Source organism: Macrobrachium nipponense, chromosome 5, assembly GCF_015104395.2.
Source record: "Macrobrachium nipponense isolate FS-2020 chromosome 5, ASM1510439v2, whole genome shotgun sequence".
Classification (NCBI taxonomy): Eukaryota; Metazoa; Arthropoda; class Malacostraca; order Decapoda; family Palaemonidae; genus Macrobrachium; species Macrobrachium nipponense.
Window position 1 is genome coordinate 80,000,842 of NC_061107.1, and position 72,089 is coordinate 80,072,930.

Sequence of the window (72,089 nt, forward strand, 5' to 3'; positions counted from 1 at the left end):
CTGACTGGTTGCAGGTCTTTTACCTCTACCTCCTTGGAAGCCTCTAACCCTTGGTCCGTCTCGTAGCCGGGAGCCACCTCTTGCCCTGCTACTTCTCGCATGCCTGTTGTGGCTGTGAAATAGATCTATTGCTTCATAGGCGGGGTTAAAGGGTGGGGAGGTCATTATAGCTGTGGAGGTTGAAGGCTGTGGGCTGGCGGAGTTTGTCGTAAACAAACTGTTGCTGCGGATGAGCCTCAGATGTCAAAGGCTTACCGACTTGTAAAACTGAGACCGCTTGTACGACCGTTAGAGGATGGGAGGCCAGGTAAGGATTGAATCTGCTTGGCCTCTTCTTGGGTCTGGTTTGTTGTCCAGGGGTCTCAAATTTCCGTTTGAAGGGGAATCCCCAACGAACCTGGAGGCTCTGGTTGGCTCTGGCTCCTTCTCGAGAGACGTTGTTAACCTCGTCTTCCGGGAACAGGTTTTCTCCCCATATTGAGGGTTTTATCAGCCTATTAGGTTCGTGCCTTATCGAGGCACCCGCCAGGACATATTTCTTACAAGCTCGTCTTGCCATTGCAAAGTCGTAGAGGTCCGACTGGAAAGTCTGTAGTAGACCTTTCGTCAGGACCCGAAACACCTGTTCATCAAGGTAAGTGGAGGCTACCAACTCCACCGTAGTGACGGAGCTGATAGATCTTCCTAGACTTGATCTTGCTTCAAATTCCGCCTTGATTAAATGGTCCAGAATTTTAAGGCAGCTTCTCGGAAAATAGAGTGGAAGCGCAATCCGGGTCAAGTTTATCTGCTGTAAACGTGGCCGGAACGTTGTTCCAAAACTCCCTACCAGCGGGGAAGAGAAGAGAGGTAGCCTCTGTCTCCTTTAGTACTGGTAGGGGTTTGTCCTCTGCTGCCGCTTGTAGGGTTAGTTCCGCTACCTTGTCTGTACAGGGCGACGGAACGTAGGCTGGGGTCACAAACATGGTGTAGGTACCCTTGTGTGGCGTCAACTCAGTGTTGATGCGATCCCAGCCGGAGAGGGTGCGAACCCAAATAGCTTGGGCTTGGTCCCTAGGGAAGATCCCTGTCTCCTTCGGGACCTTGTCTATTCTGACGAACGCGTGTTCTGCTAGTCTGACAAATCCAGGAAAAAGAAATTTGGAGACCCTCCGGGAAGAGCTCAAAGTCCTCCAACGGACGGGTTCTGCACCCTTCAATTGATAACTTCCCATTCAAAAATGGGGCACGTAAAGCTGACCGCCACGGGTTGTTCTTGTCAAATGGCGGTAGTTTTGAAGCATCCGGCACTGACAAGGCCAGCGCCAGGGATCCGGAGTGGAGAAATCCGGTCAGCATATCCTCCAGGGGCCTGATCCTCTCGGCCAGAGATGTTATTGCCTGGTCTAAGGTGTCAGAGCCCGAGGCGAGTCGTAACGACTCAAACCTCTCATCAACCGCTTTCCTAACCTTCAACATTAGAGGGTTAGCAAGGGTATCATGGTCGAATCCAAACTACGTCGCCTTGGATCTGGCGGACTTGGCTCTCGACCCCTTAGGGGGGGAGAGAATCCTTGGCAGCAGGTGACTTAGCAAACTAAGTTGCCGCTGACGGAGCTGGTTTGGATCCCTTCGAAAGGGAATTTCCCCAAAGCTTAGCCTACTCAAAGTCTCATCTCTCATTGTCATAAGTAATGCCAGCGGAACGGGCTGAAGCGGCGGATCAGGGGAAGATAATTCCTTTATCTGAACCTGCCCGCCTCTATTCGGGGGAGCGTAGCTCCTAGCCCGAACCTGTAGCCGGGGTGGACAACTGGGGAGAGAGACCACCGAGCGGCGGAGCTGTGTAAATGCACCATTCAGAGCGATGTCCGCCGGCTGGTGCGGTACCAGACCGCTATAAGGCTGGCGGAGCTATCCACTCGGAGACATAAGGGATTACGTATAATACCAGTAAACCCACCACTCCCACTACTCTCTTCCCCCTTTAAGTGAAAACTCGAGCGGTCGTTCATCGATAAGACTACTAGCACCGCGAGTTATAGCGTACAGCAAAGCCGAGCTAGGAAGTGGAGAAAGGGGGGGGGGGGGGGGGGGTTGGTATGTGGGGTGGTCAGTCGTGATCGTCTGGCCACCAACCCGATCAGAGATGGTCACCTATTGAAAGCTGTGAAGCCTACTACTGCAGGGGTAGTAGGCCGACTGGGCCTATGGCCCGTCGTGATTGGTACAGCGACCGATCGATGATCGCTCTGAACTGGGAGGACGTAGCCTACTACTAAAAGTTGTACTAAAGGAGGCTAGGCCAAGATGATACACAAACCAGACCACTTAATGTACCGCAGTACAATAGACAATATATAAGAATAATATATACAATTAATAATGAGGCATCATGGAAGAGTTGCAAAGGAATGGCAATCCCCGGGTTATGATGGTCTCGGCTTACAACGTTTCGTGGTTACGACGCTTTTCAATTATATTCATCAGAAATTATTTCCAGGGTTATGACGCATGTTCCAGAATTACGACGCATTTTCCAGAGTTACGACGCATACAAACGCTGATCTGGCAGATGAAATATGACACCAAAAATGCAAAATTATCAATATTTAAAGTTTTTTTTTTATGAAAAATGCAATAAGAATGCTGTTTACATAGTTTTGAATGCACCTAAAGCATTAAAAGTAAGGTTTTCATAGGATTTTTGACAATGTTCCTGCTTACGACGATTTTCGGCTTACGACGCGTCTCAAGAACGGAACCCCCGACGTAACCCGGGGACTGCCTGTATAAGGCAAAAGGATAATACCCTGTATAGATCTAGCTTAACCTTCCGAGATCATTACAGAACCGGACAGGTAGGCCAAATCTCCTCCAAGACATCATGATGTGGAGAGTGGCCCTCGACCAAACCTACTAAATTCGAATTTTTCTATCTAGATCGGCCGGGAGGATAAGTCTAACAATGTGATAAGAGAGAGGCTCTCTATCCTTGACATCCTCCCCTCTAGCACCGTAGCGCCGACAGGGGGAGAGGCATAAAGGGTACAAGGGTAGGGACACTTAGCCTACCTTCCAAGCCTAACCTAGGCTTGGTCAGTTAAGCCAGGGAGGGAAGCAACTCTACCAACCTCTCAGTGATATGAAATCAATGTGCATAATTTAACCTTTATTTGGTTCGTATTAAACAATAACTCATTCATATCTCATACCGGGATAGAGAGAGAGGGGACTCTCTCCTCTCCTGTGATAAATGCGATAGGCTACTAGTAGCCTAACAATTTTACATGTACACTATGCTGAAATTATGCAGAGATAGGCACGAACACGCTCTTGAGAAGCTGCGGGGGTGGGCAGAGGCCAGAATTTAAACTAATCAATCTTTCTTTAAAACCCCTGAGGACTCATGAGCGTGTTAGGCCTTCCTCCGAACCAATCCAAACTTGGTCGGTTAAAGTTAAGCATGGAATATGAAATACATCACTGATAATTGTATGGAGTACTCAAAAAATCATAAATGTGCATAGACAATATAATATACAATAAACAATATAATATGCAATACCATAATGAGGTATCATGGAAGAGTTGCAAGAGGAACATAAGGTGTAATAAAAATACCCAGCATAGGTCTAGCCTAACTCTCCTAGATCACTATAGATCCGGTCAGGTAGGCCAGATAAACCTCCAAGGACATCCTGGCGTGGACGGTGGGCACTCAACCAAACCTTCCATACTCGAAATTTTCGATCTGGTCAGGTAGGGAGGATAGGTCCAACGATATGACAAGAGAGATACTCTCTATCCTTGATATCCTCCCCATTAGCACCGTAGCGCAGACAGGGGGAGAGGTAAGGGTATAGGGGTAGGGGCACCTAGCCTACCTTCCAAGCCTAATCTAGGCCTGGTCGGTTAAGCTAGGGAAGGAAGCAACTCCTCCAACCTCATATGATATGAAAATCATAAATGTGCATAAGCAATATAATATTCAATAAACAATATAATATACAATACAATAATAATTTAATAATGAGGTATCAAGGAAGAGTTGTAACTAAAGTTAAGGAGACTACCCAGTATGGATCTAGCCTAACCCTCCGAGATCACTACGGAACCGGACAGTTAGGCCAAATCTCCTCTAAGACATCATAATGTGAACATTATCCCTTGATCAAACCTACTAAACTCGAATTTTTTCAATTCAGATTGGCAGGGAGGACAAGTCCAACAATGTGAAAGGATAAAAAGGTTTACTATCCTTGATATCCTCCCCTCTAGCACTGTAGTGCCAGCAGGGGGAGAGGCATAAAGGGTACAGGGTTTGGGACACCTAGCCTACCTTCCAAGTCTGACCTGGGCTTGTTTGGTTAAGCTGGGGGGGGGGGGGGGGGGGGGGGGGGGGGGGGGGGGGGGGGGGGGGGGGGGGGGGGGGGGGGGGGGGGGGGGGGGGGGGGGGGGGAGCAACTATCTTCCTACCTCTTAAGTGATATTAAATCTACTTGTATATTTATATCTATTCGGTTCGTATTACCAGTAATCATGGAAAGTCACATCAGGGAGGGAGAAAGAAGCTCTCTCTCTTTCCTGTCCCATCATTATGCGATAGACTACTAGTAGCCTACTGATCAACATGCATAATATATTAATTTTACCCCGAGATAAGCACGAACACGCTCTTGAGAAGCTGGGGGTGGGGATCTAATTATGAACTAATCAACCTTTCTTTAACCCCTCAGACCTTGACTCCAGAGTACGACAAGAGGATGTTAGTCCTCTCTATGAACCAAGTCTGGTTGAATAATAATTAAACACGTAATATAAGATACGTTTGATGATTGTAATAAATAATTTTTGATCTATTAAATTTTTAAAGAAATTGCGCCAGAGCTCCATGCGTTCTGATGATGCTCTCGAAATTGCGGACAAACTGACAACCCCTCAATACATTTCTAAGGGGCCGAAGGCCAATTGGGAAGTCCCGCAACCATCTAAGTTACGAAAACATAAATTGGAATACTCAAACTTCGAAGGAGGAGGAAGTTCTGCAGACGCCATCGCAAAATTAGAGGATTGCTGGGACAACGAAAAGAACGCATGCACTCAGAGCAATGTCTAATACAGGAATGATAGATGGCGCGGTAGTCGGGTAGTAGTAGTAGTAGCGGGAGCAAGGAGGGAGGAGTGGCCATTGCAACGGCTCTCTCCAAGAGAGGGATTTTGGAAAGGAATCCTCTAATTGGCAGAAGACCTGTGAATAGTGGCTTCCACTCGCTTTGTACTTTATACACGACACCCTTTGGGTGCTCGTGCGAGGGTAGTAACCTCAGCATACCATGCTAGCTTTTTTCTTTGGTATATTTAGAATCTATTTATACGTACTTAGAAAAGTGAGCTACAGGGACTTTTCACCGGAGAACACAGGTCGAACCCAGAAAATGAAGTACTAATCTCAGAATCAAACTTTCACAATTGAAGCTTCTATTTTACAATCAAAATCAAGCTAAGCACTTCTCAGTAGACATGGACAACTCAGGCAGGTATCAAATTTTAGATTTCTAGCCAAATAGGTTTGTGTGTCAAGCCATTGATTAGTGTTTGTGGAAAATAGAACAGGCCTTCGAGGAAGTTCAAAGGAATTGCCTTGAACAACTCAAGATTATTTTGTCTATGATGAGACTTAGCATTATAAACTAATTCTGCATAAGTGAAACAGAGGTTTGTTTATGGAATATAAAATTTCCTATTTACGTATATGTACGTATATTAATTAATTTAGTATGCTTTGACCACTATTTACTAATGAGCTTTCACTAACAGCGGTAGCTGAAGACATGTTTGGGTATGCGACAAGCTCTTGGTATCTTGGTGACACAGTATCTTACATTGAGTTTAATACTCCCACGTTTACCTCGGAGGAAGTCTTAACCCTTGAAGATGCCATCAATATGAAACTTCGCAGTGCAGTACCCGTGACAGTTATGGAGTATGATGCCTCTGACCCAAAATTAAAAGAGGTTTGTATTGATGAATAAGATTTTTTATATATTTCCCAGTACTAATTTGCTGCAAAGTTGGTGTTCTTTACTGGTATAGTTGTAGGATATTTTACACACTTTATATTGTATTTTAGATACTGAAATATTTTAAGTGATCTGATGGTAGACTGTGTATCAAGTACAGCTAAAGTTAGTGGTAATTCCATTAGTCAAAGTCAAAGAAAGATGCAGAAAATCTTGGTAGGTTTAAAAGCTAATTTAAATCCATCCATCTGCAAAGGGAACACCCCTTACTAGTGAATTTGCTTGAAGATTTGCATCTTTCCTGAGGTGCTTGTGACTCTGCTCAATGAAAGTGGATAAGTGTATTGTACTGATTACCCTGCCAAAGTCAGTAAGGAAAAGGCACAAACCATGATATTAACAAGGTACTAGTCCAACTCCATAATCCCATGTTAGCCTCTGAACATCCACTTCTATTTCAAATTCACTCAGTAGTTGGCCTCTCCTGTACCTGAGTTGCAAAATTTTTTTTTTCCACAGGAGTCCTACATTCATAAATAGCTATTCATGCTCATGAAATTTTTGCTGTAAAAACAGTATAATTTTTTAAAATTACAAACCCATCAATTTACACATAAGGCTTTCTTACCAACCCCTCTAATCTTGTGATAGGTCCAGACAATGTAATATTGTGGAATGATGGGTGATCATTAATGACGTCTTCATTTTACAGTGTTTCCGTTATTGCTTAGTGCCCAGATAGTCTCCTGTAAACTGAATTGATGAAAAAAAAAATTGTTTTCACCAGTAAAAATATATGAATATTTTTAGGCAAATCTTACATCTCAGAAATAATCTCCCAACAGTCTCATACGAGAGGCCTACCAGAAGATCTTGTTGGACCAGTGAGAGTGGTAACCATTGATGGCATTGATTCTAATATGTGCTGTGGAACTCACGTCCATAGTCTTGCAGATATTCAAGCAGTCAAACTTTTGCACACAGAAAAAGGAAAAACCAATAAAATACTACTGTATTTTGTTGCTGGCAACAGAGTCCTAAGGTATTTAACTTGTAAATTCTCATTATTGTAGTTTTGAACAAGTAAACTGACAATTATTTCCATGTTGCACTTTCTATATTTTTCAGAGGGCTGATTTATGTTTTTAATACAGCACTGAGTTTTTACAACAAAAGGGATTTTGACAAAGGAAAAATCTATTTCTGGGGGAAGACCTGTGTCGCCTGGTGAAAATTCCCTGTAGCTCACTTTTCCAAGTATAAATAGATCCTAAATATATCAGAGAAAAAAGCTAGCATGGTTATGCTGAAGTTACTACCTTCAGCTCGAGCATCCCAAGGGCGTCGGTATAGCACTAGGGCGAGTGGAAGCCACTACCAACAGGTCTTCTTGCCAATTAGAGGATTCCTTTCAAAATCCCTCCCACAGCAAGAGCCGTTACAACGGTTACCCCTCTCACCTTCCGCTCACACTCACTACTACTACTACTACACTCCCGCCATCTTCATTCCTGGAATAGACAGCCAAGCTTGGACTGGCTAAGGGTGGGAATAGAAGAAGGGATGGGTTCACCGGGCGTCACAGGTCTTCCCCCAGAAATAGATTTTTCCTTTGTCAAAATCCCTTTTCTGGGTTTGACCTGTGTCTCCCAGTGAAAAAGTATCAGAGAATTGCCATCCAAGCTTAACAGATACCAAACAAGTATATAAAGGGGATAATGAAACCTAAGTTTCACTTAAGAATAAATTTAATGCGCCGTAATAGGGCGGACAACTTACTTACTAATTATAATTAGGATTTAAACTAGAGCTTAAAACTAGTAATAAAAATAACATAACAGAATGTTATCTGAAGCAATATGCAATAGATTATGTACAGACATGTTAGTGATACCAATATGGTCTCAATGCTATATAAAAGTTCCAGTGACGGGATGGCAACAACCCAGTCCGGCCTGGAAGAGAGAGGGTTGGTAGGGAATACGAGTGAGGCAGGTAGGAAGGAGAGAGTGTTGAAGGGAAAGGAATTGACAAAAAGGGTGCTAAGGAAAGGAGTTGATAAGACTCGGTTTTTCAGGGGAGACTATGCTCCCTGCAGCCACTGTTGAGAATTTAAGGGCCTCTAAGTTCTTTAGATAGTGGCGTTTAAATACTGCTGGAGATTTCCAACCCCTATATTTCTTCAGGTCTTCGAAATTCATATTGTGAAAATAGTTAATGGAGGTAGCCACTGCCCGGATGTCATTGCCGTGTGGGACTGAATACGGGTTGGCCTGTTTAACCCTTAAACGCCGAAGGGGTATATTAAAAATCGTCTTCCGTGTGCCGAGGCGGTCTCAGAGTGAGCGCGGAAGCGGAAAAAATATTTTTTTCAAAAAATCACAGCGCGCTTAGTTTTTAAGATTAAGAGTTCATTTTGGCTCCTTTTTTTGTCATTGCCTGAAGTTTAGTATGCAACCATCAGAAATGAAAAAAATTATCATTACCATATATAAATAATGCGATATATGATAGCGCGAAAACAAAATTTCATATATAATTGTATTCAAATCGCGCTATTGCGCAAAACGGTTAAAGGTAACGAGTTAATTTTTTTTCGTTGTAATGTACACTAAATTGCGATCATTTTGGTATATAACACATTGTAAAACAATAAAAGCAACACAGAGAAAATATTATCACAAAATAATGCATGAATTCGTAACGCAAGGATGTAAACAAATATTTTTTTCAAAAATTCACCATAAATCTAAATATTGTCCTAGAGACTTCCAATTTCTTTCAAAATGAAGAAAAATGATTGAATATTACTATAATGAAAGAGTATTAGCTTAAAATTGCAGTTTTCGACCATATCTGATGAGTTAAAGTTGACCAAATGTCGAATTTTATTATATATTTTTTTTATATGCAATTATTTCAGAAATTAGAAAAGCTACAACCTTAAAATATTTTTTGTTTTATTCTAAATAAAATTGCGCACATTTTCATATATAAAACTGTATGAAATGCCTAATATGAAACGGAGCAAATATTCCGAGAATGGGACGTACGCATTTCGGAGATTTGTGGCGGAGAATCTGCGCGTGGAGGGAAGGAAAGTTTTTTTTTTAAATTCACCATAAATCTAAATATTTTGCTAGAGACTTCGAATTTGTTTCAAGATGAAGATAAATGACTGAATATTACTAGACTGTAAGGGTTTTAGCTTACAATTGCGTTTTTTTACCATTTCGGTAGAGTCAAAGTTGACCGAACGTGGTTTTTTTTCTATTTATCGTGATTTATATGCAAATATTTCGAAAATGAGAAAAGCTGCAACCATCAATTATTTTTTGTTGTATTCTACATGAAATTGTGCACATTTTCATATATAAAACTTTATGTAACGGCTAATTTAAAATGGTGCAAACATTACCACAATCGCACGTATGATTTTTTCGGAAGAGTTACCGTGCGGACGTAAATAAAATGTTATTTTTTTCATAAATTCACCATAAATCGAAATATTGTGCTAGAGACTTACAATTTGTTGCAAAATGAAGGTAAATGATTGAATATTACTAGAATATAAGCGTTTTAGCTTACAATTGCGTTTTTCGACCATTTCGGTAGAGTCAAAGTTGACCAAAGGTTGAAAATTTGTCACTTATTTTTTATATAAAAATATTTCAAAAGTGATAAAAGCTACAACCATGGGTTGTTTTTAGTTGTATTGTGTATAAAATTGCGCACATTTCCATATATAAAACTTTATGTAACGGCTAATTTTAAAATGGTACAAACATTACCACAATCGCATGTATAATTTTTTTCGGAAGAGTTACCGCGTGGATGTAAGGAAAAAGTTTTTTCATAAATTCACCATAAATCGAAATATTGTGCTAGAGACTTCCAATTAGTTGCAAAATGAAGATAAATGATTGAATATTACTAAAATATAAGAGTTTTAGCTTACAATTGCGTTTTTCGACCATTTCGGTAGAGTCAAAGTTGACCGAAGGTTGAAATTTTGGCACTTATCGTTATTTATATGAAAATATCTCAAAACTGATAAAAGCTACAATCATGAGTATTTTTTTTGTTGTATTCTACATAAAAATGCACACATTTTCATATATAATACTCCATGTAACGGCTAATTTAAAATGGTACAAAAATTATGTCAAAGTGACGAAATAATTTCTGAGATGTGTCACAGATACTTTTTAGTGCGTCAAGAAAGAAATTCGCACTTGCGCGCCTGCGTAACGATTGTAAACAAAACAACACCTTGATCCGTGAACTCCCAGCATCCCCCAAGGCTCGTGATTCAAGAGTTTTCGGCGGGTAGGCCTAAAAGTATTTTTCCGCGAATTTTTAAAAAAACTTTTGTATGTCGACGTAAAATACGTCCAGTCGGCGTTTAAGGGTTAATATAGTAGAGTACAGGCGGCCCGCAGTTAGCGGCGCAATCACTCAATGGCGAATCGGTTTTACAGCGGTCGTCAAAAATATTCATTAAAAAAATAAGGCATTTTAAAGGTATCTTTACGGCACAATTTTCAGTTAACAGCGCCGCTAGTGCCGTTGTCTCATGAGCTCATACATTTGTAGAAATGCCTTTCAGACCATAAAGGTTATGCAAATTATATTAACAAATTTTATGGAGAGTTAATACGTGGGTATTAGGGTAAAATATATGCCTCTGACGCTGTTCTATGCCGAAAATATCGAGTTACATAAGTGCAAATTTAGCTATGGATGTGTCGATTTATAAATGTTCATGCTTTTGTTTAAAATTTGTATGAAAATGTATTACGTGTAAGGTATTTTTATTTCTGCACAGAAATATGATACAAAGGCAGCTTTTGAAACTGCCCTTCACGTTATCAAATACGATGTTTTTTCATGGTCTTTCTTGTGAGACGCCGCCTGCCGCTCTTCCGAAAAAATTGATTTAAAACTAGTGCAAATTAGCGATCGATGTGTCGATTTTATAAATGTTTATGCTCTTATGTTTAAAATGTGTATGAAAATGTATTACGAATAGGATATTTTTATTTCTGTGCAGAAATATGATAAAAAGGCACCTTTTGAAACTGCCCTTCAAGTTATCGACTACGATGTTTTTTCAAGTTCGTTCTTGTATGCCGCCGTCTGCCGCTCTTCCGAAAATATAGAGTTAAAAAGAGTGCAAATTTAGCAATCGATGTGTCGATTTTTTTAAATGTGTATGCTTTTATGTTTAAAATGTGTATGAAAATATATTACGTAAAGGTATTTTCATTTTTGTACAGAAATAAGATACAAATTAAGGCAGCCTTTGTAACTATGCTCCACGTTGTTAGGGGATGTTTTTTCATGTTCGTTCTTGTCCGCCAGTTCCGAAAAATGCATTGTGTTATTTTATTAATTATGCATCTTTTCCATAAATCCTTTAAAAAGTTATACATTATTTCACTGTATCCAAGAATATTGTATATATTCTCATATTATTGTATTTTAAAATAGTACGGCAAATTTAAGCCAGTATTCCGCGGAGCGGCCAATGTGGTTTGAAATCAGCTGATGAATACGAATTTGTTTCACTATAACGCAATTCTGAGCGAATGCTCTTGCTTCTAGTTAGCATAAACGAATATCTAGATACTTGACTTATATGAGACAAAATTATTTTTCCTTATACAACGTGTTTTTAGGTGGAAATATTTATTGAATATGTCTTGTTGTGAATGTGAACTACTTTTTTTTCGTTAACGGATTACTTTGGCGGCATGTTTTTTGCGTAAAAAATTACATGATTCCGTTCGCAATAATCCTTTACATTATCGTGATATGAACTATACGTTATTTATCTTATATCGTCGTGAAACCAACAGTAAAATGTGTTTTTCAAGCACAGTAGTTTTGATTAAAATGATTTTATCCCAATTTTATCTACGGTTGTGTTTGATGGCATACGTTTACTGCAGTTTTATCCTTGTTGCCGATGTATGATAATAGTCATTAGCAGCTTGAACAGTTTTCTCAGCTTCAGTTATAATTAGGTTTAAATTTAACAGGCAGTCCCCGGGTTACGACGGGGGTTCTGTTCTTGAGGCGCGTCGTAAGCCGAAAATCGTCGTAAGCCGGAACGACACTTGGAAATATGCCTTAAACTAAGAAAAAGTTAGAGAGACCTTACCTGTGTGACATGCAAGTATTGCATGATGTGTAGTGTGGTTATTTCAATGCCAAAGGATGGTTCTTGAAGGTATAATTCTTTATTAAACTCTTGTGACACTATAAAGCACAATCTTGAAGTACTATTACCAAGTCCTTAGTTGACTTTAATATACGTACGTACACTAATATGTAGTACTACACTTAATCCTTAGGTTAGATTATACACTAAACACTATTACACTGTATAGTAGTACACTAATCCTTTGGTAGATCCTGGAGTACACTAAAATCCCAGTCTGGTAGCTCTGGAAGGTAAAAGTATAACACAATTAGTACAAAATACTACACAAAGTCCTGAATGCAATATGTAAATTATAGATATCAAGAGTAAAAGAGTTAATGTATGTTAATTAATTCCTTACTTTTAGTTTATAATTCCTTACTTTGAGTTATATCAAGAGTAAAAAAGTTAATGTATGTGAATTAATTCCTTACTTTTAGTTTAAATTTGTTGTTCAACGTAACCCTGGATGCACAAAGTCTTATGTGGCCCCATAGCCTACATCATTCAGGGGGTTCTGGAATGTACAAAAAATAATTAGTATGTCAGTAAGTACTCTATGCATAGTAAGTTACATACAGTAATATGCACCATACAGTGGTTTAATATCACATATATAACATGTATAAAACTTAGTTAATGTATGTTAATTAATTCCTTACTTTTAGTTTAAATTTGTCGTTCAACGTAACCCTGGATGCACAAAGTCTTATGTGGCCCCATAGCCTACATCATTCAGGGGGTTCTGGAATGTACAAAAGATAATTTTGTCAGTAAGTACTCTATGCATAGTAAGTTACATACAGTAATATGCACCATACAGTGGTTTAATATCAACTGGTATGCATGTTGTAAATGATTGGTCTACACCCCCTGTTCAGCAGGGAGTGTACGTAATTCCATGAGGGACCTTGATCACTTATCCCATGTGAGAGATCTTGGTCACTTTATTTTAGTATAAAACTTACTTAATGTATGTTAATTACTACTATGTATAATTCCTTACCTTTAGTACTGTAGTAGTTTACTGTTGTCGTGCTATGTTATGTAGTAGTAGTAACCCTGGACAAAGTTTTATGTGGCCCCATAGCCTGCATCATGGAGGGGGTCCTGGTTTTCTGGAATGTACCAAAAAAGTATCAAAGTTAAGTCATGTATGTATGTTTAGTAAGTTACATACAGTAACCATACGTACAGTGGTTTATAACATGTATGTACATAATCAAACTTGGTTGGAAATTCCTGTAAAAAAAAGTTATGTACGTATGTAATACTACTGTATGTAAAAACCTTACTGTTCATACTTTGTTACACTACATGTTACATTTGATACGTATACTTTCCTGAAGGGTTTTTTCCATCCAAAAATGGTGCTTCTACTTGTAGTTATCCCTTGATGACACTTGTAGTAATTTGTTAGTAACAACCTGGAGTTGTGTGAAAAATGTTGGTTCTGGAAGGAAAAAGTAACAAAATTAGTGTACAAAATATACACTACAGAAAGTTGTGAATGCAATATGTTAATTACTGTAGATATATCAAGAGTACTAAAAGAGTTAATGTATGTTAATTAATTCCTTACTTTTAGTTTAAAGTTGTCGTTCAATGTAACCCTGGATGGACAAAGTCTTATGTGGCCCCATAGCCTACATCATTCAGGGGACTCTGGAATTGTACAAAAAATAATTTTGTCAGTAAGTCCTCTATGCAGAATAAGTACATACAGTAATATGCACCATAACAGTGGGTTTTAATATCACATATAACATGTAGTATAAAACTTAATTTAGAAATTCCTTACATAACTTACCAACTTTTAGTGAGTCTCAAAGCTGTTACCTAGGTTGTGGGAGATGGAGGTGGAGGTGTAGAGCATTCATGATAAGGATGCATTCCAAACCTAACTTCAGTGTGCTTTATCACAGATAACAGGCTAGGATGATGGGCAGTCTGGAATGAAGAATTAATATTAAAGGACAGTATGTAACCACTTAGGTGTACAAAATTTATTGTACGTATGCAAACATTAAACACAACTGAGAATTCCTTACCTTCAGCAAAATGAAGACATGTAGGCTATGTAGAGGTCTGGTTTATGTAAGTCACAGGTGCATGCCAGTCTGGAATGATAATGTAATATACATATGATTATAGTATGTATGTTACATACATAACATGGTTATTACATATGTAATAATAAAACATTAATAAAAAAAAATGTCCTTACCAAATTCTAGTGGTTGGCTTGCTTACTGGGATGGGCATATGGTAGATGAGTGGGTGGCTGGGCTATGGAGTAGGATGGGCAGGTGCTTGGGAGTCTGGAATGATAAAAAATATATAAAATGATAGAGTTACTACTGTAACTACTGCACATGTTATTACGTTTTGACCATATGTAGTGTGTAAACGTATGTACAATATAAAAATAAAGAATTCTTTTACTGAAAGGAATGGGAGAGGTGATACTACTGTATCAACTGATTTGGGCTGGAGAGGTGATACTACTCGTATCAACTGATGAGGGAACATCTAGATCTGGAAAGAATGATAGGGTACATAAATATATAAGGTGGATGTAATTGTAGCATATGTACACTTTTAATAAAATTTCTATTAGCAATTTATAAAACATTTTATACAAATTTGTTAAGGATTCCTTACCTGATGAATAGGGCGAGGCATCAAAAACCATGGAAAGGCTCAGGGTCATCTGGGTCGCTGTCACTATCAAAGGGGTCTGAAATGAAAAAAAAAATAATAAGGTTATGCAACATCAAACACATTGTACCACTATGTAAGTTAGTGTACGTATGTATGTAGGGTGTAAACAATTTCCAACATGAAAATGAGAAAAATTAAATTGCTTACCTGATTGTACACGTACAGGTGGACGGGCTGCTACAGAGGGTCCAGGTACAGGGGGGATCGGAACTGTCACAGTAGTACAGGGAGATCTGGAAACGTCACAGGTAGTACAGGGAGACTGGAACTGTACAGGTAGTACAGGGGGATATGGAACTGTCACCACTTCTGCAATAAAATTACAAATGATGAAAATTAATGAAGTTACAATTTACTCTTACATTTAGTTGTTACATTAAAAAATTAACACATTTTAATATGTACACTATGTAAACACATAAATTAGTAAAACAGTTCAGAATTCCTTACCAGGACTAGGATGTGGGAGGTGGTGGTACTGGAGACTTGTGAAAGAAAGTGTCAAGCCTGGACTGCACACTTCTCTTCGTCTGCTTCTCCTTCAGGGTCTCCTTGTAGAAAGTTACTAAGTCTAACATTCCACGTTTTATTTTGTCAAACCTGGCAACGTTAGGGTCTTCTGCCTCAAAAGAAGCCAAGGCTCTCTCCAGATGAGTAAAACCCTCTGACAAGCCTTTCACAGTTAATGACCTGGGTTTTGGCTCTGGTGCTGCTTCCTCTTCCTCAATCATTTGCTGTTCAAGTTCAAGTAAGTCCTCTGCAGACAATTCCTCTCCATGGGAAGCCAGCAGCTCTGTTACATCATCAGGTTCAAGATCTAGTTTCAGCCTCTTGCTTAGCCCTACGATCTTCCTCGTCACAGTCTCGACGTCTTCTGCCTGGTCAAAGCCTTCAAAACTGTGCACAAAACTGTGGACACAGTTTCTTCCAGGCCCCATTTAAAGTGGTCGTCTTCACCTCGTCCCAAGCACTTGCAATATTTTTCACTGCATCAGCAATGTTGTAGCCCTTCCAGAATTGCTTCAGTGTCAACTCCTTGTTAGCTTCTATGGCCCTCAAAGCAAAACGTATGGTCCTTCTAAGGTAGTAAGCCTTGAAATTAGCTATTACTCCCTGGTCCATTGGCTGTATCAGCGATGTGGTATTGGGTGGGAGGTACACCACCTTCACATTAGGGTGCATGTCGCTCAAATTTGAAGGGTGACCAGGGGCATTGTCCAGGACTAAGAGGGCCTTAAAAGGCAGACCCTTCGAAGTCAAATACCGTTCCACTGCTGGCACGAAATGGTCATTGAACCAATCTTCGAAGACCATCAAGGTAACCCAAGCCTTCTTGTTTGATTTCCAAATCACAGGGAGTTGACTCTTGAAAATGCCCTTGAATGCCCTGGGATTGTCGGCCAAATACACCAGCAAGGGCTCAGTTTCAAATCGCCACTTGCATTGGCCCCAAACAGCAAAGTCAGTCGCTCCTTTCCAGCTTTATGGCCAGGTTGCTGACTTCTCCTCCTTGAAAGGTACGTTCGATTTGGCATTCTTTTCCAAAATAATCCAGTCTCATCCACATTAAAGACTTGGTCAGCCGTGTAACCACCATCCTTAATTATCTCAGCCAAACCACCTGGAAAACTTTCTGCTGCTTCGCTATCAGCACTAGCAGCTTCACCTTGCAGCTTCACATTATGCAAATTTGCACGAGCCTTAAAACGGTTAAACCAACCTCTACTCGCGGAAAATTCACCACCAGCACTGCCTTCGCCAAACTTTTTCACTACTGCCTCATGCAGCGCTCTAGCCTTCTCCTGGATCACACTTAAGCTCACCGGAACACGTCGCTGTTTCTGGTCCTCCAGCCACATCATGAGCAATTTCTCCATTTCAACAATGCTCTGGCTACGTTGCTTCTCGTTTATCACCGTTGACTTCATCGGTGCAGCATCCTTAACGTGCTTCAGAATACGTTCCTTGTCCTTCACAATGGTTACCACCGTGGTCCTGCTCAAGCCTAAAGAACGGCCTATTTCGGTGTTAGTTTCTCCCTTCTCCGAACGCTTCACCACGTCATATTTTACCTCCATCGTGATGACCTTCCTCTTCTTGGATGAACTATCATCGGGGGAAGTACTTTGGCGTTTAGGAGCCATTGTAAATTTGCGAAAATGGCAAGGAATTTCAGCAACGTCTTAGCACACAACCGACTGAACTTCAGGCAGACACGCGATTGAAGTGGCGTCCTTTGGTATTGTTACGCTTAGCGTCCTCGACCGTCCGAGGTCGTTGTTCGGTCAATTTACCATACAGTTTAATAGCGTTAATTAATTTATGCACCTCCACTCAAAAACTAGTTCTGCATATGAGGTATCGTTAAAAAGTATAACAAAACGTCGTAACCTTGGAATTTGCGTTGTAATCTAACCAGAAACTTAGTTTTTTTAATTATGTACTGGAAACAAGCAATGATTTTTTCATTATTTGCGCTTTTGGACTGTTTTAAACTGCGCATCCCAAGCTAGTGTATTCATTCGCCCGCAAACTAGTTCCGCATATGCGGCGTCACTAAAAAAATTCAAAAAATACGAAAAAAAAAAAAAAAGTGTCGAAAATCATCATAACCTCAAAATTTTTGTTGTAATGTAACCAAAAACATATTTTTATTATATACTGTGCTAAACTATAAAGGATTTTTATCATAGCATGCGTTTTTTAAAAGCGTCGTTAACTCGGAGCGTCGGAAGCGTCAGCGTCGTAACCTCGGAACAAGCGTCGTAACCCAGGACGGATTTTCCATTGAATATTTAAGAAAAAGCGTCGTAACCTCGGAACGTCGTAAGCAGGGGACCGCCTGTATATTTCCCGGTTGATCTTTAATCTATATTGATCTTTGATCTATAGCGAATAAAGTTATTACATTAAGATATCTCAGTTTTATTCTATACATAATGTCATTTATAACAACTACGGTAATGTTGGACTGTAGTACGATGATTGAAATACAAGCCAAACGGATGTTATCCAGTTCGGTTGTACTTAGAAAAAAAAAAGTTTCTCGTTCGGATGTTCATGGCTGTACACGTTCACGCAACGAGTATAACGTTAAAACCATACTTTCATCATTCTCTTTTGCTGTTATTGAACATATGTAACTAGAAGATGGATAAAGTTAGGCCATTGTAATTTGATCTCTCATAAAATCGGACTATCGTAAGACTAATGATTGTAACTTGAACACTACAGCTACCTGTACACTGTATAAACTTTATTATATCTTTACATACTCTAGACACCCAAAGGATTAGGCTTTTTCGCTTTACAGTATTTACAATGCTATAATGTACTGTACAGTACTATTGTACAGTAAATTCTATAGTACTGTACTGCATAAATATAATTTTACTTATTGCGCCGTTGTGGGATTACGGCGCCTTTGACTGGTCTAGAGTTTCGAAAGAAGGTGTGCTGTGGCCGTAGGCTTTAAAATGGCTCAGCGTCGAAAATCGCTTGGCGTCGGCGGCCAGGAACGGAACCCCTGCCGCTAACCGAAGGCCGCCTGTATTTGTTGTCTAATACCCTTAAGAGAAATCATACCACCTTTCTCTCTAATGAAAAGGGCGCCTGAAGTTCTTTCAGAAGTCCTGGTCAGATGGGATTTAAGAGTATAACTACAGGACACAATGATGCGTCATGTGTCAGAGGAATAATCTTCCATGAAGCCCATCTGTTTTGTGGGTCCTCGTTCTTAGCCAAGAACTTCCGATCTGGGGATAGTAATACTTCACCCGACGGGAGGAATTCAACATGATCTGGATTTCTAGAGAGAGCCGAGAGTTCAGATATTCTGGCACCTGAAGCCAGGGCCATTAAGAATAAGGTCTTTCTGAGAAGGGTTATATTAGAGCATGACTCATTGTCAGTGTCTGAGGCTAATTTCTGGGCTTAGCCTGTGTCGCTCCATGAAATGGTTCCTTTAGCACTCATTTCTAAGGTATAAATATTGATATAAATACCAGAGAAAAAAGCTATATGGCAATGCCAGAATAGTCCGGCTCGCTCACCTTTATTTAAGGTGTCGGTATGGTATCTGGGGCGAGTGAAACCACTACCAGAGGTCCCCCTGCCATTTAGTCTCTTCCTTTCTCAATATCCCTCGTCTACAGAGGAGCCGTTCCAAGCCCCCGCTACCCGCTACTGCTACAACTAGCACTTTGTTTGCCATTCCTTTTGATAGCACGATGTCGCTAACATGCGCTTTTTCTTGTGTAGTGATTTCGCTTTGGAATTTCTGCTTCTTGCATCATGGAACGTCAGGTAGATACTGCATCTAAGTTGAGTACTGCAATTAATGTTTGGTATTATCCAGAGGGAGCGATACACATGTTTAACTGTGCTTTTATGAGTTATATGCAGAAGCGGCAGCCCGCCCGTTACCGCTCCCACGCCGCCATTTCGTGGCTGGGTACCGGTGTATATTTACGCTCCTATCACACACCAATTGGTCTCCTATACTAATTTGAGTCGATTCTCATTCATTTAGCAGTTCCTTATGTACGTATATTTTATAGATGCGTTCTATTTGTCTGACGTTTTAATGTTTAGTCCGATTGCAGGGGATAGCCTACCGACCGAACTGCATGCTTTCGGGACGTAGCCTACTCAGCTAGCCTTATTTTACATCTTGAGGTTGGCATATCAACCACATATCTAGTTAAGATGTATTATATGCTATTATTTTGTTAAGACACTCTTGTCTTCTATGGTTGGATCTTGATCCATTCGTAGCCTATACCTATTCGTCCTCGAGCCACCCTGGCCGTCTTGCCCTTTCGGTTAAATATTTTGATTCGGCATTCTAGGCTAAGCCGCTCGGAGTTGGCCAGGCCAACTAGTTCAATCGATTCGATTTACGAAGTTAGGCCAGCCACTTGAGAGGACTCATTGCTTTCTCTTTCGCTCCATATTTACTATTTCTCTTTTCTTCTCTCCTGCGTTAGGACAGGATGTCTCTTTATATATGTGTTTTTTATGATTTACTATAATGTAATTTTGTAAGGCATGTAGTAGACATATAGGCCTATTCTTGGTCGGTTGGTCCTTCACACCGCGTGGCTGTTCACCCGGCTGAAAGGTTTCCAGCTGACCGCGTACGAGCCACCCTGCTACCACCCCCCCCCACCCCCCACTCACCCACCTCGGTGGAGTGCGGACTCGCTCATGCTACACCATGTAGCCGATCCGAGTTCCCCAATAGGGGGGGGAGGATGAGTAGGGAGGGTTATTGGTGGGCAGGCCCCCTTACCATGCCTTGTAGTGGCACGAGGGTACCCTGTTCGGCTGAGCCGTGATTGGCCACCTGGCTCGCCCGGGTGGGATGCTCTCCGGTCCACGGTGTCATGTATTCCTTTCACGGTCTGGTTCACCCACCCTTTTCCCCCACTCCGGCGGATTCAGGACCCCGGCTTCTAGGTATGGTCTACGTAAATAGCACTATTCCTTTCGACCAGATATGGGCCAAGGTTATAAACGACCCCCTGTTCTGTGTTCACGAAGCTGGACCCAGCATCGGGATAGCTAGGTGTATTTAGACACGTGATAGATATTGATCCACACCTATGGAATCATTACTGTTGCATGCATATTAATACACATATATATTAACATCCATAATTTCATTACAGGCGGCCCTCGGTTAGCAGCAGGGGTTCCGTTCCTGGCCGCCGACGCCAAGCGATTTTCGACGCTGAGCGATTTTAAAGCCTACGGCCACAGCACACCTTCTTTCGAAACTCTAGACCAGTCAAAGGCGCCGTAATCCCACAACGGCGCAATAAGTAAAATTATATTTATGCAGTACAGTACTATAGAATTTACTGTACAATAGTACTGTACAGTACATTATAGCATTGTAAATACTGTAAAGCAAAAAAAGCCTAGCCTTAATCCTTTGGGTGTCTAGAGTATGTAAAGATATAATAAAGTTTATACAGTGTACAGGTAGCTGTAGTGTTCAAGTTACAATCATTAGTCTTACGATAGTCCAATTTTATGAGAGATCAAATTACAATGGCCTAACTTTATCCATCTTCTAGTTACATATGTTCAATAACAGCAAAAGAGAATGATGAAAGTATGGTTTTAACGTTATACTCGTTGCGTGAACGTGTACAACCATGAACAACCGAACGAGAAACTTTTTTTTTCTAAGTACAACTGAACTGGATAACATCCGTTTGGCTTGTATTTCAATCATCGTACTACAGTCCAACATTACCATAGTTGTTATAAATAGCGTTATGTATAGAATAGAACTGAGATATCTTAATGTAATATCTTTATTCGCTATAGATCAATGATCAATATAGATTAAAGATCAATCGGGAAATATACTGTTAAATTTAAACCTAGTTATAACTGAAGCTGAGAAAACTGTTCAAGCTGCTAATGACTATTATCGTACATCGGCAACAAGGATAAAACTGCAGTAAACGTATGCCATCAAACACAACCGTAGATAAAATTGGGATAAAATCATTTTAATCAAAACTACTGTGCTTGAAAGAACACATTTTACTGTTGGTTTCACGACGATATAAGATAAATAACGTAAAGTTCATATTACGATGATATAAAGGATTATTGCGAACGGAATCACGTAATTTTTTACGCAAAAAACATGCCGCCAAAGTAATCCGTTAACGAAAAAAAAGTAGTTCACATTCAAAACGAGACCTATTCAATAAATATTTCCACCTAAAAACACGTTGTATAAGAAAAAATAACTTTGTCTCATATAAGTCAAGTATCTAGATATTCGTTTATGCTAACTAGAAGCAAGAGCATTCGCTCAGAATTGCGTTATGGTGAAACAAATTCGTATTCATCAGCTGATTTCAAACCACATTGGCCGCTCCGCGGAATACTGGCTTAAATTTGCCGTAGTATTTTAAAATACAATAATATGAGAATACATACAATATTCTTGGATACAGTGAAATAATGTATAACTTTTTAAAGGATTTATGGAAAAGATGCATAATTAATAAAATAACACAATGCATTTTTCGGAACTGCCGGACAAGAACGAACATGAAAAAACATCTCCTGACAACGTGGAGGGTAGTTACAAAGGCTGCCTTAATTTGTATCTTATTTCTGTACAAAAATGAAAATACCTTTACGTAATATATTTTTATGCAGATTTTAAACATAAAAGCATAAACATTTAAAAAATCGACACATCGATCGCTAAATTTGCACTCTTTTTAACTCGATATTTTCGGAAGAGCAGCAGACGGCGGCATACGAGAACGAACTTGAAAAAACATCGTAGTCGATAACTTGAAGGGCAGTTTCAAAAGCTGCCTTTTTATCATATTTCTGCACAGAAATAAAAATACCCTGTTTGTAATACATTTTCATACACATTTTAAACATAAAAGCATAAACATTTATAAAATCGACACATCGATGGCTAATTTGCACTTGTTTTAAATCAATTTTTTCGGAAGAGCGGCAGGCGGCGTCTCACAAGAAAGACCATGAAAAAACATCGTATTTGATAACGTGAAGGGCAGTTTCAAAAGCTGCCTTTGTATCATATTTCTGTGCAGAAATAAAAATACCTTACACGTAATACATTTTCATACACATTTTAAACAAAAGCATGAACATTTATAAATCGACACATCCATAGCTAAATTTGCACTTATGTAACTCAATATTTTCGGCGTAGAACAGCGTCAGAGGCATATATTTTACCCTAATACCCACGTATTAACTCTCCATAAAATTTGTTAATATAATTTGCATAACCTTTATGGTCTGAACGGCATTTCTACAAATGAATGAGCTCATGAGACAACGGCACTAGCGGCGCTGTTAACTGAAAATTGTGCCATAAAGATACCTTTAAAATGCCTTATTTTTTTAATGAATATTTTTGACGACCGCCGTAAAACCGATTCGCCGTTGAGTGATTGCGCCGCTAACCGCGGGCCGCCTGTATATAAGATTTACGATATTTGGTTTGCCACAACGGCGGACTTGCTACTCCGTCTAGTATTCAAACCGAAATACCCTGTTAACACTAGCCCTCCGGCCTTGTGCCTGTGTCTGGATTTCCATCCTTCATCCCGGGGTTATGGGGATGGCTTGAGACCTCCTAAATCTTTTAGATTATACAGGTAGTGCTTGAGTTACGATAATCCGATGTTACGATGGGGTTAGCAATTAATACTTAAAAAAAAAGAAAAAAAGTTGAAAATGCATATTTTTAAATTTCGCGCACAGCGAGCGCTGACAGCAGCGTACTACGCTGTACGACATGTTGGCCCGAGAGCGAGAGGTTGGCCTAGGTACAGCGGCATCCAACGAGTTCGACCTCACTTGCTCTTGCTTTGAACTAAGTAAGATTAGGTCAGTGTTCGTTTGTGTTTTTTGTGAGTTTTTTTTTTCAAGTACCGTAAATTAAAACAAAAAAACTATGTCTGCCAAACAACCAAATAGGTGTCCTGCTGGTAGTGCAAAAAAGAGGAGGCAATCCATCACTTTGGAGCAGAAACTGAAGATAATAAACCAGCGTGAAGCGGGAAAGGCAGTCATGGTTATCGCACGTGACGAACATTTATCGCAATCGATGGTATCCACCATCCTCAAGGACAAGAAACGTGTAATGGATGCTGTAAAGGCATCTGCTTCAGTTCATTCAACGGTTATATCAAAGAAGAGGATAGGGCCTTTGGAAGAAATGGAGCAGTTACTGGTCACGTGGATGGAGGACCAAATACAAAAGCGTATGCCGCTCACCCTCTTAACCATTCAGACAAAGGCATGCATGCTTTTTGAAGAACTGAAGAAGAATTATGATGATAACCACAACAAAAGTTTTGCAGCAAGTGCTGGATGGTTTCGTCGTTTCAAGAACTGCCATAATTTTCACAGTGTGAAAATTAACGGTGAAGCAGCAAGCGCTGATGCTGATGGAGCCGCTAAGTTTAAGGATGTTTTACACGAGATCGTCGTTAATGAAGGGTACTTGCCAGAGCAAATCTTTAATGTTGATGAAACCGGATTTTATTGGAAACGTATGCCACAACGGTCCTACATCCACAAAGAAGCAATGGCGATGCCTTGGTTTAAGGCATACAAGGATCGATTGACTCCTCTGCTTGGGGGAAATGTGGCTGGGTATAAACTTAAGCCCTTTATGATTTATCACTCAGAAAATCCGAGGGCTTTAAAAAGCATCGACATCCATACACTTCCTGTGCATTACCATCATAATAAAAAAGCTTGGATGACTGCAATATTGTTCGAGGACTGGTTTGTTCATTGCTTCATTCCGGAAGTGAAAGATCATTGTAGGAAAAATAACATCCCCTTCAAAATTCTTCTGATTCTCGACAATGCTCCTGGCCACCCTCAGCACATCGGAGATATTAACGAGAATGTAAAAGTTGTGTTTCTGCCACCAAACACAACTTCTCCCATACAACCCATGGATCAGGGTGCTGTGGCTATGTTCAAGGCGTATTATCTTCGGAACACGTTTGCGCAGGCTGTTCAGGGTACGGATAACGAGGAGAAAGATCTCGGAACTTTCTGGAAAGAATTTAGTGTTCTTAACTCCATTATGAACATTGGAAGGGCGTGGAAGGAGGTAAAAAAAGAGTGTATGAATGGGGTCTGGAAAAATCTGCTGAAAGTGTATGTGAACTCGTTTAAAGGTTTCGATCAGAATGAAGAAGTGGAAATCAATAAAAAGATCTTGATACTTGGGAAAAGTTTAGATTTAGAAATTGACGAGGAAGATATCCAAGAACTTATAGATGTGCAAGATGTAGAGCTAACGGCAGAGGATTTAATTGCACTTGCAGAAGAGAAAAAAAAGCAGAAGAGGAAGAAGAAATAAAAGAGCCGGAGCGAACGTTTACGACTAAAAAACTGACAAGAGGCGTTTGCTTTATTTGAACAAGGACTGAAACTTTAAAGTGAAATGGATGGGGACGAGGAACGGTTTGCCAAAGTTCAGAGAGCTCATCAAGACAGTGTTGCATGTTACCGATTAATTTATGAAGAACGAAAAAAACGCACTGTGCAACCTACAATTGATTTTTTCTTCAAGAGAATGACTCCAGTGCCTTCAGCTTCCCCCAGCCCTACCCCCTCACTTGAGACTCGATCCTGTACGTCTCGGAACAGTTGTTTCCTCGAGACACCTGAACTAACAGAAGAAGAAATTCTATCTGAAGAAGAGCGAATTGATGATCCTGCTGCTTTATCATCATCCTCCTCTTCCGATCTTTAGTTATCGTAGCCATGAACAGCCTGACACCACCGACCACGTATGCCGACAACGGACCGAATCTTGGTGAGTACCCTTTACGCTACAGTCTGATCCTTGTTCTTATTATTAAATTTCTTTTTATACTTAATTATCATAAGTCAATCTGCATTGAAACACCCGAATTAGCTGATATTAATAATTACTATACCATATATGTACAGTATAAGGTATACTGTGTAGTGTAGGCTAATCTTCCATATATGTGTATATAGCCTAGCCTATATGGTACTGATTAACTTAGTGTAGGCTAGGCTATATCCGAGATACGATTTTCTCAACTTACGATGGGTTTTTCGGAACCTAACCCCATCGTAAGTAGGAGAATACCTGTATACGTCTCCGGCACCGCCGGAGTCTAAAGGTTTCATAGCCTCCCTTCCCCATTATCCCATCACAGATGATTTTATGGTTATAAAGGCTGGGCTCCAGAGCTAGTGAGAACAAGGTCGCATGTTACCTTAGAGTATATATATGCTGCCGCCGGAGACAACTCCGGCGGCAATAGCATAATGCATGTACCCCTGGACTTGCCTCCGGAGGGTTTATAATGATACTCATGTATCATTTAACTTACAGGTCTTGCACTGTTTGGAGGAAGGATGCACTGCCGTCCTTCAGGAGCCTTGTGGGCACTTGGTGTGTCGCACCCACACCGGTTGCGCGGTCCAGGTGGGAGAGACCTTGGTATGGCACCACGAAGGCTGTGAGATATGCTACGGCTTGGTGAAAGAGTTCACCTCCGAATCGGTAGGTATCACTCCGGACAGTGACACAATGATACAATGAGAATCAGCTGAATATGATACATAATTCATACTAGGCTAAGAATAGTTTCTAATTTAAGAATTGACATAATCCCTTTTACAGGGTCTCCAGGAGATCAGGGACGCGGCGCTGGCTACCCTGAAGGTCTGGGTTGGTGGTTTTGGCCACAACACCAAAAAGGCCCAGCCCTACTTGCTCTCGGAGGAGATGGCTGGGCTCATCTACCCCGGGGCCAAGAAGTCGGCAGCGGTAGTAGCCCCCCGTCATCGCCAAGATTCAAGCGATGACCACGCCCTTGCCGGAGGAAGTCGCAGGAGATGTGGCAGGGCTTGACCTTGACAGTGAGCCCATGACGGTGGACAACATGGGCGAAGGTAGGAATGGTAACGAGGCTGGTAGTGTAGGGGCTCAAGGCTTGCTCTTGAGCCCATCTCATTCTTCTTTCTCCTCTACTACTTCCTTCCAGGGGTTCACCGGGAAGCTTCAGTCAGTTAGGCCGAAGTCAACCTCGGAGATGCCCAAAGTTAAAAACCCAGTGGACTTGAAGGCCTTGAAAAAGTCCTTGCTAAAACATAGGTCTGGAACCAGCCGCGTCACTAAGCCATCGGCTACTAAACCCGAGGCGGACAAGGCAAAGGCTACTCCCCTGTCTCAGGGGTCGAGAATGAAGGTTCCAAAAGCTAAGGCCCAGCCCTCTAGCTTTGACCCGGAGGCATTTTCAGCCAATATGATGGAGCAGGTGGGAAGCATGGTATGGAACCAAGAAATGCTTTCCCAGCTGTCATCCACGCTGGAAGCCTCAGGCTAAACCATCCAATCCTAAGTGGAGAGGATGGTGACCCAGGAGAATCTAGTTGCTGGTCTCCGGGATACAGTGGCAACAGGACTGCCTCAGTCTGGCCAGGCAACCCATCCCTTGCCAATGCCGGACCCTTCCAACCTTCCTCCGTTCAAAAGCAACAATCCATGGAGGTTGGCAGCATACGCACCGTTCGTGGACAGTATGCTGACAATTGAGGGTTGCGGAACTTGAAGACTGGAGGACTTTGAGTTCCACCCTCCAGGGCTCCAGTTCCCCTTTATTGGCTACGTCCGTCTAACGGAAGACGCCATGATAAGGGAGGACAAAATCCCTAAAGAGACTGTCATCTTTCCCCGGGAGCAAGCACAACAAGCTTGGCTCCGGAATCTGATAGAGTGGCAATGTGTCAACACTAGGTTGACGGCCCACAGAAGCCCATTTACTATTTTTACAGTAAATGAGGATACTCCAACCCCATGCGTGTCCAAGGTGGCTGAGCTGACGATGCGGGCTGCCATGAAGGACGAACCTATGCCCCAGCTCTGGGAGACAGATTTACCTTCCCTTCTGGTCCCCGGAACCTCAGACTGCTGGGTAGACGCGCCTGCCACTTTCTCGGCAGGTAAGCTGGCACCGGACTGTGGTAACACGCTGTTCAGCGAGCGGCTCCCGAGACTCCCGAACAGCCTGATCAAAGCGGAATATGACGCTCGATCAAGGCTCAGCAGGTCCCTCAATTCCGTCACCACGGCTGAAATGACGTCCCTCATCTACTCGGATGAGCCGTTGTTTAAGGTCCTTACCAAGTCACTACTACATACAATGCAGAGTGACTTGTACGATTTCATCATAGCACGGCGGAATTGTAGGAAGTACATTCTGGCGGACGCATCAATCCGCCATGAACCCAATAAGCTAATCGGATTCCCCATCTGGGGGACAAACTTTTTCCCCGATTCCGTCGTTAACGAGGTTTTGGCGGAAGCTTCAAGGGTGAACCAGAGTCTCAAGATCCGTTGAGGCCTCATTCCCAAAAGGAAACCTGGGACCACCGGATCAAATCCAAAAGGAAAGAAGAGGCTGAGGAAGTTCCAGCCCTTCCAAGCCTCCCAACAACAGACTATGATCCAGGCGGTTCCGGTGAGTCAAGTAGGTCAACCGTCTACGTCGAAGGCACAACCGCAACAGCAGTATGTGCTTTTAGCTCAGCCGCCACAGCAAGCCCAGGCTTCGACCTCCTTCGCCGCCTCTCCGGCTTACAACGCGACCTTTGAAACTCAGACGTTTCAAGGGTACAACAGGTTCGCCAGAGGCAGCCGCGCCAGAGGAGCCTTCCATCACAGAGGCAGCGGAAGAATCTCCAACCGAGGCAAGGGCTTCTGGGGAGCACGGTGTGGCTGACCATCTGCCAACCAGTGAGAATCCCCAGGTAGGAGGGAGGCTGTACCTCTACCGACACCAATTGGGGTTCAGCACCTGGGCACAGAGTATCGTGACCAAAGGTCTGGGATAAGGTTGACTACAAGGTCCTCCCCCATCCAACACCTTTTACCAAAAACACCCTGCGGAACTAATAGAGTATACCCGAGAACTACTTCAGAAAAGGGTAGTATCACGAATCAAAAACTTAAAGTTTCAAGGGCGCTTGTTCAGCGTGCCAAAGAAAGACTCGAACAAACTAAGAATAATCCTAGACTTGTCCCATCTAAACTCATTCATTCATTGCGACAAGTTCCGAATGCTGACCGTTTCGCAGGTGCGGACCTTGCTGGCCGTCACCACCTCTATAGATCTTACAGATGCCTATTATCATATCCGGATAGCAAGACACTTCCGCCCATTCCTAGGCTTCAGACTAGGAAAGAAGGCTTATTCCTTCAAAGTAATGCCATTCGGGCTCAACATAGCGCTCAGAATATTTACAAAGATAGCGGAAACAGTGGTCCAGGAATTGAGGACTCAGGGAATAATGTTAGTAGCTTATCTGGACGACTGGCTCATATGGGCCACAGATGTCGAAGAATGCTGCAAGGCAACGGTCAAGGTAATAGAGTTTCTGGAACACCTAGGTTTCCAGATAAACAGGAACAAGTCCCGGCTAACTCCGGAGTCACGTTTCCAGTGGCTAGGAATCCAGTGGGATCTAGACTCTCACACCCTATCAATTCCGCCGACGAAGCGAAGAGAAATAGTCAAGGTTACAAGACAATTTCTCAAAAACAAGCAGATGTCCCAGAGGAACCAGGAGAGAATCCTAGGTTCACTCCAGTTTGCATCAGTGACAGACGCACTGCTGAAGGCCGAACTAAAGGTTATAAACTGGGTTTGGCGTTCGAGAGCGAACTGGAGATCCCGGGACAAAATTTCACGCATCCCGGCAATCTTACGCAAGAGACTCCACCCCTGGACAGAGATCAAAAGTCTATCGAAAACAATACCCTTACAATTTCCTTCACCGGCTATAGTAGTCCACATGGACGCCTCCTTGAGCGGCTGGGGCGGATACTCACAATACAAGAAAGTACAGGGAACCTGGTCAATGTCATTCCACCAGCTACATATCAATGTACTGGAGGCAATGGCAGTGTTTCTAACCCTGAAAAAACTTTTACCAGCCAAGAAAATCCATATCAAGCTGGTATTAGACAGTGCAGTGGTTGTCCACTGCATAAACAGGGGAGGCTCCAAGTCGAGCCATGTGAACCATGTGATGATAGCCATATTTGCCCTAGCAAACAGGAACCAATGGCACCTATCAGCCACTCACCTAGCGGGAGTGAGAAATGTAGTGGCGGACGCTCTGTCGAGGTCCACTCCGCTGGAGTCAGAATGGACTCTAGACAGAGAGTCATTCAAATGGATCTGTCAACAGGTGCCGGGGCTTCAAGTGGATCTTTTCGCCACGGAGTCGAACCACAAACTACCATGTTATGTGGCCCCCAACCTGGACCCTCTGGCTTATGCCACGGATGCTATGGCAATAGAGTGGAATATCTGGAAGAGAATTTACCTCTTTCCTCCAGTGAATCTACTACTGAAGGTCCTGAACAAACTCAGGACCTTCAAAGGTCACATTGCACTAGTGGCCCCCAACTGGCTCAAGAGCAATTGGTTCCCTCTACTAGTGGAATTAGGACTCTGGCCCCAGCGGATTCCCAATCCCAAACTGATGCAGCTGGTACAAACGCGGACTGTGTCCGCTTCCTCAGGAATTCAGAAAGCCCTAACTTTATGGACTTCATGAAGTTTGTGGCACAGAAATATGCCAACATTGATCCTCAGAATATCTGGTTTCTAGAATCAGATAAACGAGAATCAACCCTGCATCAATATGATTCAGCAGTAAAGAAGCTAGCCACCTTTTTGAGGAACTTAAATGCACAAACCATGACTACGAATCTAGCAATAACCTTTTTCAGAACCTTATTCGAAAAAGGATTAGCAGCAAGTACGATTACTACAACCAAATCGGCACTTAAGAAAATTTTCCAATTTGGATTCAATATTGATCTGACAGATTCGTATTTTTCATCTAGTCCAAGGGCTTGTGCTAGACTTAGACCCATAGACAGACCTCGAACAGTCTCCTGATTCTTAAATGATGTCCTCAAGCTAGCTTCGGACACCGTTAACGAATCATGTTCTTATATAACGCTCCTAAGGAAAACATTATTCTTAATAAGTCTAGCCTCAGGAGCCAGAATTTCTGAACTGTCGGCCCTTTCTAGGGAACCGGAACATATTGAGTTCCTCCCCTCAGGAGAACTATTACTCTTACCAGATCGTCAATTTTTGGCTAAAAATGAGGATCCACAAGATAGATAGTCCCCATGGAAGATTGTCCCACTGCCTCAGGACCAGTCCTTATGTCCAGTTATTTCACTAAGAGCTTACTTAAGCAGAACTGCCTCGAAATCTTCAGGTCCCTTGTTTATTAGAGAAAAGGGTGGCACTATCTCCCTAAGAGGAATCAGACAACAGATTCTATACTTTATCAAGCAAGCTAACCCGGAATCATTTCCACGGGCGCATGATATTAGGGCAGTAGCCACCTCAATTAATTATTTTCAACATATGAATTTTGACGATCTCAAAAAGTACACAGGCTGGAAATCTCTGACAGTATTTAAACGCCACTACCTAAAGTCGTTAGAGGCCCTTAAATTCCTAGCAGTGGCAGCATGGAACACAGTTTCCCCTGACACTGCATAGAGCAGTAATATTTAGTTTAGTAGCCTACGTCTCTCTCTACACCTCTCTCTCTCTCTCCTACCTACCTCGCTAGCATTCTTGACCTTAGCTCGGTTGTTACTGGGTTGCACATTGTACCTTGGCTTACACCTATGATGTATCATGATGAATTTGATTGTACATATGTATATCTGGGTCTATGATTGTGTAATTAAATTCCTTTTTATTGGTGTGTGATTTGTTAATGTTACTTGTTGGGTTTTACAACCTTAATTAGTAGATAAGTTTTAGGTTAAGGATTATTAAAATTCTCGTAGTATTAAGGAATTTTATTACTTACTTGTAGATTAAATAACTAATATTAAATAATATTTAATGTTATTTAAGTTTCAATTTCCTTACAGCAATTTATCTACTCTTAACTTTCCAAGCTGGTGGGGCCAATTCTCTGTCACTTTTCACGGAGCGACACAGGCTAAGCCCAAAAAAGGGATTTTGACGTAAGGAAAAATCTATTTCTGGGCGGTGACCTGTGTCGCCCAGTGAAACCCACCCACCCCCCCCCTCTATTTCCACACCCTATCTGGTCCAAGCTTGGGTGCTAATCTACAGGAATGGTAAACAATGCGCTAGTTGTAGCAGTAGGCGGGGGCTTGGAACGGCTCCTCTGTAGACGAGGGATATTGAGAAAGGAAGAGACTAAATGGCATGGGGGGACCTCTAGTAGTGGTTTCACTCGCCCCAGATACCATACCGACACCTTAAATAAAGGTGAGAGCGAGCCGGACTATTTCTGGCATTACCATATGGCTTTTTTTTCTCTGGTATTTATAGCAATATTTATACCTTAGAAATGAGTGCTAAAGGACCTTTTCACCGCGACACAGGCTAAGCCCAAAAAAGGGATTTTGACGTAAGGAAAAATCTATTTCTGGGCTCAGCTCGTGTCGCCAGCGAAATATCCTTTAATCTATTATTTCTAGGGTAAATGTACTAACACATACCAGAGAATAAATAAATAAAGAAAAAGGTCAGTACAACTGACTCGCTCACCCTCCAAGAGGGGTGTCGGTATGAACACTATGGCGAGTGAGACCACTACCACGAGCCAAATGCCAATAGAATTCTCCCACTACAAAATCCCCCCAAGAGGAGAGCCGACCCACAGAGTGGGCAGCAACTACTACTACTCCATCCCATGCTGCCGACTGCTGCGCCTCTGGTGGCCATCCTTTTCAGTTAGCGCACACGATACACACGTGCCCTTTTTTACTCTGTGTTTTTTGTGCCCTTTTCTTTGGATATCTTTATCATGGAGCGTGCAGCCATCGCAGCAGCTAAGTTAAGTACTCAGTGTTTATTGCTATTTGGTTTTTTCCGGCCCTGAGCCCGTATTTGCCATTTTTTAGGTATAAATACGAACTGTAGGTCGGAAGCATGGCAGCATGGTTCTGCCTCGTGGTGGGTTCGTTCTTGGTCGCCCATACCCAGAACATCCCCTTACTTAAGTACACTCTATTTTAATCATCCGCTTTGTTTAGGGTACGGTCTACACGGTTTTGTCATGCATGCATGTCTTTTACCTTATGTAGGCTCCTTCCATCCAGACCCTAGCCACGGCTCTTAGTATCGGCCTCGGCTAGCTTTGAGTGGTAGACTTTCCTTCGGGTTAGTCGTACACTCCTGGATTTTTTCTCCTACTATTTTGTTTTCTTTCTTTCATAATTATTCATTTGAATTATTTTATATGATATTTGTCCAGGTTAGTTAGGCGTCTGGCTTTGCTTAGCCTAGGTTGTGGCCCATAGGGCCTATATGCTACCGCTCTTCAGTTCGGTTGCTTCCCGATAGCATCTCTCTGATCAGCTGGTTATGTTTCTAGGCTTTGTTGTCCATTGTTTTGTACTTACCGCCCCGTGGTCACTACGTGATCACGGGGCAGCCAGACGCCTGTCCAGTCACCTTTCCCCCCTCCCGCTCTTCCATAGAGTCGGGGGGGTGGGTCGGTCTGCCCATGCTCGCTCCGCATACCCGAGCCTGCCTCCCTCTCTCCCCCCAGGCGGAGGGAGTAGAGGGACGGGACAGACCCAGACTGGACTCGACCTCTCCGGCTTCTGAAACCCACCCTCTATTTCCACACCCTATCTGGTCCAAGCTTGGGTGCTATCTACAGGAATGGTAAACAATGCGCTAGTTGTAGCAGTAGCGGGGGCTTGGAACGGCTCCTCTGTAGACGAGGGATATTGAGAAAGGAAGAGACTAAATGGCATGGGGACCTCTAGTAGTGGTTTCACTCGCCCCAGATACCATACCGACACCTTAAATAAAGGTGAGCGAGCCGGACTATTCTGGCATTACCATATGGCTTTTTTCTCTGGTATTTATAGCAATATTTATACCTTAGAAATGAGTGCTAAAGGAACCATTTCACCGGGCGACACAGGTCACCGCCCAGAAATAGATTTTTCCTTTGTCAAAATCCCTTTTAAGTACATCATTCAAAAACCAGGAGACCGTTTGAGGGCGGTCTATTGGTCTCAGGCGTGCACATGCTCTTGGAATCGAAGAGAAGTATGAATCTGACAAGTTAATGTTAAACCCAAGCTGAAAAATCTTCCTTAAGGCCGATTTGATTGTAGTAATGGTACTAGCGGCTAGGCCCTTCTCAAATAGAGTTCTAAAGAACGAAATTGCCAGGTTTGTAGTCATATTTTGAGCATCTGAATTTTTTAGAAAATTGGCCAACTTCTTTACTGCTGAATCATACTGCCTGAGCGTTGATTTTCTTTTATCTGATTCTATGAATAAGATGTTCAGTGGATCAATACTAGCGTCGCCGCAAACTTCATGAAGTCCATAAAGTTAGGGCACTCAGAATTTTTGAGGAAGCTGACACAGTCTGAGTTTGTACTACCTGTGTCAGCTCTGGACGGGGGATCCGTTTGGGCTGTAGATTCAGTTCTAGAAGAAGCGGAAACCAGTTGCTCTTTGGCCAGTTGGGAGCCACCAATGCTACCTGTCCTGTGAAAGATTTTGGCTTGTGCAGGACCTTCAACAGAATATTCACTGGTGGAAACAGGTTAATCTTCTGCCAAATGTTCCAATTTATGGACATCGCACCTGTGGCGTAAGCAAGAGGGTCCAGGTTGGGTGCCACGTAACATGGTAGTTTGTGATTGGATTCCGTGGCAAATAAGTCTACTTGAAGGTTCGGAGTTTGATTGCAAATCCACTGTAACGACTTTTGGTCCAGGGACCACTCCGACTCCAGCAGAGTTGTCCTGGAAAGGGCGTCTGCGATAAAATTTCTTACTCCTGCCAGATGAGTTGCTGACAAGTGCCAATGCTTTTTCGTTACTAACGAAAATATCGCAATCATGATGTGGTTTAGTTTGCTTGACCTTGGAGCCCCCCCCTGTTTATGCAGTGGACTACTACTGAACTGTCTGAGACTATTCTTATGTGACTGTTCCTGGCCGGAGTCAGTCGTTTTAGGGTTAGGAAAATGGCCATTGCTTCTAGAACACTGATGTGGAACTGGCGGAACATATCCAACCACGTTCCCTGGACTTTCTTGTGTTGCGAATAGCCTCCCCAGCCGCTCAGAGATGCATCCGTGTGGATAGTTAGAGACGGCGGAGGGAATTGCAATGGTACTGACTTGGCCAGGTTGCGACGTTCCGTCCATGGATGGAGCCTTTTTGTTAAAATGGGTGGAATTACCGAGATTTTGTCCCTGAGATTGATGTTGGCTCTCTTCCTCCAGACTCGATTGATATCCTTCAATCTGGCTTTCAACAGGACGTCCGTCACTGATGCAAACTGTAGCAAACCTAGGATTCTCTCTTGGGTATGTCGAGAAGCCTTTTTGTTCTTGAGGAACTGTTTCGTAGCCTTCACTATCTCCTTGACCTTCTTGGATGGTAGAGATAGTTTGTGCTTGTTTAGGTCCCATTGGATTCCCAGCCATTGAAAGCGGGAAGCTGGAACGAGCCGGGATTTTTCCTTGTTTATCTGGAAACCCAGAAATTCCAAGAATTTTATCACTTTGGCTGTTGCTTTGCGGCACTCGTCGACGTTGGCTGCCCAAATGAGCCAGTCGTCTAGATAGGCTAGATAGGCATGACTCTGAATGAGTAAGCCTGTTTTCCTAGTTTGAAGCCTAGGTACGGAGAGAAGTTCCTTGCTATTGGAACATGATAGTAATCGTCTGTAAGATCTATAGAGGTGGTGACGGCCCCACAGGGAAGTAGGGTCCGCACCTGTGAGACGGTCAGCATGCGAAACCTGTCGCAATGAATGTATGAGTTGAGACGGGACAAGTCCAGAATCACTCTTCTTTTGTCCGAGCCCTTCTTTGGGACACTGAACAGACGTCCTTGAAACTTTAGGCGAACAGACGTCCTTGAAACTTTAGGTGTTTTTCTTTCTTTATAGCCTTCTTCTGCAGGAGATCTTTGGTATAGTCTATAAGGTCCACTGTTGGCATCTGATAAAAACTGATTGGCGGAGGGGGCCCTTTCTCCCATTTCCACCCCAGACCTTTTGAGACTATACTGTGGGCCCATGGACTGAAGGTCCAATGATCCCGGAAGAGATATAATCTCCCTCCCACCTGCGGGCTCTCACTGGTCGGCTGCAGGTCTGCTATCTCTACCTCCGCGGAAGCCTCTACCCCTTGGTCCGCCTCGTAGCCGGGAGCCACCTCTGGCCCTGCTAATTCCGGCATGCCTATTGTAGCTGCAAAATAGATCCCGTGCTTCATAGGCGGGGTTGAAGGCTGGGGAGGTCATTATGGCTGTGAAGGTTGAAGGCTGTTGAGCCGGCGGAGTTTGTGCTAAGACAAACTGTTGCTGCGGTTGAGCCTTAGATGTTGAAGGCTTACCAACCTGGGATACCGGAACCGCTTGCACGACTGCCTGAGGACGGGAGGCCTGGGAGGGATTAAATCTCCTTGGCCTCTTCTTGGGTCTGGTTTGGTGTCTGGGGCCCTCAAACTTCCGTTTGAAAGGCGAGTCCCCAACGGACCTGAAGACTCTGGTTGGCTATGGATGCCTCATGAAAGACGTTGACTTCGTCTTTCGGGAATAAATTCTCTCCCCATATTGACTTTATGAGCCTATTAGGCTCATGCCTTATAGAGGCACCCACCAGGACATGCTTTCTGCATGCTCGTCTCGCCATCACGAAGTCGTACAGGTCCGTTGGGAAAGTCTGTAGTAGAGCTTTCGTCAGGACCCGGAACAACTGTTCGTCGGTGTATGTTGATGCTACCAACTCCGCCGCAGTGACGGAGTTGATAGATCTTCCTAGTCTGGTCCTTGCCTCGAATTCCGCTTTGACCAAGTGGTCCGGAATCCTAGGTAGCTTCCCAGAGAATAGGGTGGAAGAGCAATCCAAGTCAAGTTTACCTGCTGTAAACGTAGCCGGAGCGTCGTTCCAAAACTCCATACCTGTGGGGAAGAGCAGAGAGGTAGCCTCTGTCTCTTTTAGCATTGGTTGGGGCTTATCCTCCGCCGCCGCTTGCAAAGTTATTTCCGCCACCTTGGATGTACAGGGCGACGGAACTCCGTTTGGAGTTACAAACATGGTAAAGCTACCTTTATGTGGCGTTAGTTTAGTATTAACGCAACCTCAGTCGGAGAGGGTGCGAACCCAAACAGCTTGAGCTTGGTCCCTAGGGAAGATCACTGTCTCCTTTGGGACCTTGTCTACTCTGACAAGCGCATGTTCTGCTTGTCTGACAAAACCAGGGAATGGGAATTGGAGACCCGGCGGGAAGAGCACAAAGTCCTCTAGCGGACGGGTTCCACACCCTTCAATTGTCAACTTTCCATCCAAGAATGGCGCATGCAATGCTAACTGCCACGGGTTGTTATTGTCAAATGGTGGTAGCTTTGGCGCATCCGGCACTGTCATAGATAGAGCCAGGGTTCCGGAGTGGAGAAATCCAGTCAACATCTCCTCCAGGGGCCTGATCCTCTCGGTCAGAGACGTATTGCCTGGCCGGAGGTATCTGAGCCCAAGGCGATTCATATCGACTCAAGCCTCTCGTCAACCACATCCCTAGCCTTCGTCATTAGAAGGTTAGCGAAGGCCTCTTGGTCAAATCCGGACTCCGTCGCCTTCGGTTTGGCGGATGTAGCTCTCGACCCCTTAGGAGGAGGAGAATCCTTGGCAGCAGGCGACTTGGCGGTAGACGTCGACGGCTGTGGGGCCGACGACGACTCAGTCGCCGCTGATGGAATCGGTTTTGATCCCTTTGGAAGGGATTTCGGTCTTACCGATTTAATCTTGGGAATGACCGAAAGTGATCCTTCCCAAGTAGGGGTGGGCTTAGAGAAGCCCAGGAAAGAAGAGGAAGAAGAAGAAGGACTAGGACTTAGGAGACTACTTGCCTCACTTACCTCCCACCCTACCTCCTCCTCAGTGGCCATTGGTTCCAGATGAATGCTGATGGCCGCCACCTCTTCCGCCATCAAGCCCTCCTGATCCTCCGGGATGGGCATTGTCGCCACGCGGATGGCTTCTATGATTGGGGCAGCAACGTGTGCCAGAACAGCCGTCGTAGCCGTGGCCCCCTTGTACAGAAGGGAGCACAATCCTGCATCCAGGACGTACGGCTGTTCCGCAGGCGCATTCTTCCCGAATCCAGAGACCCATCCTCTCAGCGCCACCCTTGCCTCATGCCGGGCGTCCGAGGCAGCCTGTCAGAGAGGAAATCGAATTAACATTCCACTCGGGGAATAGTGTCTATAATAAACTTCCTAAGTTATTATAACAGAAATTTCATGTCAATGATGCAGCAAAGATACTTACCTGCTTATCAGTAAGAAGAGACACCATCTCGTAGCAGATGGTGCACGCGTCCGGATGCCAGACCATGTAGCGCTCGAGTTGCACGGCGCAATTCGCGTGCGAGCGGCAGACTACATGGCCGTAGGGCTTGCCGAGGGAAGCGGAGCACCCTTCCGCCTGACAACGGACCATCTGTAAGTTGAAAATCTCTTATGAGTATCAGCCCAAGGGTCCGGAGTTACTCCGACGAGAGCATGCACCTTAACCTAGATGTTGGTTCAAGACTTACTCACTAATGATTTCGACTCCCTGAATGAATAAAGAAATTCTTTGGGTGTATTTGCCTGCTCCCAATTCCGTCCATGGAAGGTAGATGTAAGTCCAGTATGTGGGATCTGAGATCCGCCGGACCGGAGAAGAGGAAGGACCTAATCTCTATTACGGTCGACTGAATCAGAAGGCTACGCATTATCGTAGTCGAATACCTGACCCATCCATCGTCCCCACCGGAGCGGGGAACGACACAAGGATGGAAACTGAGCTGCAGCAACTTAGTGCAACACTCCGGCAGCAGATGTGAGGGTGAGTCACACTCTGTAGGTACCTTAAAGGTCCGGAGATATCTACAGTGTAGTCCCCAAAGCTTAGCCTACTCAAAGTCTCATTTCTCCTTGTCCTAAGTAATGCTGGCGGAACGGGCTGAAGCAGGGGATCAAGGGAAGGTAATTCCTCTATCTGAACCTGCACGCCTCTAGTGGGGGGAGCGTAACTCCTAGCCCGAATCCGTAACCGGAGGAGGACAACTGGAGGGAGAGACCACTGAGCGGCGGATCTATATAAATGTACAATCCGGAGCGATGTCCACCGGCTGGTGCGATACTAGACCGCTATAAGGCCGGCGGAGCTATTCACTCGGAGACATAAGGGATTACATATAATATCAGTAACCCCACCGCTCCCACCCCTCTCTTCCCCACTTAAGTGAAAAACTCGAGCGGTCGTTCACTGATAAGACTACTAGAACCGCGAGTTATAAGCGTCCGGCAGAGCTGAGCTAGGAAGTGGGGGGGGGGGGGGGGGGGGGGGGGGGGGGGGGGGGGTCGATCATGATCGTCTGGCCACCAACCCGATCAGACACGAACACCTATTGAAGGCTGTGTAGCCTACTACTGCATGTGTAGTAGGCCGACTGGGCCTATGGCCCGTTGTGATTGGTACTGCGACCGATCGGTAATCGCTCTCAACCGGGAGGACATGGCCTACTACTAAAGGTTGTACTAAAGGAGGCTAGGCCAAGACGACAAACATACCAGACCACTTAATATACAACAATACAATAAACAATATATAATAATAATGTATAAAATTAATAATGAGGTATCATGGAAGAGTTGCAAAGGATTATAAGGCGAAAGGAGAATACTCAGTATGGATCTAGCTTAACCTTCCGAGATCACTACAGAACAGGACAGGTAGGCCAGATAACCTCCAAAGACATCATGGTGTGGACGGTGGCCCTCGACCAAACCTACTAAATTAGAATTTTTCGATCTAGACCGGTATGAAGGATAGGTCCAACAATATGATAAGAGAGAGACTCTCTATTTTTTATTCTGATATCCTCCCTGCTAGCACCGTAGCGCAGAGAGGGGGAGAGGCATAAAGGGTAAAAGGGTAGGGACACTTAGCCTACCTTCCAAGACCTAGCCTAGGCTTGGTCGGTTAAGCCACGAAGGGAAGCAACTCTTCCAACCTCTTAGTGATATGAAAATCATCAACATGCATAAATCAAGAATCTATCTGGTTCGTATTAAACAATAACTCATGCATGTCTTACACTGGGAGAGAGAGAGAGAGAGAGAGGACTCTCTCTTCTCCCGTGATAAATGCGATAGGCTACTAGTAGCCTAACAATTTCACATATACAATATGATAAAATTACGTAGAGATGGGCACAAACACGCTCTTGAGAAACTTGGGGGGGGAGGGCGCCAGAGGCTAAAATATAAACTAATCAACCTTTCTTTAAACTCCAGAGGACGTCATGAGCGCGTTAGGCCTTACTCCGAACCAATCCTATCTCGGTCGGTTAATAATTAAGCACGTAATAGACAGCTATGAAAATACGTCACTGATGACTGTAATGTATATAAAAATTGACATAATTTAAAATTAGAAGGGAAATAATGTGTAACAGAACCACACGCATTCTGATGATGCTCCCAAAATGGCGGGTAAGCCAACGGCGCCCTCAATACGTTTTCTGAGGGGCCGCAAAAATGGGATGCACCGTAACTCTATGAGTTACGAAAACACAAATTGAAGTACTCAACTTAGATGAAGGAGGAAGTTCCACAGACGACATCGCCAAGTCAAACGAAATACCACGGGAGCTGTAACTAAACTCATGTACACACACAAAGGCTAATTATAGGAATGAAGATGGCGGGCGTGTAGTAGTAGTAATAGCAAGTGCGAGTGGATGGTGAGAGGGGTAACCGTTGTAACGGCTCTCGCCGTGGGAGAGATTTTTAAAGGAATCCTCTAATTGGCAAGAAGACCTGTTGGTAGTGGCTTCCACTCGCCCTAGTGCTATACCGACGCCCTTGGGGTGATCGAGCTGAAGGTAGTAACTTCAGCATAACCATGCTAGCTTTTTTCTCTGGTATATTTAGGATCTATTTATACTTGGAAAAGTGAGCACAGGGACTTTTCACCGGCAGACACAGGTCGAACCCAGAAAAACCAGTTTTTACATACAAATGGATGGATGGATGGATGGATGGATTATGAAATTTAGGGACAAGCCCAAGCACTGGGACCTATAATGGTCATTCAGCGCCGTAATGGAATGAAATAGATAATCTGATAATTAATGAAATTTAATTGAACGTGATGATAATCTGATGTGAATGAAACTTAAAACCTTATTTCATTAAAAAAATTAAAAAAAATAAATAAATAAATAAAATAAAAATATAATTTTTTATATTAAAATACAATTAAAAAGTATAACTGCATACACTTGTGTGTATTAGGTGAAAGGTAAAATTGAATATTATTAAAATAAGTCAATTTTAAATTTTTAGTAAATATCAATCTCCTTTTAAGGAACTTTACAAGATTATTGATAATCAAACATCATCTCCTAAAGAAATGATACAAATGAAAGGTTGTTTCCCTGAAAGTCCGGAATTTCCTGCGGGCAGCAACCAATAACACTGGGCAACAAACCAGAATATGCCTCAACTGTTTCAACAGGCAGTCCCACAGCGAGCACCAGACTGGAGCCTCACTTTCCTTAAAGTAATAAAGCTGTGGCGTCAATGCGGGAAATGAAGCCCAATACGAAGTCCTCGTTAAAACAAATCTCGGCGGTTCCTCCTGTCTCTAAAATGAAACCGAAAGGACTGCCAAAAGAAAAATTCAAAATTAGGTCTGATTGCCTTCAAAGCTTCTTGTTTCTGGCCAAGGTTTGAGGACCATCAGCTTCCTGCCATTTGGATTGGTGGATGATTAGCTTCGAATAGGAGACTTCATATCAAATGTATGGAAACTTCCATGGATAATCCAAGTGATCCTTTTATTACATACTCTTTTTTGCTGCTCTATTCAGCTTTTTTCCCATTACCCCTTGATCCCTACATGGGCAGGAACCCAGCAGAACGAAACAGCTTTGTGTTTGCCAAGAAAAATTCGAAACAGCCACTCTTAGAGCTTGGAGAATCAAAAGGATGTGGATGTATTACCAAATAAAATTAATTGACCTCTCCAAAACACTTTTAGAATCCGGAATATATAACAAAAATTTTTTCTTCTTCGGAGGGGATACGATGAAACAATTAGCTTTAATGCTCTTATTAATGGCAGAAAAGTTTCTGCTGTATATGCTGTAGCCCGAATTTGGTAGTTTTGCAGGCCTCACAAAGAGTCTTCTTTGTAATTACGGCTAGCCCCAACTCCCTCCTCTTGACCTTGGAAACCGTCCTGTATAAATCTTATACGCACCCATCATGAGTTACCAATTCATGTTCTAAGAAAATAAACTCTTTGCCAATTTTATCCAGAAAAGGTTTCTTCTTTGACCATAGTTTTGTTACAAAACTTTTGCTTTAGGATAAGCCATTGGGGGGAATCTCAGAGGGCAACTAACTGAGAAACATTCCTGAATTTTTTTAGGAGTATCATTTATTCATCTTCTTGATGTAGTCTTATTTCTGGAAGGGGGACAGATGACCGTTGGTTTTAAAATTTTCCTGATTTGTCAAAGTTGGCGAAATGAACCTTAATTGGAAAGGATTTTCAGAACTGCTCTTTACGCGCATTATGTAGCGCAGACCCAGTTCCTCCCGGTCGTAAGTCAAGTGGCAGTTTGCATGGGTATCTACCATACAGACTTCTCAAACCAGGAGAATGATTTCGGAAATGGCACGCCAGAGCAAATTCGTAAATCCCATGTTTATGGGACAATATTGAGGTCGTTAAGGTTTGCTTTTGCACGCTGAAGAAATAAAATCTGACACACCCATAAATCTTAAGCTTTGATCTACAAAGTGCATCATAAAGTCTTAATAAACATTTCTTGGTCAGCTCTCCCCAACTTCATATCCAGAGACTACTTTTCAAAAAGATTTAAAAGTTGCTTTAATTTTTACATTTCAAGGTTATCAATATGTTTGCGGTCCAGGGTGAGTTTTTTGAGTTGCCAAAAGTCAATTCCCAAAAATTGACATCGGCAGGCTAATATGGTAAAAATAGATCCCTCGAGGTTTTCAAAATTAGGTATAACCTCTTTGACAGTCCTGCTCCTTGAAAAGCGGATAAGCAACACTTCTTAATGGCTTGAAAATTTAAAAAACCATTTAGCCTGGCCCATTTGGAGGGACAGAATCTAATAGCTTTTCTGTAAAATATCGCGGCATGCAGATATAGCAATCGTAGGCAGTGGCCAATAAATGGCCAAATTCATGCCACAAACAATGAAGCTCGAACTGGGCTTGGAAACTTCAATCCAAGAAATGCTATTTCATGGCGACAGCCAAAGAGGGGTCACACTGAGAACACTTCCTTGTGGAACACCTTCCTCTTGTTTAAAGGGGACGACAGAAAGTTCCCTACTCTCACTTTATTAATCTCTCGGATAGGAAGGAATGAATGAACCGAATTAAGTTGCCCTTTTTATACCCATTTTCTGTAGTTGTTTTAGAATTCCATTACGCCAAGTAGTGTCATAAGCTTTCTCTAAAATCAAAGAAGACCCCTATTGTCTGACACTGATTGACAAAACCCTGCTGAATTTGGTTGGAGAGTCTCATAAGTGGGTCGAGGGTAGATCTATTTTTACGAAACCCAAATTGGAAAGGAGAGAGAAGCTTATTTGATTCTAAGTGCCATACCAAGCGATAATTTATCATTTTTTTCCATTAACTTGCAAAACACAGCTTGTTAGTGCTAGAGGTCTATAACTTGAACTTTGTTGGGGATCTTTATTTGGTTTTTGAACGGGGATTATGATGGAAATTTTCCAGGATCTCGGCATAACTCCAGTCTCCCAAATCTTATTAATGATCTTAAGAAGGTAGCGTTTGGCCTCTTCAGGTAGCTTCCTAAGCATTATATAAATAAAATAGTATCTTCACCAGGAGAAAGTGTCATCTGTTGAAGAGAGTGCTTCATGTAGTTCTTGAAGAGAGAATCTTGCATTGTATGCCTCCCGGTTATCACCAGAAAGATTCAGATTGACATGAAGTGTTCCTGATTCTTTGGAATTCACTAGAATAGTTTCTTGGGCTAGAAATGTTGGAGAAATATTGACCCAATGACTCAGCTACATCTGAAAGGGTTTGTAACTAGGTTATTTTCTACTCTCAAAGAGGGAGTTTTGGGTGGCACAAACTTCCCTGCTAGTTTCGTACCTTTTTCCATACACAAACATCGATGGTGTTTTAGAGTTAATACCATTTATATAATAAATCCAAGAGTCTTTCTTGGCACGACGGAAGTATCGGCGTTTGTTTTGCCATGGCTCGCTGATATATTCTTTTTAGAAGTGGATGTGCCACTTGATTTGTATTCTTGTAGCATCTTCTAGTTAATTTTTCTTAAGGTGGGGCACACTTTTTGTCCCACCATGGAACTGTTGGTCTCCTTGGCTTTCCTGTAGTTTTTGGAATAGAGGCTTCTGCACTGGCTAATACAGTGTTTGTCCAATACTCATATGCTTCAATGGTTGTTAAAGGATTCATATGGTTTATCGAGATGGATATCCTTTTTATACTTTTCCCAATCAGCTTCCAATGGCTTCCATTTCTGTGGCATTTTGTAGGGACATTTCTGGTAAACTTTAAAAGAATGGGATAGTGATCACTGCCATTTAAAAATTCATTTACTGACCAAATAAAATCTAAAGCTATTGCAGAGGAACATATACTCAGATCAATAGCAGAGTAAGAATTAAAATATATATTATGATAAGTCATAGTACCATCATTTAAAAGCACAATATCATTATTATTAATAATGTCTTCTATAATTTTACCTTCATTATCTGAAGTATGCCCTCCCCATAACGAATTATGGGCATTAAAATCACCAAGAATAAAAAATGGCTGTGGCAGTTGATCAATTAATGATTGGATATCACCATTTGTGAAGTTTGATCTAGGAGGCAGGTAGATGGAACACACAGTAATATGTTTGTCTAATGTGATCTTAAGAGCAACAGCCTGTAAATTTGTACTGAGGGCTACAGGCAAGCATTCCAGTGATTTGCTCACGATAATAGCTGCTCCTCCATGTGCTCTATCACCCACTGGAGGGGTGGATGTGAAGATCTCATAATTAAGTCCAGGATTGAACTTCTCTGGACCTAATTGAGTTTCCTTACATACAAATGCATCAATCACATATGTGCCCATGTTTGTGGTCTAGAACTTCCCCAGACTGTTTTGCCCTAAAGGTGGAAATAGAATGCTAGTTTACTGACACTTCTGCCACCTGAACCTTCAAGTATCCATGAATCAGTCATCTCTTTTTGTGTGATATGGAAATAATAATAATAATAATAATTATAATTTTTATTTTGGGCTCAATGAAGCTGCAAGATTCATGGGGCTGGAACTTCATTATATTAGATGAGTTTTTTTCTTTAGTTGTTTCATCACAAATTCTGGCCTCTGCGCCTCTGCATTATTTTTTCTTCTTGCTTACTAAGAACAAGAGCCAGAGTGAAGCAAGTCCCTTAGGGGTGGTAGTGCTATCAGTGCACTGTAGGTATTACTTATGGATCTTGCAGTATCCTTTCGCTGCCTAGCTGCAGCCACTTTAATTTTTTTACTGTACCTCCATTCGTATTCTCTTTCTTCCATCTTGCTATCCACCCTTTCATAACAATTGTTTCATAGGGCTACTGCAAGGTGCCCCCCCCCGTAACACCTTTCAAACCTTCTTATTGTCAACTTCCCTTCCAGCACTGAGTGTCATCATAGGACTTTTGCCTAAATACATATTCAATTCAGTTCAAAGTGAAGCAAGCTAAAATGAGAAAGAAAAGAAAAAAAAGTTCAAACCAAATTAAGAATTAATGAGAAGTTACAGCAAGTGCATTTTAATCATGCGCTGAAATGCTATTTTTGAACTCCCATGTATTCTAGGTAAAATATAAATGTTTATTAGGTCTGGGAAATTTGTGTCTATATATTCATATATATTGTGGTGGAGAGATGCAATTCTACGAGGTTTATCTAATTTGTTATTTACATCATATTGGTATACTGTGATTGAGAATCTAGTATGCAAAAGTTTATATATGTACAGACTGAGTCACTGTGGGGAAAATGATTGATGGATATCTGAGCAACAGACAGTGCATACAATGTTAAGCTATCATTCATCATCAATCCTTTAGATAAAAGGATGTATGAGACTTTTGAGACTATGAATGTGGGCACTTACAGATAATTACAGGATACATTTTACTTTATAAAACAAGCAGTGCTTTAAAATAAAATTACAAAACCTCTCTTCACTGAATTATATTACAGCAGATAGTCATGTTTATAACATAAATTTTCACATCAAATTGATTTATTATGAAATTGATAACTGTTGATTTTCTGCTTTTATTACATGTGCTTTTTGCACACTTTAGGTACCTAGGAGAATGTGTTTCAAGAGAACGGGCACTAAATGTAATACTGCATACCTGTCCATCAGATCATGGTAGCAAAATTGAGAAACTACAGAAGGATTTGAAAAGTAAGTGGAAATTTGGTGGATAATATATGAGAGTAGGTATTTTGACGGTACCTGTTGCTATTTTCCTCATTTTAAAATCATTCTTGGTATATATATATATAAACTATCACCATTACATACATTGTTTATATGCAGCATGGAAGTTTTTTTTTTTTTTGCATAATTTGTTAAGTCATACTATAGAATTAAAAAAAATTAAAAGTTAAAAATCAAAATTGAAGTTTATGATGGACAACATAAACAAGCAATGTAAATTGGATTAGTTTATTCCAGCCCCCCCAAAAATAAAAAAATAATATAATTTAGAATTGAATTTAACAAACCTAGAATACAGAAATCATAGTAGAAAAACCTAATTCGTGTTGTTTTGACAGGTAGCTTGAAATCACTGAAGGATGCATTTAAGGACCTTGCAGCCTTTGAAGGTCAGAAATTTTTATCTCAAAATCCCCGACCAAAAGTATATTTTCATCACCGAAGAGATGGTGATATGGATTATCTTAGTGGTATTATTAATGAAATTAATGATGAGGTAAGCCCTGTTAACTATGAATGATGATGGTATTGAGGATTAGACTTAATTTCTTTAAAAGTTCTTAGTAGTATTTCTTATACTCTAGTTATGTTTGTGGCATTAATTCATATATATAGTATTGTATTTTTACAAGTGCTGTCTATTGAAATTTATTTCCAGTTTTTTAATATTATAGAATTTCCTCTGAAGAATATGCACCATCCGAGGGAAGATGGACTCACTGTGCTTTTTGACTCGTGCATTTCATTAGTTACCTGTTACCTAATATTTCTTCTCTTTCAGCTGACTTTAATTTTACCTTGTTTTTTCCATTCTCATTCAAGAACAAATCCTTTGGGTAATATAACTTTGAAATTAAAATTTAAACACTAATATTATGATTGTGTATTGTATATCTGGTGAATTTAATCTTTCCCTTTGAATTTACACCTACTCAAATAGAAATTTATTTATTTGAATTGCAGGAATTTATATTTTACTTTCGTATTATGGTGTAAAATGACCTTGAGTTCCATAGGTGATTACAAAGAATGTGTTTGATGGTTCTGCTCATCCACTGAGTATTGATGAAATGTGCATGAATTCTGTATACTATTAAGAATCGTGTAGTTCTTGAATCATAGATACAAACCAGGTACATTGATTATTTTTTTGTGTTTACAGAGCATATTGAAAATATTAACAACAGGTGAAGATAAAGGTCCTGGAACTTTAGTAGTGCATGGACCTCAAGATTTAGTTTGCCAAGTTGGACCCAAGTAAGTTTGGTTGTACTTTTTGTAAGGTTTGGTGATTTAGAATATTTTCAATTACAGTAGTTTTTCAGAAAGGTTAGTGAATATTTTTAAAGGAAGTTTTTTCCCCTTGACCTTAGCGCTGGGTCTGATCTCAATTGAATGACATACCCTAAGAAGTCAAGATGGGGAAGAACTAAAGTATTGCCAATAGTCTTTGAACTTGAGCTACAAGAAATTTTAAGTGGTAAAAAGGAAGCATTAACTCTAGATAAGACTTAGTGTAGTACATAGTAGCATTGTGCAGGGATAAACCAAAGTTGCCTTGTTGGTGGCAGTATTATCACCAGAGAAAGCCTAAAGATTTAGTCATGATCATATCATGCTGGTAATGGTGGAGGATGTTTGTCACGCAAAAGACAATATGGTAAGAGGATTTGTAAGAGCAAAGGATTTATTAAGGAATAGAAAGAAAAGATTCAGAAAGAATTAGAAAATCAAGGAGTGATGGAAGTGAAGTAGGTGAAGAAACTAAATGAAGCAGTAACTTACTGGAACTTCCCTCCTCTTGGAAGGCTTCAGTGAGCATCCACTAAAAAGGTGGAAAGGTCAGAAAATCATAGCTGTTGGGGTCAGAGAAGAGACCAAAATCATGGAAATGTACTCATATCTCTAATTATTATGACAAAATTGACAGACTTTTAGACCCTCCCAACTTTGCATGGCTGTCTGTCTTTTAAGCTCCCTGGTCTACCTGAACTGAATAGCAACTCGGTGCCTTGCTGTTGAGTTGTGTTTCAAAAAGGACCACCAGAGGAGTTATCCAGAATTACCATATCTTGCAGATTTTTTTTCATGTAATAACCTCTTAAAAGGGAGACCTTAATTCTTCGCTATAAAATAATCTGTTTTCACGTGTACCTCCCAGGAACAAATTGGGAAGCAAGCTGGATATTGTGTACCTCTGCTTATAAAAAGGTCTGCAATGATATAGTATGGCATAGTCTCTCTGTGATCCACCTTGGTTCTCCAGGTAAGCCACCTTTGTCAAATTATCTGACATTACCCCTATGATTCTGCCAGACTTGAGGAGTAATGCTGGGGTCACACATTCACGTATCACGACGGTGTATGCCCACGTATGTGGATCGTGGGCATCATCGCTATGAAATGACCTTGAACAGCTGGTAAACAGGACACGGGCTAACGGACGTAAAGCCAGCACCGTAAATTGCGCCGCAAATGTACGAGCAAAGAAAGCAAGGTCGGACGTCTACCTGAAACTAACGCCGATATTGTAATGTTCTATGTACGTCAACTTCACGTCAAGACCACGCCCACCGTTGTGGTGCCGCAGGGTACAAAAGGGCAGGCCTGTAAACAGAGCTTGCCGTTCCGTAAACAATCATTGTAACAGCTCGTCTCTTCGTTGTTTTCCTACAAATTAATCTATTTTAGTTTTATGGTAACTTTTTGATAGTAGCCATCTGTAATATATATAATATGTAATTAATGTAACATCACAAATAAATGAACATAAGATAAGTAGTATATAAGACTAGCACTAGAATTTTCTTGCTTCGATTTTACCATTCAGACATACACTTAGACTTATAAAGATGTTGACTATGGGCGATTTATATTTAAGCGATATAGAATAACATCTAATAACTTATCAAACATTCTTGGAAATAAATAGGAATTCTACCTATTCAAGATAATATTTTTTAGATGTATATAGGAATTCCTCTCAAATATTTACATTATTTGTTACACCATTATTGTAAGACTGCTATTCAGAAGAAACAAATATCTTCGACGTCTTGGCTATCCTCCGTCAAGGGAACGTTCTGTCACTCGTCAATGGGGTAGTAGCTTCATAGAGAGTTTCCGTGTCGCTGTCATCAGTCAGAATCTCATCCTACTCCGACTCCTGTAGGGGGAAGTTGACTTTTTCCCTGTCCTGAATGTCTGCAGGAGTGGTTGTAGGAGTGACTGTAGGAGTCTCTTCCGGGCCGAAAGAAGGTCCTGCAAGATGTGACGTTGATGGTCCCTTCCTTGGTCGTTTTAGGAGGTTCGGCATCTTGAAGGGCGTTGTGGAGAGTGCTTGAAGGAAACTGCTGGTTTCGGGAGACGGAAACAACAGCTGACCTGAGTGCGCCGACCTGACCTTTTATACCACGTTACAGCGTTGCCATGTCGTACAGGGTTGTAAATGTGTTAATCGGTTTCATCGTAGGCTACAGCGCAATTAGGAGGCCCGTGTGCTTCGCCGCGGAAAGAAAACAACGACGGCGAACGATGCTGGTGACCCTAGCGCTTACCCCGCAGCAGTCACCGTGGCTCCCACGTGCAATGCCTGGAGCTACGTCAGGTGACATTTGGCGTGACCACCCACGACTTGTTTTGAACATTTCAAAACTGGAGTGGGCTACGGCGACCTAGTGGGCAGAGCTTAGCGACCGGACGACCCGTCACCATTCGTCTACGATTTTACGTGTGTTTTAAGTTACATTTACGGTTTACTGACGTAAGCTGTTGCCAACTACCAATTTCCGCTCATGCGTGGGCGTGCGTGCGTTGATACGTGAATGTGTGACCTTAGCATCAAGGTTTAAAACTTCAGAAGGACCACCCTGATACAACTAACAATCATACCATAACCCTGACTTAAGTTTCCAACATCCTGAAGTGGATTGTTAACAACGAATTTGCTTTATAGTACTGTAATGGCATCTTGGTTAGAGAGAATTATCAGCTTCCTTCTTAAACAGTTGTAGGCTCTGTAAGGTAATGATTTATAGGTGAAATACAGAACTATGTTTTAATAGTTTCCAATTCTTTACAAGATATAAAACTGGATATTGTAGCATCTTTTGGACAGAAAAAACTAGTGCTAAAGTAAAAGTAACCAGTTCTTCATAAGATGCAGTTGTCAGACTTTTTATTAAAATTTTTAAATGTGGCATAACATTTAGTACGTGTTTTTGTTTTGCTTTCACTTCAGGTTATGTGAAATTCTTGAAGGTCGAGGAGGAGGTAAAACACGTTTCACAGGAAAAGTTAACAGGCTTGGAAAACGGAAAGATGCAGAGAAATATGTGCTGAAGGTTCTGGATTGCGAAGTTGAAAATTGAATTAATTTGTTCTAGGGATGTTAGATTATTATTATTTAACTGTTCACTATCTTCGGATCAAGTAAATTTAAGGGATTTTGACGGAGGAAAAATCTATTTTTGGGTGAGGAGCCGTGTCGCTCGGTGAAATGTCTCGTTAGCCATTTCTGATATATAAAACTAATGCTAAATATACCAGAGAATAAACCAAAGGGACTGACTGAGGTTACTACCCTCAGGCGAGCACTTTTTTATAATTAAAAAATGTCGTGTATAAACCAGGAGCGAGTAAACCCTGCCACATCTCCTTTACCCCATAGAAAGATCCTCGTCAACAATCACCGAAACCTGAGGTGCCGTTACACAGGCCGCCTCCATACATCCAACCCCCACCTCCCCAGCGCCATCTACAACATCTATTGTTAGCAACCCACAGCTTGTACCACACTGGGTGGGAGATCAATGAATTAAAAAGGGTGGGTTCACCGAGCGACACGGCTCCTCACCCAAAAATAGATTTTTCCTCCGTCAAAATCCCTTTTTTGGGATCAAGCCGTGTCGCTGGGTGAAATCATACCAGAGAAATGGGCAAGCTGCAAAAAGAAATACTGTAACAATGAAGGAAAACTAAACAAATTAGTTATAAAAGTAAATTCTTTTAATATATATCTATATATATATAAACTTTCTTTGTAAAGTACAACTTGTATTGTTATCCAAAAGGGATTTCTCAAACTTAAATATACTGAGAAACTCAAAAAGGAATGTACCAATAAATACATGAACTTACATGTAAAACTAACATTAAACATAGACTTAACTATACTTTAATAGACTTAACAATACTCCAATACATATTCAAAATTATCTCTGTTAACCAAGCTAATACAATCCGCTCCGCTCGTGCTTATTACAGAAGGGCCCGAGGGAGAGGAAGGCAGGGTTGAACAACTAGGTGAGGCAGGCAAGTGGGAAAGAAAAGAGGTAAAGTAAAAGAAAGAGGAAATTAAGAATTTTCAGGAACTACAATACTTCCTGCAGCCACGGCAGGGAATTTAAGTGCATTAAGAGATTTAAGGTAGTGGCGTTTGAAAACTGCCGAAGATTTCCAACCAGTATACTTTTTAAGATCCTCAAAATTCATATGTTGAAAATAGTTAATAGAGGTAGCAATTTCCCGGACATCATGAACCAGGGGAAAAGAGTCAGGATCGGCTTGTTTAATAAAATAGAGAATCTGTTGTTTGATACCTCTCATAGTGATCGTTCCTCCTTTTTCTCTCATGAATAAAGGACCTGAGGACTTAAATGATGTTCTATGTAAATAGGTCTTGAGAGCCTGAACTGGACAGAGAGAAGAGTCTTGGGAAAGAGGAACTTTTGACCAAGGGGTCCATCTATCTTGTGGACTTTCATTCTTGGCTAAAAAGGTCTTGTTTGGTGAAAGAAGAACATTACCATTAGGTTGAAAATCTATATGACCTGGATCTCTAGACAAAGCTGATAGCTCAGAAATCCTTGCTCCTGAGGCTAAACTTAAAAAAAATAACGTCTTCCTTAGTAGAATTGAATACTGACAGGAGTCATTATCAATACTGGCAGCTAGCCTCAACACTTCGTTTAGAGACCAGGAGACAGATTGAGGCCTATGTACTGGTCTCAATCTAGCGCAAGCTCTAGGGATAGAGGAGAAATAAGAGTTTGTTAGATCTATCCCAAATCCTACCAAGAAAATCTTTTTAAGGGCAGATTTCATAGTGGTAATGGTTCCGGGAGCTAAACCTTGATCAAACAAATCTTTAAAGAATGAAATTGCTAGATTGATTGTCATTTCCTCCACTTCTTTTTCTTTCACAAATTTAACCAATTTCTTAATAGCAGAATCATACTGTTTAAGAGTAGAATCTCTCTTGTCAGATTCCAGGAAAGTAATGTTTTCTGGATCAATACCTGAATCATGCATAGACACTTCATAAACTCCATAAAGTTAGGGTTTGGAGAATGTTTGAGGAAGCATATACTTTCTTGGTTTGTACTATTTGTGAAAGCTTTGGATTGGGAATCCGACTGGGACGGAACTTAAATTCCAATATTAGAGGGAACCAGTTGCTCTTCGGCCACCAGGGGGCTACCAATGCTATTTTTCCTCGATACGACCTGAGCTTGTGAAGAACTTCCATCAGGAGGTTGACTGGTGGGAATAAATAAATCCTCTTCCAAAGATTCCAATCTAGAGACAATGCGTCTGTGGCATATGCTAGAGGGTCTAGGTTGGGTGCCACGTAGCATTGAAGTTGATGATTCGATTCCGTGGCAAAAAGGTCTATTTGAAGGCCCGGGACTTGTTTGGATACCCACTGAAACGACTTTGAGTCTAGAGTCCACTCTGACTCCAATGGGGATGTCCTTGACAGAGCATCTGCTACTACATTCCTGGCTCCTGCTAGATGTGTGGCTGATAGGTGCCATCGAAATTTCTGCGCTCGAGAGAAGATCGCAATCATCACATGATTTACGAACTTGGATTTGGAGCCCTTCCTGTTGATGCAGTGAACAATTACTGCACTGTCGAGGACTAATCTGATATGAATCCCTTTCTTTAGCTTCAATCGTTTGAGAGTTAGAAAAACTGCCATGGCCTCTAACACGTTTATGTGAAATCTTTGGAAGGTATTGGACCATTTCCCTGAAACTTTTGAGTAGGGAATGTCCTCCCATCCACTTTGAGATGCATCTGTATGAATCACTAGATCCGGTTGTGGAAACTGAAGTGGTATTGACTTTGCTAAGCTCTTGGCTGTAGACCAAGGTTTTAGACTTTTCCGTAAGATCTGAGGAATCCTTGAAAGTTTGTCTCTTAAGCCTATATTGGCTCGACTTCTCCAAATTCTGTTGAAGTCTTTTAGTCTGGCTTTCAGTAACGGTTGAGTCACTGCTACAAACTGCAAGGAGCCCAGAATTCTTCTTGAGCCCGTCTTGATGCTATTTTTGTTCCTTACAAACTGCCTTGTGGCTTTCGCAATTTGCTTGCACTTTTCCCAAGGTACTGAAAATTTGTGTGCCTGAAGGTCCCACTGAAGTCCCAACCATTGGAACTTGGAGCTGGGAGTCAGTCTTGACTTTTGAAGATTTATTTGAAAACCCAAAAACTCCAGATATTTCATGACTTTGTGGGTTGATTCCAGACACTGCTGTTTGTTGGGGGCCCAAATTATCCAATCATCTAGATATGCTGCCAATAGAATTCCCTGGCTCCGAAGTTCCTAGACTACTACGTCCGCTAACTTGGTGAAAATCCTGGGAGCAATATTGAGGCCGAATGGCATGACTCGGAAAGAGTAAGCTTCCTTTCCTAATCTGAATCCTAGGAACGAAGACAAGTTCCTTGCTATGGGCACATGATAATATGCATCGGTAAGATCTATAGAGGTGGTGACGGCTCCACGGGGAAGTAAGGTTCTTACTTGAGTCACGGTTAGCATGCGAAATTTGTCGCATACTATCCTTGAATTGAGCCGTGAAAGATCTAAGATCACCCTCCTCTTGTCCGTGCCCTTCTTGGGAACTGAGAAAAGTCTGCCTTGAAATTTGATGTTCCTGACTCTTTTTATTGCTCTTTTCTGAAGTAGTTCCTGAGTGAAAGCTACTAAGTCTGGTGTCCGAGCTTGAAAAAACTTGTGTGGGGGAGGTGGGCTGTTTATCCACCTCCACCCCAAACCTTTTGATATGACACTGTGTGCCCAGGTGTTGAATGTCCACCTGTGCTTGAACAGTGCTAGTCTCCCACCTACCTTGACAATCTCATTGATTGCCGGATGGTCTTGAACCTCTGCCTCCTCTGTAGGTTCTGGCTCTTGCAAGCCTTCCACCTCCTCCACCAACCCGTCTGGAGGAGCCACGTCCTCTAGCACCTCTAGGGTGGGGGATACCTCTGAAAGGAAGTATTTGCCTCATATGTTTGATTATAAACCGGAGATGGCTGTGAGTGCTGATATTTTCTGCTGAGGAGCTGGGGCCTGTACCCACACATATGATTGTTGGGGTGGAGGCATGGATGTGGAAGGTTGGTTCCCAGTTGGAGGTTTTTGGAACCTTCTCTGCTGGAATTTCTTAGGACGTTTGGTCTTCTGAGTGCCTGCCGGAGAAGGATCTGCCGGACGTTTAAATTTAAGCGCCCACCTGGTGGCAAGTGTCTGGTTGGCTCTTATTGCTTCTTGCGTAACCTGAGCTACTAATTCCTCTGGAAAGAGGGAAGGTCCCCAAATTGACGACTTAATGAGCTTATTAGGCTCATGTCTGATCGTAGCAGGTCTCAGAACAAACTTCCGGCAGGCTCTTCGGGCCACAGCAAAATCAAACAAGTCGTGTTGAAACGTGCCCAACAACGACTTGGTCAAGACCTGAAACTCCGGAGCGGTCGGATAGGCCGAAGCGATCGTCTCTGCTGAAGTGATTGAGTGGAGTGACCTACTCAATCTACATCTGGCTTCAAACTCCGCCTTAATGAGATGCTCGGGGAGCTTAAGGAGTCTCTCATTGAATTGAATGGAAGCACAATCAGATTCTAGTTTCCCTTTCTGAAAAGTTTCCGGAGTGTGGTGCCAATACGTCGGATCCTCCGGTACCAACAAAGACGTCAAGTCTGTCTCTTTTAGCTGTGGAAGAGGCTTATCTTCTTCTGCTGCTTTCAGGGTCAGCTCGGCAATCTTCGTGGTGCACGGTAGCAGTTGATTCTTCTGAACCGTGAAAGTGGTATACTTTCCTTTGAATGGAGTGATCTTGGTACTATTGACACACTCCATCTCTTTCAAGAATCTAAGCCAAGCTGACTGGGCCACCTCTCTTGGGAAGATGAGTCTCCGCCGGAACCTTGTCCCGCTCTTTACCAGAAGCTTTCCCTAGTCAAAACCTTGCATATTCCTAAAAAGGGAAAAAGGGAATTGTAACGTCAGCTCGGGTGGAACTCAAAGTCTTCCAAAGGACGTGTCCCGCACCCTTCGATAGTAAGCTTTCCGTCTCGTAAGACAGCTCCAAATGCCAAGCGCCACGGATTACCTGCTTCGAAGGGGGGTAAATTAGCCACATTCGGCAAGATTGACAAGAGTTGAGGGTTTCCGCTCGACTGAGACATCAACAATTGGTGTTGACTCACTATGCCTGATAGCTCTGATACCGACTGGTCAGTGCGAGACATATGGGACTCCAGTTTGCCTGACAAGGCTGCCATATCTCTAGCTACCTGAGAAGCGAGTTCTTGACTGACCTTTTGAATTAATATAGAAGCCAACGCCTCTAAATTAACAGGCACTTCTGCTGTTGAAGGTCCTGGAGCTGTTAAGGTCGGTGTCAGAGCGGGAGCCGAACTAAGCACCACTGCACTCGACAGCATAGAGGCAGGAGAAGGAGTAGTGGGTTTCTCCCTAGTCCTCCGCGAAGGCCTATCTTTGCTACTGCTCCTGCTAGATTTAGTCTTAGGAGTGATGTCCGCTGCCGCCGGAGCCGGGGTGGCGGGCTTCACCTTCGCAGGCAGCTGCTTGGTCTTGGTGGTCTTCACGGTAGACCGGACAGACGCTGCCTTATTTACATCAGCGTTCCCAAAACCTTCGAACCCTGGCGGGGTACGAGAAGGAATGCGAGCAACTACTGGAGAAGGAGTAAGAGAAGTAAGAGGGGGAAATTCAGAGGAGGAGAAAGAAGGAGAGCTAGCTACTGCCTCACCTACCTGATCCGTCTGCATCGGTTCAGACGACAAGTTCAAACTGTCGACTTCATCGACGACCTCTGCCCGGGTCCTTCTACTGGTTCTAGACATAAAAACTCCTCCCCAATTGATTGAAGATACGGCGCCGCTACTTCCTCTGCCACCGCTGCCGTCTTGGAGTTAGGGTAGAGGACTGAAGCTACTGTCCGCGAAAGAATGTAGGGTCGAGCCTTACCAACATTCCTACCAAAACCTCCTACCCAGCCTTTCAGAGTGGCTAGCGCCGTTTCCTTCACTTCCTTGGGAGCCTGAAAGAGAATCCTTGATCAGGCCTAGACAAAATATATATCTCCAGATGTATGAAGTAAAGTCATTTTCTAAGTCATAGAAAACCATATTACTTAGACTAATAGTCCACTTACCAAGTCATCCGTGATCTGTGCATAAAGATCATAACATACTTGGCATCTTTCATGATGCCAAACTATCTCTTCTAGAACTTGTACCGCGCATGCCGAGTGAGACCGGCATTCCACATGTCCGTATGGCTGTTGAAGCATAGCCGAACAGCCCACCTCAGCACATTGCAACATCTGTAAGAGATATTGAAAATGAGTATCAACCAATCATTAAGCCAAATAGATGGCTTTTAGACATTAAAATATCAAAATTCCGGGGTTATTACCTCCGGAAGATTGGATGATACAGATTATATTTATCCGACATCTAATCCTCTCCCAACTCGAAGTCCGGCATCGCCGGAATGAGGAGGGAATGGAATTCGGAAAAACACTGAATGCTCAAACTATCTCTAGTAAATATCTTAACCCGTGTGCATTTCAACCAAATTATTAATCCGGCATCGCCGGGAATACAATAATTTTTTAGTTGAAAACACCGGAAAAGACAACTAATATTTTGAATAACTGGCAATTCCGGCTGATATCCGGGTCCATATATCAGAACCTACCAACTTCCGGAATAGCCGTCAAAATATAAAACTTATTATTATAGAACATGTTAAAGTTAAAATTAAAAACATCATCCGGACGATATCCGAGCCTATATTAATAGACCTACCACCGTCCGGGTAACGTTAAAACCAGTTAGAGCTAAAATAAAACTATACATATATAAGTTATACTGTCACTAGTCCATCGGGATCGTATCCGGGTCTAGATAATAGACCTACCACGATCTCGAAACAACTATAGACTATAGTATAAACAAAACAAAATTTCTTATGAAATTCAAACGTATCCGGGCCCGGATCTCCGGACCTACCACGAATGTAAATCATTAGGAAATAACATAAATACATGTAAAGACAATAACATAAACCAGTTTATGGAAGGGACACACACTTCGTGCCTCAATTCCGGAGGTCCCGGAATCCGGGAACTCCATGAAGGCCCGAAACTGTTCGAAAATGAAAACCAAATGAATCGAAAGGTAATAATTGGTTGTCAACGACATCTTCATATAATCCTTCACGTCTACATAGAACGGAGAGGGGAGAAGATTGTCACAAATAATTGATCGATCTCTCACTCTGACCCCCGGAGTCCGGCAGTTGGAGATTCAGAGAGATGTACTATGTTACAACCAACTTAACCTCAGATTCACCCGTTCACACTCCGAACGTTTCTTACTTCCCATCCGCTAACACCCCAACTGTCTCTCTTTCTCTCTCAAAATGACTAGCATATAATAAGTCCAATGAATTATTATGAAACTACTAACATCAACGGTCGCAGGATCTATGAATTAGGACTAGCCTACCATTCACCAAGACCAGACGCTATTATACAACAGCTAATCGACTGCTGATGCAAAGTCAAAAGAGGAGAGACTCAAAAGGGAGGCAGCGAAAAGGAAGTGGCCTACTAGGTTATGTTAGCCTAAGTAACCTACGCTAGGTTAGTCTAAAAGAACCTCTATAGTCGTAGACTAAATGAATATCACTGGGTCCGAAATTCCAGGAACGAGTGATAAAACTATTTAGAACAAACCAACCTTTTATAAAATACATAGGCTTGTCAAAACTCGAGGTTCAAAAAGCAACCTAGCCTAGTAATAGGCACTAAACGAAAATTGAAAATTAATGTAAAAGCTCTAACTGAAAAATATATATGCGATCTGAATACGTAAATGTAATACACAGAAGTATGAAAACTTCTTAAAACTGGCAATACTCGAAGAATGCCTTTAAACGGATATATATCTAAAAATACATATATTACCGAAAGATAAAGGAACGGTTAAAATTCCTGATCCTAGCACTAAGGTGCAAAATAACTACAGAAAGGCACTCGAAATATTACCATGAATACAGATCGTAACATATAAAATAATAGGTAGAAATATCGCCTAGCAATAAAACAGACTGGCCATGCGGACGAGCCCGTGTGACGACACGGGCTACAATAACAAAGTCTCAATAGACTTATAAAACGGCGATCTACCTCATAAAAGATTAAATCAAAACATGTTCTGGGTACTTAACTTAGGTGGAACAGAAGATGCCATCATAAAATCCGAATCAGCGACGAAAAAATCACAAAAAACACAGAGCTATGAAATTTTGTTGTTACGACGTCGCCGTGCTAACATAAGATGTTGTAGATGGCGCTGGGGAGGTGGGGGTTGGATGCGTGGAGGCGGCCTGTGTAACGGCACCTCAGGTTTCGGTGATTGTTGACGAGGATCTTTCTATGGGGTAAAGGAGATGTGGCAGTTTTTACTCGCTCCTGGTTTATACACGACATTTTTTAATTATAAAAAAGTGCTCACCTGAGGGTAGTAACCTCAGTCAGTCCCTTTGGTTTATTCTCTGGTATATTTAGCATTAGTTTTATATATCAGAAATGGCTAACGAGACATTTCACCCAGCGACACGGCTTGATCCCAAAAATCTATTTTTGATTGACAGAATTCTCTTTTACATTCTAAAGGAAGTTTACTTTTATATTGTAGAAGTTTTTCTGTTCACTGCTCTGGTACATTCATATTTGAAATACAGTGGTGAAATGCTTAATGGTGAAAGGAATTATGCAGTCAATTTTTTAATTAATCTTAATTTTTGGAAATGTAAATTTTATGTTAATTGTTTTATGAAAGATGGCTAATGATTACTTCAGTTTGTTTTCTTAACACCTATGTTGGAGTTTGCATATTTGCCACAATGTATCTACCATTTATATTGGTATTTTTTTACCTTTATATGAAAGAAAATTGCAATTGCAGAAACATTTTTATCGTCATAGCCTGATGCGTGTTGTTCCACATACCATTCTTTATTTTTGTACATGAACTTTCCTGTCAGATATATACTTAGCTTATGTCTCTGACGTCACGACAGAATTCAAAACTCGCAGCAAACGCGACAGGTAGGTCAGGTGATCTACCTTACCCGCCGCTGGGTGGCGGGTGTATGAACCAATCCCACTTTCCTGTCAGATTTTCTCTGTCGCCGGTGTCGACTACACCTGTTGTCGGTACCTCTCGATATTGGATTCTTTTCTCGTTTTGCCCTGGATTGTTTCAACGGACTTTTGGTGAAGTACCTGATCTTTTGGCTTGGCATTCGCGCTTTGTGGACCGTTTTTTATTATTCTTTGGATTTTTCTTTGGATTTCATTATGTCTGATGTTGAGATTAAGAAATCAGCTATGTTCAGAGTGTGTTCTGTTAGCGATTGTAAGGTGAGGCTACCGAAAGCGGCGGTAGACCCTCACACAGTATGCATGAAGTGTAGGGGGAATGACTGCTCATTTATTAACCCTTGTAGAGAATGTGATAAATTGAATGAGGATGAATGGAAGGCGCTTTCTTCTTACTTAAGGAAGCTTGAAAAAGACAAGGTTAGGAAAGCTTCATCTAGGAGTTCTAGTAGGTCTCGCGCAAGCGAGTTTTAAGTAGATAACCCTGTATTAGAAGTAGCACCTTTACCAGTTTCAGCCCCTGCTCCCTGCATCGAACCCGAAGATGCGCCTTCGGAGGTGGACACTATGAGAGCCACTATTCGCAGCATGGAGATGAAGATTAGAGCTTTAGAAGGTAAGAGTGATATGTGCAGTGATCCCAGTGCAGTGGAGGGTGCGTCTGATCGGCTCCCTAATGCTTCTAGGCCTAGACCTCTTCCAGACTCCCAGTCCCAGTGGAGGAGGAAAGTCGAAAGCCGCAGGAAGGTTAGGGAGAACCCCCACCGGTCAGGCGTCCCCTCGGTAGTGCCTGATGTACGCTCCCAGGCTACCTTGGATCGCGCCAAGAGAGAAGTTTCACGTCAATGCTTCTCGTCTTCGCCTTCTCCTAAGCGTGGTTGGAGCTCCTCGGAAGCCTCACGCCCGTCGAAGAGAGCCTGGCAGGCTCCTTCCGCTCTTCCCTCCAGCCCTGAAGTTTTTTCGGAAGAGCCTGAATTGGAAGTGAAGAAGCCCAGGAGATCGTTGGAGTGTCGTTCGCCTAGTAGGGATCGAGCCTCGTCTCCCGTGAAGGATTTTGGGATATCTCCCGCTCGTATTTTGGCGAATCTGCAGGCTCAGATTACGGCTCTGGCTGACTCCTTGACTGTGACTTCTCGTCGTAGGAAGGACGTATCGTTCCCGGTAAAGAAGTCCAGGCGCACTTCGCCCGTCTTACGTTATTCGTCAGAAGCCGCCCTCTCTCCAGGTTTGGATGGTAACATGAGGCACTCTTCTGCTGACATCGTTTCTCCGTCAGACAAGGAACTGGCTTCCCGTAGGCGAGCCTCTCCCAGCAGGCGCTCGTCTCGAGACAGGATCTCTCCCTTCAGCAGGCGCCAAGAGCCTAGTAGGTGCTTTTCTCCTTGTAGCCGCTCCCCGTCAGGCTTCCGCTCTCCTGTGACCAGGCACCCTACTACAGACAGGCGCTGTTCACCTAGCAGGCGCTCTTCTCCTGTCAGCCGCTCTTCGCTTAGCAGGCGCCAAGAGCCTGGTAGACGTGCTTCGCCTGGCAGGCGCTCTTCAACTGATTTTCGCTCTCCTCGAGTTAGGCGCCGGGAGCCTGGCAGACGCCTCTCCCCTGGTAGGCGCTCGTCGCCAGAGAGCCGCTCTCCTCGCATCAGGCACCAAGAGCCTGGTAGGCGCTTCTCACATGGTAGGCGCTCTTCGCCAGGCAGCTGCTCTCCTTTGGACAGGCGCCAAGAGCCTGATAGGCGCTTTTCTCTTAGCAGGCGCTCTTCCCCAGACATCCGCCCTGCTCTCGTTAGGCGCCAAGAGCCTAAGGAACGCCCTCATCCTGACAAGAAGGATTTTTCGGGCAGGCGCTCTCCGGAAGTTATGACTTCCCCTGTTAGATGTCAGACGTCTTCCAGACGCACCTCCAAGGATGGACGCACTGCTTCGGACAAGACCTCCTATCCTCATAAGGGTCGTGAGGGATATTCGGCTGAGGAAGAACAGGAACCTTTGGAAGAAGATGTCCCTAAGGATTCCGCTGTTTCCTCCTACAAGAGGTTAACGGACTTGTTGCTTCATGAATTTGGAGACGCCCTTTCTCCTGTCGCTCCTCCTTCGCCTCTCTCGTTATTCTCAACCTCTAAAACTTCGAAGGTTTCATCCTGTGTCGGGATGAAACCTACCATCTCTATGAAGAAGGCTCTTAGAGGTTTTGGCGAATGGCTTCTCTCTAAGGAAGAGAAAGGGAAGACTGTGTTCTCTTTCCCTCCTTCCAAGCTTACTGGAAGGTTAGGGTTCTGGTATGAATCTGGAGAACCCTTGGGCCTCGTTCTTCCCTCTTCGGCAGTCTCGGACTTCTCTTCGCTGGTGGATTCCTCTCGATGCTCTGCCCTCATGTCGGCTAAGACTACATGGGGGATGAATGAGCTTGACCACCTGTTGAAGGGAATGTTCCGGGTCCTGGAAGTATTCAACTTCCTCGACTGGTCTTTAGGAGTGTTGGCCAAAAAGACGCAGACCCCGGATTCCCTTTCACCTGAGGATCTCAACAGCGTTCTCACTTGTATGGACAAGGCAGTGAGAGATGGATCTGGTGAAGTCGCTTCCCTTTTCGGAGCGGGAGTGATTAAGAAGAGATCGGTATACTGTTCGTTCCTGACGAAATCAGTATCACATGCGCAGAGAGCCTCTCTTCTTTATGCACAACTCTCACCTCAACTCTTCCCAAAGAAGATCATTCAAGACGTCTCAAGTGCCCTCTCGGCTAAGGCTACACAAGACATACTAGCTCAGTCTGCCAGGAAGCCTTGCACTTCTTTCCAGGCCAAGACCAAGAAAGAGACTCCCTTGAGGCAGGAGCCCTTTCGAGGAGTCCCTCCTGCCAGAGCTTCTTCCTCTAGAGGATCTAGACCCGTTAAGAGAGGGAAGACCTTCTCTAGATCCATCAGAGGGAAGAAATAATATTCAAGTTCTCCAGACGTCAGTGGGTGCCAGACTATTGAAGTTTGCCGACGTCTGGGCCCAGAAAGGGGCGGACAACTGGTCACTCTCGATTGTCCGCAAAGGCTACCTCATTCCCTTCACATCAAGACCACCGTTGACGACGACTCCGAGGGAGTTGGTGGCCAAGTACAAGGACCCCATCATGAATCAAGCCCTTTCTCTAGCAGTAGTTCTTATGTTAGAGAAGGAGGCTGTAGAACTAGTGAAAGATCCTCTTTCAGCGGGTTTTTACAACAGACTTTTCCTAGTTCCCAAGAACTCAGGACGATGGAGACCGGTTCTGGATGTAAGCGCCCTAAACGTCTTTATAGAAAAGAGGAAGTTCGCCATGGAGACGACTTCTTCAGTGTTGGCGGCTCTTCGTCCAGGGGACTGGATGGTGTCCCTAGATCTTCAGGACGCTTACTTCCATGTGCCTATCCATCCTTCTTCACGGAAGTTTCTGAGATTCATGATGGGAGGGAGGGATCTAACCAATTTCAGGGCCTTGTGCTTCGGCCTCTCAACAGCCCCCTCAAGTTTTCAAACCGGGTTTAATGAAGAACGTGGCGCAGTGGCTACATTTGGAGGGAGTGAGGGGTCCTCTCATATCTCGACGACTGGCTGATCAGAGCAAAGTCACAAGAAAGATGTCTGGAGGACCTACAGAAGACCCTTACTTTGGCAAGTTCTCTGGGACTTCTGGTGAACTTCCAGAAGTCGCAGTTAATCCCCAGTCAAGAGCAGATTTATCTGGGGATTCGGATGGTTTCTCCGGATTTTCAGGCGTATCCGTCTCCAGAGAGGATAGCTCGTTGCTGCGAGAAACTGACGACCTTCCTAGAGAAAGATGCATGCACAGCGAGGGAGTGGATGAGTCTGTTGGGGACACTCTCCTCGCTGGAGCAATTCGTTTCTCTAGGAAGGTTGCATCTCAGACCTCTCCAATTCTTTCTTTACCAGAATTGGAGGCGTCTCTCTCAAGATCTGGAGTTCTCCTTCAAGATCACAAGGTGAATCAAGAAGGACCTTTTGTGGTGGGCGGACCTTCTCCGTTTTGCAGGTCTGTCTCTGCACATGCCGAACCCCAACCAAGTATTGTTTTCCGACACGTCGGAAACAGGTTGGGGAGCGACCCTCGGGTCAAGAGAAGAGTCAGGCACCTGGGAGGGGGAACAGGTGTCCTGGCACATCAACAAGAAAGAGTTGATGGCAGTGTGGATGGCACTAAAAGCTTTCGAGCCCCACGTCCGAAATGCTATAGTTCAGGTCAACTCGGACAACACCACAGCCTTGGCGTACATAAGGAAGCAGGGGGGGATGCACTCCTACGAAACAGCAAAGGATCTGCTGCTATGGTCTCAGGCAAGGAAGATCAGACTCCTCACCAGATTTGTACAGGGAGAAAGGAACGTCAGGGCCGACCTCCTGAGCTGAAAGAATCAAGTGCTTCCTTTGGAGTGGACTCTGCACTCAGAAGTTTGCCAGGACCTGTGGAGAATGTGGGGCAGACCTCACATCGACCTCTTTGCGACAGCAAAGAACGCGAGGATAGACCTTTACTGCTCTCCGATCTCAGACCCAGGAGCAGTGACAGTGGATGCTTTCCTTCTAGACTGGAGAGGTCTGGACATCTTTGCCTTTCCTCCCTTCAAGATACTGGGACAAACCCTCAAGAAATTTGCGACCTCAGAAGCGACAAGGATGACGCTGGTAGCTCCGTTCTGGCCCGCCCAAGATTGGTTCACAGAGGTACTGGAATGGTTGGTGGACTTTCCAAGAGCACTTCCTCAAAGAGTAGATCTGCTCAGACAACCCCACTTCAACAGGTATCACAAAAACCTCCCCGCTCTCAATCTGACTGGCTTTCGACTGTCAAAAGTCTTGTCAGAGCGAAGGGATTTTCAGCAAAGGCTGCTAAGGCTATCGCCTCAGCGAGAAGGCCTTCTACCCTTAGTCTACCAGTCGAAGTGGGACGTCTTTCGTCGTTGGTGCAGAAACCAGAAGCTTTCCTCTTCCAGTACCTCTGTGACCCAAATCGCAGACTTCCTTGTTTTCCTCAGGGAAAAATGCGGTCTGGCAGTTTCGACCATCAAAGTATATCGTAGCATGTTAGCGGCTGTGTTTAGGCACAGAGACTTGGATATCTCTGACAACAAAGATCTGCATGATCTGTTAAGATCTTTCGAAACATGCAAGAAAGTCTCGACTGGGATTCCAAGCTGGAATCTGGATGTGGTTCTTGTTTCCTGAGGTCCTCGAAGTTTGAACCACCCCAGTTAGCTTCCTTCAAAGACCTTACGAAGAAGGCTCTGTTTCTCTTGGCTTTGGCATCCGCCAAGAGGGTCAGTGAGCTTCATGCCCTAGAAGGAAGGGTAGGTTTCAAAGGAGATTCCGTGATTTGTTCCTTCCTTCCTTCTTTTCTGGCCAAGAACGAGGACCCCTCAAATCCTTGGCCAAGGAGTTTTGAGATTCTAGGTTTAGCTCCCCTTGTAGGGGAAGAACCTGAAAGGACTCTTTGCCCTGTGAGGAGTTTAAAGTATTACCTTCAGAGAAAGAAGACTCTTAAGGGCATTAAGGATAGACTTTGGTGCTCTGTAAGGGATCCCAGTAGACCATTGTCTAAAAATGCACTGTCTGTCTTTCTTTATTAGAAGCCTAGTGAAGGAGGCACATATTGCTTGTGGTGAGGATCAGTTCAAGCTCCTGAAAGTCAAGGCTCATGAAGTATGAGCCATTGCCACTTCCTTGGCTTTCAACAAGAATATGTCACTTCAGAATTTGATGAAAGCAACATTCTGGAGGTGCAATTCAGTATTCGCTAACCACTACCTGAGAGACGTCAAGATTACGTATGACAAGTGCTTCGCGTTAGGCACGTACGTATCGGCGGATTCGGTGCTGGGGCAGGGAGCTGAGACATATCCTTTATAGTTTTTCCCCTGTTTTTGTATTGTGTTTTTTATGGTTGTTTGAAAGAGGATGCAGGTAGGCATCTCTTTCTGTTCGTAGTGCTAATAACATTAGAATGGTTAGGTGATCGGATTTGTGTTGGACTGCATTGGTAGTGGACAGGTTCTGTCATATAAGAGGGCGAATCCCCTTTGACATGATCCGACTTGGATTCTACTGAGTAAGCAGATATCAAATCCCTTTGGTAGACCCAAAGAGTCTTTTCAGCTGTAGGTCACGCCCTCGCTGTAGCTCTTCAGGCTATGCAGACTAATAGACAGTACCTATGAAGTCTTCAGCCTAATCAGGTAAGAACCAAGGTTTTATAGTACCCTACAACAGATGTTGTTTCCCTTTTCCTTGTTAGTTATCTGTCTTTTACCCTCCACCAAGGGTGTCAATCAGCTAAGTATATATCTGACAGGAAAGTTCATGTACAAAAATTATATTGTTATTTTACAATAAAGTTTTGTACACACTTACCTGGCAGATATATACGATTGATGGCCCGCCCAGCCTCCCCTCAGGAGACAGGTGGAAGAGAAAATCTGACAGGAAAGTGGGATTGGTTCATACACCCGCCACCCAGCGGCGGGTAAGGTAGATCACCTGACCTACCTGTCGCATTTGCCGCGAGTTTTGAATTCTATTGTGACGTCAGAGACGTAAGCTAAGTATATATCTGCCAGGTAAGTATGTACAAAACTTTATTGTAAAATAACAATATCATTTTTATTAGCTGTAGGCCGATTTAAGAGAGCAGAACTAAGATGGTTCTTACTATTGTGTATGTTTATTAGTAATAGTATTAGATTTCGTTGAGCATTGGTAACAAATAGGCCCAGAGGGAGGTGGGACATGATGTGTGAAATGTTACAATCAGTCCACACTTGTTAGTCTAAAATAAATTTTATGTTTGTGAATGGGCATGTTTCAGTGAAAAGTAACCTGCTTGGCAAAGTTCTCCTAGACCCTCAGTTTGCGGAGTCTATGGCTCGCACCAATGTTTTGGAGAAAGATGAGTTTGAAAACTAAGTTCTCAACAAGAATTTCAACCAGCAAACATTAATATTCATGTCAGTTTAGATCCAACATACATTTATTTGATAATTTATGTAATAATTCATATAGTAAATACTGAAATTTTAAGTAAAATTTAGTTTGAGAGAACCTCAGAAGCTGAAAGGATATAAAACGCCTTGTTATAGTTTGGGTAAAAAAAGGGATTTTGACAGGAAAAATCTATTTCTGGGCGAGAGACCTGTGCCACCCAGTGAAATGCTCCTTATAGCATCATTTCTAAGGTATAAAACTGCTATATATACCAGAGAAAAAAGTTGCATGGAATGCCAGGCATATGCCTAGCTCGCTCACCCATATAGGGTGTCGGTATAGTAACTGGGGTGTGAAAAACCACTCTCAAAGGTCTCTTACCAATTAGTTATCTCCTCTCCCAACATCCCCTGTTACTACGAGGTGCCGTTCTACATCCCACTACTGCCCGCCACCCGTCTACCACCCATGCGTACCTAAACATTCCTCATAACATCCCAAGCTTGGACCAGTCTAGGGTGAGGAAAAACAAAGGGTGGGTTCACTGGGCGGCACAGGTCTCTCGCCCAGAAATAGATTTTTCCTCTGTCAAAATCCCTTTTCTGGGCTCAACCTGTGCCGCTCTGTGAAATAGTAACAGAATTGGTCCAATAGCTTGTAATTAGTTACCTGAAAAGGAATAGAATTAAAACTAGGATATATAAAGAAGGAACTTTAATACCGTATCAAAATATATAATCTAATACAAACTGACATAAAAGTAATCAGTTATCAAAAACTTATTCAGGAAAAACATTTCCAAAAGAAAATAAAGGTGTCTACTAGTAACCTTTATACAAGACAAATATACATACTATACTGGTACTCAAAAGGAGGGGTCCAAGAATTTCTTGGAAACCATCAAAAGATATCACAATACAGTGGACCCCCCGTATTCGCGTTCTCCGGATTCGCGGACTCACACATTCGCGGATTTCTCTCGGGAACGTTTCCCTGCATTATTCGCGGAAAATTCGCGCATTCGCGGTATTTTTCTATGAGAAATATCCACAAATTCCTGGTTTTTGTTATCAATTTCATCATAAAATGCACTTTTTGTAATAAAACTATTAAAAAAACCAAGTATGAAAATTTTTAGTGGTTTTTCTTAAGTTTTAACTAACAAAATAGGCTGTTTTTAGCCTTTTTATAGGGGTTCCAAACATTCGCGGATTCTAACTATTCGCGGGGGTGTCTGGTACGCATCCCCCGCGAATACGGGGTGACCACTGTATATCTTAATACTATACAATTTACATTCAATAAACTAAATGTTGAGTACCGGAACAGGTTAATTACAATATCAGGAGGAACTACATTTCCTGCTGCCACTGTTGCAAATTTTAGGGCTTCCAAGGATTTTTAGTAATGGCGTTTAAATACTAATGGTGATTTCAAACCTGTATACTTTTTTTAAATCTTCAAAATTCATATGGTGAAAATAATTAACTGATGTGGCTACTGCTTGAATATCATGAGCATGTGGAATTGATTCTGGATTAGCTTGTTTGATAAAATAAAGAATCTGCTGTCTAATTCCTTTTAAGGAAATGTTTCCTCCATTTTCTCTAATAAATAAAGGGCCTGAAGACTTATTAGAAGTTCTGTTCAGATAAGCTTTCAAAGTGTTAACTGGACATAAGGATGGATCCTGTGGAAGTGGGACAATCCTCCACGGTGACCATCGGTTCTGTGGATCCTCATTCTTTGCTAAGAATCTCTTGTCTGGAAAGATTTGTACTTCCCCAGATGCGAGAAAAACAATATGATTCGGTTCTCTAGATAATGCTGAAAGCTCAGATATTCTGGCTCCAGATGCTAAACTTACCAAAAATAAAGTTTTTCTAAACAGTGTTATGTATGAACATGAATCATTATTGGTTTCAGAGGCCAGTTTAAGAACATCATTTAAAAACCAGGAAACTGTGTGGGAGCGGGTTACTGGTTTTAGTCTGGCGCAAGCTTTTGGAATTGATGAAAAATATGAATCTGTAAGATTAATATTAAACCCAATCTGAAATATCTTCTTCAAGGCAGATTTAATTGTTGTAATTGTATTAGCTGCTAGTCCCGTTTCAAACAGGGTCCTAAAAAAGGTAACTGCTAGGTTCCGAGTCATTGCTCTAACCTTAGAATCTCTTAAGAACTTTGCCAGTTTTCTTACAGCTGAATCATATTGACGAAGGGTTGAGTCTCTTTTATCTGACTCTAGAAACAAGGTAGTATTTAGAGGATCAATGTCAGCATCTCTTTGTGCTTCAAATTTCATGAAGTCCATAAAGTTAGGGCACTCCGAATTCTTGAGGAAGCTAACAAACTGCAAGTTTGTACTACCTGTGTCAACTTGGGATCTGGGATCCGCCGAGGGAGGAGTCCTAGTTCTACCATCAGAGGAAACCAATTGCTCTTGGGCCAATTGGGGGCTACCAGAGCTACCATCAGAGGAAACCAATTGCTCTTGGGCCAATTGGGGGCTACCAGAGCTATCTGACCTTTGAAAGTCCTGAGTTTGTCTAGTACTTTCATTAACATGTTTATCGGAGGGAACAGATAAATTCTTTACCAGGTGTTCAAATCTATGGACATGGCGTGCGTGGCATAGGCCAGAGGGTCCAGGTTGGGAGCAACATAACATTTTAGTTTGTTGTTGGATTCCGTGGCGAATAGGTCCACCTGAAGGTTCGGAATCTGTTGACAAATCCAATTGAATGAATCTTTGTCCAATGACCATTCCGACTCCAGCGGAGTTGTCCTTGAAAGTGCGTCTGCTACCACATTTCTCACTCCTGCCAGGTGTACAGCTGACAGGTGCCATTGGTTTCTTGATGCAATCGCAAAGATTGCTATCATCACATGATTTATGTGACTTGATTTGGATCCCCCTCTGTTTAAGCAATGGACCATTACTTCGTTGTCCAGAATTAATCTGATGTGTTGCTTCTTTGCCGGGGCTAGTTTCTTCAGAGTTAAGAATACTGCCATGGCTTCCAATATGTTGATGTGGAGTTGACGCAACGTTACTGACCACAAACCTTGGACTTTTTCGTATTGGGAGTAACCTCCCCAACCACTTAGAGAGGTGTCTGTGTGTATTACCAATGCTGGTGGTGGAAATCGTAGGGGAATCGATTTTGCCAGATTCTTGGCCTTGGTCCAAGATAGCAGTCTTTTCTTTAGTATTTGTGGGATCAGAGGTATTTTTTCTCGTTTCCTCTTGTTCGCCTTGGATCGCCATACCCGATTTATATCTTTCAGTTTTGCCTTCAGTAATGTGTCTGTTACTGATGCAAACTGAAGTAAGCCTAGAATTCTTTCTTGTCTTCTCCTGGACATTAATTTGTCCTTGAGAAAACTTTTTATTTTCTTTGCTATTTCTTTCCTCTTTGTTGAGGGAAGAGATAGTCTGTGTGTGATTAGGTTCCATTGCAGTCCTAACCATTGGAAACGTGCTGCTGGAGTAAGGTTTATATATTTTGAAACCTAAGTGTTCCAAAAATTTTATGACTTTGTTTGTCGCCTTTATGCAATCCTCTACATTGCTGGCCCATATAAGCCAATCGTCTAGATAGGCCACTAACTGTATTCCTTGAGTTCTCAGCTCTTGGACTACTGTCTCTGCCAGCTTCGTAAATATCCTGGGCGCTATACCGAGTCCAAATGGCATCACTTTGAATGAGTATGCCCTTCAGCCTAGTTTGAATCCTAGAAAGGGACGAAAATGCCTTGCTATCGGAACATGATAGTAAGGGTCTGTAAGATCTATAGGGGTGGTGACGGCCCCACGGGGAAGTAAGGTCCGCACCTGCGAGATAGTCAACATATGGAACTTGTCACATCGAATGTAAGTATTCAGATGTGACAAATCTAGAATCACCCTTCTTTGTTCTAATCTAAAATCACCCTTCTTTGTTCTGAGTCTTTCTTTGGAATGCTGAACAAGCGTCCTTGAAATTTCAAAGATTTTACTTCTTTTATTGCATTCTTTTGCAAAAGATCTTTGGTGTATAGGTCTAGTTCTGCCGATGGAGCTTGATGAAAACTGGTTAGTGGAGGGGGCCCTTTTTTATCCAACTCCACCCCAGACCCTTGGATACTATGCTGGAAGCCCACTTGCTGAACCTCCATCGGCTCCGAAATTTGTATAGTCTTCCCCCTACCTGAGATGTCTCAATGGTTTGCAGAGGGTCTGTTTCCTCGTCTGCCCCTATATCCTCTGCCTCTTGTTGAAGTCCTTCCACCTCTATTATGAAAGTTACCTCTGGCTCTACTACCTCTGACGTACCTATTGTACCCATGGAACATTCCTTGTCTCAAAGGTGGGGTTAAAAGCTGGAGAAGGAGCTTGATGTTGAGGAGGCTGAGTCATCCAAACGTATTGTTGTTGTTGGGGTTGGGATTTAGACGTAGACGGCCGAGTCCCTTGAGGTACAGGAATCGTCGTCTGAACGACAGCTTGGGGTTGCGGAGTCTGGTATGATTGGAAGTTCCTAAACCTCTTCCTGCCTCTTGTCTGATTTCCTGATTGCTCATATTTTCGTTTTGGCATCAGGCCCCAACGAACTTTGAGACTTTAATTGACCCTAGCAGCCTCACCTAAGACACTGTTAACAATGTCTTCCGGGAATAAGTCTGGGCCCCAAATTGAGGCTTTAATCAGTTTATTTGGCTCATGCCTTATTGTAGCTTCTGAAAGCACATGATTTCTGCAATTACGGCGTGCTACAGACAAGTCATAGGCATCACTTTGAAGTGTGAGGAGGAGAGACTTGGTAAGGATCTTGAACAATGACTCGTCTTGGTATACCAGCGAAGCCATTTCTGCCATTGTAGCGGAGTTGATTGATCTACTTAACCGAGTACGTGCCTCATACTCGATTCTGACCAAGGATTCTGGGAGTCTCGGAAGTTTGTCACTGAACTGTGTAGAGGCACAGTCAATGTTCAGTTTCCCTGTGGTGAAAGTTGCTGGGGCATCAACCCAGCATTCATGATCTCTTGGAAAAAGTAGAGAAGTCAACTCCGTCTCTCTTAGTTGTGGCATGGGCTTGTCCTCCATAGCCGCCTGAAGAGCCAGATCAACCACTTTTGTAGTACAAGGTGTCGGTGTTTGACCTTCTACTACAAACATTGTGTAAGAACTTTTATGGAGGGACAACATTGTGTTCACACACTCCCATTCGTTCAATGTCCAGACCCATGCGGACTGAGCCTGTTCCTTAGGATAGATCATTGTCTCCTTAGGAATCTTATCTAGTCTTACTAGCGCTTCCTCTGTCAGTCGAGCATATCCTGGGAAGGGAAACTGCAATCCTGGCGGGTAGAATTCAAAGTCCTCTACCGACAGAGTTCCACATCCTTCTATGGTTAACATGCCATCCACAAAAGCCGGAAGTTTGGAAGCGTCTGATCACAAACTGTTGTTGTTGTGGCAGTCCGGTTCTCAGGAGATTTTCTATCATGTTCTCCTGGTTTTGCA

At 42.7% G+C, this 72,089-nt stretch overlaps 1 protein-coding gene across 1 annotated transcript; it reads left to right on the forward strand.

The window, feature by feature from the left end:
* The first annotated feature begins 5,799 nt into the window (after positions 1–5,799).
* On the forward strand, positions 5,800–50,671 carry LOC135215454 (alanyl-tRNA editing protein Aarsd1-B-like). Its single transcript, XM_064250167.1, has 6 exons — positions 5,800–5,996; positions 6,848–7,044; positions 45,979–46,085; positions 46,460–46,617; positions 47,284–47,378; positions 50,362–50,671. The coding sequence occupies exons 1-6, from the start codon at positions 5,814–5,816 to the stop codon at positions 50,489–50,491; spliced, it is 870 nt and encodes a 289-aa protein (XP_064106237.1). The 5' UTR covers positions 5,800–5,813; the 3' UTR covers positions 50,492–50,671.
* The last annotated feature ends 21,418 nt before the right edge of the window (positions 50,672–72,089 follow it).

Coding starts and splice junctions, on each gene's coding strand:
- LOC135215454 (XM_064250167.1), top strand. CDS start 5,814: ATGTTTGGGTATGCGACAAGCTCTTGGTATCTTGGTGACACAGTATCT. Junction 5,997..6,847: donor CTGACCCAAAATTAAAAGAG/GTTTGTATTGAT, acceptor ATCTCCCAACAG/TCTCATACGAGAGGCCTACC. Junction 46,618..47,283: donor TTAATGAAATTAATGATGAG/GTAAGCCCTGTT, acceptor TTGTGTTTACAG/AGCATATTGAAAATATTAAC.